We start from the raw sequence: 72,089 nt of genomic DNA on the forward strand, positions 1-72,089 counted from the left end.
TGTATCTCTGACAGCCACTCTACGCTACAAGCTTGCTACTCAGCTGCGCTCCAATTACAGCTCCTTGTTCTCCCGGACCTAGCGGTGACGTCACACGCCGACATTCGCGGCCGCGCCGACACAGTCTCCTCTCTGCTCAGTAACAAGAAGCAGCACCTTTCGCCTAAAGTTTTCTTTTGAACTGTTTCCAGCAGAATTAATTCCGGAGCGTCTCTGAACAAACTAACGTAAGTTAACTTACTCTTACCTACAAAATAGTAATTACATGATCATGTCCTATCGTTCCAAATGCAATCAAGACAATTACTATTCAACCTCTCATTAACAGACAGCAGTTAAACCGCTCAGCACTGCTACTATTTATTCAGACAAACCTAAAGTATTAAATCGTTAATTCACTTCTTAACTAAAGTCTATACCATACTATAGATATTTAAGTACAAAGTCAGTATTCCAAAATATGTATACAGATTGGAATTGATATCATAAATAATCAGGTGAACATGACAAATACTGAGCTGGACATAAAGTTCAAATATCTCAGCAATTTGTACTGTAGAACCTAATATCAAACTTAAGTGCATTGGCTCACTGCAACCCTGTTGCGCCCATCACTAATTGTAGTTTGCCACATACACTTAAAACAAAACCACTAGGCTGCAGTTGTGGTCCTCATATTAATTATACCTTTTTCTGACTTACAGAAAAAATCTGACAGTAACCTGACAACAAATCACCATCACCAATACGAAATCGGTTTGAACAATTACATCATATTTAAACGGACAGAAAAATAATTTTTACATTTCATTATTCACAAACAGTAGACAATTGGAAACACGTCTCATTTACCTCTATTATAAAATTTCATTTATTCATGCATGAACAGCATATCTACATAGGCTAAACATATGGGGCTCGATCCAATAAAAATCGTCGCCCGCAAAAGCTGGCGACGCCAATATTTGCGCTGGTTTGGTATCACATATACGGCGTAACCTAGAAGTTACGCGCGTATATTTCTGCCGTCGCCCGTAGTTTTTTGGGCCATAGGCAGGTATACCAAACCAGCGCAGTTTGGTATCCAATATACAGCGTAAGGACTTACGTGGCGAAAATGGAGAAATCTTACTCCATTTTCACCTTGCCACAAAAAGCAGCCGTAAGAAGCCTTACGCTGACTATTGGAGCCCACGTAACTCCCTAAACTAGCTACAAAATAAACCTAACACCTAACGCATGCGCAATGTCTATCTACCTGTCAACCGCGATCTGCTAAATAAAACCTAACACCTTGCGCATGCGCAATGTCTATCTACCTGTCAACCGCGATCCCCCGCCGCAATCCCTAATAAAGTATTTAACCCCTAAACCGCCGCCATCTACATAAACTAACCCCCTACTGTGAGCCCCTAAAACCGCCACCATCTAACTGATCTATCCCCTAATGTGAGCCCCTAAAACCGCCCCATCTACCTGATCTATCCCCTAACCTGACCCCTTACACCGCCGCCAGCTATATTAATATTATTAACCCCTAATCTAATATCCATAAAGTAATAAGCTCTATTACCAGCCCTTAAAAGGGCCTTTTGCGGGGCTTTGCCCCAAAGTTAACAGATCTTTTGCCCTATAACCTGCCCTCCCTACACCGCCGCCACCTATATTAATGGTATTAACCCCTAATGTAAGCCCCTTACACCGCCGCCATCTATATTAAAATTATTAACCCCTAATTTAATCTACCTACCCCGCCGCCAGCTATATTATCTATATTAACCCTAAGTATATTATAGTTAATATAGTTATTACATTATATATATTAACTATATTAACCCTAATTATATTAGGGTTAATATAGTTAATATAGTTACTATAGTATTTATATTAACTATATTAACTCTATCTAACCCTAACACCCCTAACTAAATTCTTATTAAATAAATCTAATTCATATTATAAACTAAAATATTCCTATTTAAATCTAAATACTTACCTATAAAATAAACCCTAAGATAGCTACAATATAATTAATAATTACATTGTAGCTATGTTAGGGTTTATATTTATTTTACAGGTAAATTGTTAATTATTTTAACTAGGTATAATAGCTATTAAATAGTTATTAACTATTTAATAGCTACCTAGTTAAAATAATTACCCAATTATCTGTAAAATAAATCCTAACCTAAGTTACAAATACACCTACACTATCAATAAATTAAATAAACTCCAAATATCTATCTAAAAATACAATTAAATAAACTAAACTAAATTACAAAAAAACCCAAACACTAAATTACAAAAAATAAAAAAAAGATTACAAGATTTTTAAGCTAATTACACATATTCTAAGCCCCCTAATAAAATAATAAAGCCCCCCAAAATAAAAAAATTCCCTACCCTATTCTAAATTAAAAAAAGTTCAAAGCTCTTTTACCTTACCAGCCCTTAAAAGGGCCTTTTGTGGGGGCATGCCCCAAAGAAAACTGCTCTTTTGCCTGAAAACCCCCCAGAATACCACCCCCCAACATTACAACCCACCACCCACATACCCCTATTCTAAACCCACCCAAACCCCCCTTAAATAAACCTAACACTACCCCCCTGTAGATCTCCCTACCTTGTCTTCACCACACCGGGCCGAACTCCTCATCCGATCCGGGCGATGTCTTTATCCAAGCAGCAGCAAAATCTTCTTCCATCTGGCAGCATCTTCCATCAAGCGGCATCTTCAATCTTCATACTTCGCTCCTCCGATGCGGAGCATCCATCCCGGCCAACGACCGAACGACGAATGAGGTACCTTTAAATGACGTCATCCGAGATGGCGTCCGTCAAATTCCGATTGGCTGATAGGATTCTATCAGCCAATCGGAATTAAGGTAGAAAAATCTGATTGGCTGATTGAATCAGCCAATCAGATTCAAGTTAATTTAGTTAATATAGCTGGTGGTAGGGGGATTAGATTAGGGGTTAATACATTTATTATAGGTGGCAGCGGTGTAGGGGGATTTAGATTGTAGGCAAAAGAGCTGATTACTTTGTGACAAAGCCCCGCCAAAAGCCCTTTTAAGGGCTGGCAAAAGAGCAGTTTACTTTGGGGTAATGCCACGCAAAAAGCCCTTTTCAGGGCTATTTGTAGGGTTAGACTTAGGTTTAGTGGTAGGGATAGTTTAGTATTTTAGGGGTTAAATAATTTAATATAGATGGCGGCGGGGTAGGGGCTCACTTTAGGGGGTTATAGATTTAATATAGCTGGCGGGGGTCCGGGAGCGCCGGTTTAGGGGTTAATGACTTTATTAGGTTGCGGCGGGGTTTGGGAGCGGCGGTTTAGGGGTTAATACATATTTTATTGTTAGGATAGAGAGGGGGGATAGTGGATAGAGGGTTAGACGTGTAGGGGCTATGTTAGGGAGGCGTGTTAGACAGTGCGGGTGATTTAGACTTTAGTCAGGTTTTGTAGGCGCCGGCAGTTTCTAACGTGCCGTAAGTCACTGGCGACGCCAGAAATTTGTACTTGCGCAGATTTCTGGACATCGCTGGTTTATCCGACTTATGGCACGTTAGCAACTGACGGCGCCGTATATTGGATAGCTCAAGATGCGAGCTGAAACTGCGGGCGACGCGGGTTTCCTCGCTTGCGCCGCAAACTACGCCGTATATCGGATCACGCCCATGATCATTAATGGATGCACATACATGACTTTTTCATTGACTCATACATGTGCATTGAAATTCTTGGGGAAAAACACATATAAACAATGAACACATTTACATCATACAACTACATTGGAAGGTTGCTTAAAGGGACAGTCTACACCAGAATTTTTATTGTTTTAAAAGATAGATAATCCCTTTTTTACCTATTCCCCAGTTTTGCATAACCAACACAGTTATATTTATATATTTTTTACCTCTCTGATTATCTTGTATCTAAGCCTCTGCAAACTGCCCCTTTATTTCAGTTCTTTTGACAGACTTGCAGTTTAGCCAATCAGTGATAGCTCCCAGGTAACTTCACGTGCATGAGCACAGTGTTATCTATATGAAAAAAATGAACTAACACCCTCTAGTGGTGAAAAACCTGTTAAAATGCATTCTTAAGAGGCGGCCTTCAAGATCTAAGAAATTAGCATATGAACCTCCTAGGTTAAGCTTTCAACTAAGAATACCAAGAGAACAAAGCAAAATTGGTGATAAAAGTAAATTGGAAAATTGTTTAATATTACATGCCCTATCTGAATCATAAAAGTTTGTTTTGGACTAGACTGTCCCTTTAACATTAGATTCTCTCTATGAATCATCAAACATAAAATATGGATTTACTGTCCCTTTAACATCACGATTCACTCATAATATACCATTAGGAATTACATACAATAAGAAATTAGCATTAGAACAGATTACAGCTGTCACTTTTTTGGAAGGAACAACAATGCTATACTGCTTTATATAAGTCAGCATATGTGGGAGAGAATCACCATACATACGTAGATGTACATAACACGCATCACACAATAACAAAGCACACATTTATATTTTTAATCAGCACACAAGAAGAATGTTTTAAAATACAACACAATGAAGATTTGCTAACTAGACAGGCAGGTTGCTAATATGATGACGTCATTATAAACTTCAACCATACAGATTACAGCATTAGGACTGTACCGCCACTTTCAGAAGTTTCTCACTCAATACTACAATACAACATATACGTAAACGAGAGTTTGGAACATCTTCATTATTATTGCGATTTTAATGGGACGTGTACAATATTGACATCTCGCAAATCACTTATATATACAATACTATAGATGTCAGCCGGAAGATCTTCATTGTTATTGTGATTACAATGGGACGTGTACAATATTGACATCTCGCCAATCACTTTTATATAGAAGATTACAGATGTCAGCTGTTACTTTATGGTTTTTAAACAATATTGCTGCAACATTGATCAATCAGATTCTATGCCATGTCTGTGCACACATTATACAGTATGCACTTTCATTTATGTTAACGTAGACGTGTTCTTTATACTATAGCATTGCGTTTAATAAGTATTTATTACGCATATGAACAAACATTACGAAGATGCACTGTATATGTTAGATTTTACACATTCACATTACGATTCCTTGGGGGAAAACAAAATTTCAGCAAACACCTAAAAAAACGCCCACTTTGAAAGCATTCGCGCCTCTCACATACAATCAAGTGAATACAATTAGCAATCATGCTACTATTGGACATATTGCATTATAAATCCCCCAAACAACATGGCCAAAGCGTCCCTTGTGATTGACATTGTATCAAATTGCTTTTGTGTTTTTGCATACCTTGTTACTCCTTGTGTGCTTGCTCTGCTGTTTGGCTTTGTGCTGCTTGGCAAATATGGATGAGCCACAGTTAGTTGCTGCTGGTGCTGTTGCACAAGTGGTGTACAATAGAATCAGGCGGGCTCAGCGTCTCCAAGAGAGACAAAGGGCTTGTCTGGTTAGAGGTCCTCCTGTTCACAGGGTGAGGCCCACCTTGGATAACATGAGCGACTTTGAGGTTTATGACAAGTATAGGCTCAATCGCGAACAGCTCATTAGCTTTAACGATGTTCTTAAACCTCATATGGAGCCACGTAGACATATGTGGACTGCAATCCCTGGCATGACCAAGATGCTAAATTGCATACACGTCCTGGCCTCCGGGAGTTTTCAATCCGGAGAGGGGTTCATGCATGGGCTGTCTCAGGGTACCTTCTCTGTGGTTTTTGACAACTTTCTGGATGCCATGGTACGAGTCAGTAAGCGTTATATAGGATTCCCTCAAAATGATGGTGATTGGAGGCACCTGAAGAGGGAATTCTATGCAATAGCTTGAATGCCCAATGTCTTGGGAGCAATAGATTGCACTCACAATGCCCTGCATGCTCCAGAAGATGACTTGCCCTTCCGAAATCGCAAACACTTCCATAGTCTGAACATGTAGTTTGTTTGCGACGCACGGATGCGGATTATGCAGGTGTGCGCAAATTTTGGCGGGGCTTGTCATGATGCCCACATCCTCAGACAGTCGTCCGTGTGGCAGCAGTTTGAGGCCAGACAGTTTCCCCCTGGGTGGCTCGTTGGTGAGTACTTGTGTTTGTGTAATGTGCAGCTCTAGGATGCAATTTAACCATTTTTTTTCTTTTAGCAAATGTCTGGTTTATGCGAAATACGCATATGTAGCATGTCTTAGCTTAAATGGGCATTTATAGAATGTGCTTTAACCATGTAATTGTCTCTTTCCGCAAATGTTTAGTTTTAGCTCCAAACAGATATGTAGCATGTCTTAGCTTAAATGGGCAGCTCTAGGATGCAATTTAACCATTTCTTTTTCTTTTAGCAAATGTCTGGTTTATGCGAAATATACATAGGTAGCATGTCTTAGCTTAAATGGACAGATATAGAATGTGCTTTAAACATGTCATTGTCTCTTTCCACAGATGTCTAGTTTTAGCTCCAAACAGATATGTAGCACGTCTTAGCTTAAATGGGCAGCTCTAGGTTGCAATTTAACCATTTAATTCTCTTTTAGCAAATGTCTGGTTTATGCGAAATAAGCATATGTAGCATGTCTTAGCCTAAATGGGCATTTATAGAATGCGCTTTAACCATGTATTTGTCTCTTTCCGCAAATGTCTAGTTTTAGCTCCAAACAGATATGTAGCATGTCTTAGCTTAAATGGGCAGCTCTAGGATGCAATTTAACCATTTAATTCTCTTTTAGAAAATGTCTGGTTTAGGCGAAATATGCATATGTAGCATGTCTTAGCTTAAATGGGCATTTATAGAATGCGCTTTAACCATGTAATTGTCTCTTTCCGCAAATATCTAGTTTTAGCTCCAAACAGATATGTAGCATGTCTTAGCTTAAATGGGCAGCTCTAGGATGCAATTTAACCATTTCTTTCTCTTCTAGCAAATGTCTGGTTTATGCGAAATATGCATATGTAGCATGTCTTAGCTTAAATGGGCAGATAGAGAATGCGATTTAACCATATAATTGTTTTTTTGAAAATGTTTATTTTAGGGGATTTTCGTGTACACAAATGAATTATATTTCAATATAATAATTTTAACAATATTTTTAATATTTGTCATTTTGTTATGTTCATTATTTATAGGTGATTCGGGTTACATGAGCCAGCCTTGGCTCATTACGCCGTTAAGTAACCCCACGGACGAGGCCCAGGAGCGCTACAATCGGGCACACAAGCAGACTGGGGCTGTAGTTGAGAGGATGTTTGGGCTCCTCAAAATGAGACTAAGATACCTGGACAGGTCTGGAGGAGCCCTCCAATAGAAACATAGAAACATAGATATTGACGGCAGATAAGAGCCATAGGCCCAGCAAGTCTGCCCGACCTTACCTCACAGTATAAACTTATCTAGTTCGTAGGATAGCCTTATGCTTGTCCCATGCATTTTTAAAGTCCCCCACAGTGTTTGTTGCTACTACCTCTTGAGGAAGTTTATTCCATAAATCAATCACTCTTTCTGTAAAGAAGTGCTTCCTCAAATTACTCCTGAATCTACTACCCTTTAGCTTGAGCTCATGACCCCTTGTTCTTGAATTTTCCATTTTATGTAAAATACCCACAGCCTCAGTTTTACTAAACCCTTTAATGTACTTGAAAGTTGCTATCATATAACCTCTTTCCCTTCTCTCCTCTAAGCTATACATATTTAGGTCATTGAGCCTATCCTGGTAAGTTTTATTTTTTAGACCATGTACCATTTTGGTAGCCCTCCTTTGCACAGATTCAAGTTTGTTAATATCCTTCTGAAGATATGGCCTCTAGAACTGCACACAATACTCAAGATGAGGCCTAACTAATGATCTATAAAGTGGCATAAGAACCTTACTATTTCTGCTGCAAATACCTCTACCAATACATCCAAGCAATCTGCTAGCCTTACTCGCTGCATTACTACATTGTTTACTAAGTTTTAAATCATCTGAAATAATAATTCCCAAGTCCTGTTCCTCGTCTGTAACAGTCAGTAAAGTGTCATTGAGTCTGTAATTAACATTTGGATTTTTCTTCCCTACATGCATTATTTTACACTTTGCTGTGTTAAACTTTAGATCCCAGTCGTTTGTCCAATCCTCCAATTGTTGTATATCACTTCTCATTTTGTCTACCCCCCCTGGAACATCCACTCTGTTGCAAATTTTTGTATCATCTGCAAAGAGGCATACTTTCCCTTGTAGCCCTTTGCTGATATCGCAGATAAATATGTTAAACAAAACAGGCCCCAGAACTGACCCCTGAGGAACACCACTAGTAACAGCCCCCTCTGCTGAATGAACTCCATTTACTAAGACACTTTGTTTTCTGTCCTTAAGCCAGCATTCCACCCAGTTCACAATTTTTGAATCTAGACCAAGGAGATATAGTTTGTGAATAAGTTTATTGTGTGGGACGGTGTCAAATGCTTTGCTGAAATCTAGATATGCTACATCAACTGCTCCTCCCTTGTCTAATACTTTTGTTACATAATCAAAGAAGTCAATTAGATTAGTCTGACATGATCTCCCTGAAGTAAAACCATGCTGATTTTGGTCCTCTAAATTGTTTGTCTTTATGTAAGTCATAATTCTTTCTTTTAAGAGGCTTTCCATTAATTTCCCTACTACTGAAGTTAAACTAACTGGCCTGTAGTTGCCAGATTCTTCTCTACTGCCCTTTTTATGAAGAGGTATTACATTTGCTATTCTCCAATCATCTGGGACAGCTCCTGTTAATATTGACTGATTAAACAGATCAGTTAATGGGACAGTTAGCACTGATCAAAGTTCTTTTAAAACCCTTGGATGAATATTATCAGGACCTACTGCCTTTGTAACATTTATTTTTGATAATGCTAACAAAACATCATCCTCTGTAAAAAGATTACTGTTAAGCTTGTTTCTATTTTTCGTAGCATCCCTTAATGTAGACATTGTATCTTCACAATCTTTAGTGAAAACAGAACAGAAGTAATCATTGAGACAGTCTGCAATCTGCTTATCTCCTTCTATTATTCTACCATCAACTGATTTCAATTTTACTATTCCTACCTTATTTTTTCTTCTTTCACTGATATATCTAAAGAATGTTTTGTCCCCATGTTTTACTGACTGTGCTATCTTCTCTTCTGCATGAGCTTTAACCTTCCTAATTAACTGCTTAGTCTTTTTTTTTGTATCATCATCTGCTTGTGTGTGTCTGTAATTTTTATAAGCTATCTTTTTTGTCTTTACAGCATGTGCTACTTCTTTGGAAAACCAAATTGGTTTCTGCTTTTTTTTACTTTTACAGACATTTCTAATATAGTGTGCGGTTGCATCTAAAATGGCACCTTTCACAAATTCCCACTGTTCTGGAACCCCTGTAATAAGAGTTTTACCCTTTAAATAGTTTTTTTAGGTATTCTCCCATTAATGAAAAATCTGCCGTCCTAAAGTCTAAAACTTTTATTTTAGTCTGGGTGGACAGTTCCTGAACATGAATACTAAACCAAACAGAGTGATGATCACTGGATCCTAAGTTCTCACCTACAGACACATCTGAAACTGTATTACTGTTTGTAAGTATTAGATCTAATATAGCTTCCTTACGAGTTGGTTCCTTGACTAATTGCTCAAGTGATTCCCCTAGCAGAGATTCAAGAATATACCTGCTTCTAGCCGATCTAGCAGAAGGAATCTTCCAGTCTATATCTGGCAAATTAAAGTCCCCCAGTACTATAACCTTACCCTTCATGGTCATTTTGGTTATTTCATCTAATAACAGATTGTCCAGTTTTTCATCCTGCAATGGAGGCCTATATACAACCCCTATTCTAAAAACATTTCTATCTCCAATTTCCAAAGTCACCCAAATACTTTCCACCTCATCATTTGTTCCTACAATTTCAGTAACCTTTATATTTTCATTTACATAGAAAGCAACTCCTCCACCTTTCTTTCCTACTCCGTTCTTTTTAAATAACCTGTATCCAGGTATGACTATGTCCCAGTCATGCAAATCATTGTACCATGTTTCTGTTATAGCTACTAAATCCAAGTTGTCCCTAGTCATTATTGAAATGAGTTCAGGTAATTTATTTCCTAAGCTGCGAGCATTTGTGCTCATGGCACGAAGAATTTTTCTACTAGAATATCTAGAATTGTTACTTGGACTAACAGTTTTGGCATGCTGTGGGGGGCAGGTGGATATATTAATGCTACCCCCCTTTATTAGTTTAAATGATTTCTAATAAAGTATTTGAACTCCTCTCCCAGATACTCTGTTCTTCTAGCATCCAAATGCAAGCCATCTCTCCTAAATAACCTAGTATCTTTCCAAACAGAGCTATAATGGCCAATAAAACCAAATCCTCGTTCCCTGCACCACTTATCTAACCAAGAATTAAATGTTGTTATCCGCTCCATCTTTCCTGCTTCCTGGCCATACACAGGTAAAATAGCAGAAAATGATAGAGTTGATGCCACAGTCTCTAAATGATTACCTAGGTCACAAAACTCTTTCTGAACAGCAGCAACATGATTACTAGCCAGATCATTTGTTCCTAAATGAACAATCACATCTAACTCACTTCCCTTTCCTGCTGCCTTAACAATTCTCAAAATACGATTCTTATCCCTGTGAGCAGTAGCTCCTGGAAGACCTCTAACCTCCCTTGTTTCTCCTTTACTTTCACCTAAATACACATTCCTCAAAATAGAGTCACCCACTAACAGTCTTTTTCTCAAAAACACATCTGCAGTTCTTTCCTGTGTTATGTTACCTGGAGAATCAGGTACCAATAGATTTAAATTACCTGTTACAGCTTCAGAGGGCTCAGAAACAGCAATCTCCTCATCACAAGTGTATTCGGCAAGAGCAGGAGTTTTGCAATGGCAGAGGTTGTGGGCAATGCTTCTGGTCTACTGTTCTAATTCTTCCAGAGCCTACAGTGATCCATCTGCCTCTCCTTGCTGTTCTCTGGGGTAGAGAAGCTTCTTTCTGAGGCAGCTTTGTAGAGGTAACAGGTATGTTACTTACCTTAGCTTGAAGTTTAGCTATTTCCTCCCTTAACAGGGAAAACTGCTTACAAACAGGACAGCCCCTAAATCTCCAAAAAGTAGCACGATTAAAAAGTGCAAAACACCCATTGCACTGTATCTGAGACATTTTAAACTATGCAACACTTTAACAATAAGAAAAATATAAGTATTATTTACTACTGAATAAGCCTGAATAACCCTGAATAACTCCTGAAATAACTCAAATATCCTTATTTATTTGATCCTTTTTTAGCTTGATCCCTTTGCTAAGAAGCAGAGCTAAATGTTTAGCAGAGCTAAACAGATCTCTTTAAATACCCTCAGAAAGATAGGGTGGGTCCCTCCTAATTGCTCACCTATTCAAACAATCTAATTGTTATCTAATTGCAATACTAAAAACCAGAATACAAAAGAATGTAAATTAACTCAAACCTTTAACTATTCAATTTCTGTAGTGAAACTAATTCACAGTTCAGGTCTACCACCTTTAACTATTCAATATCTGTAGTGAAACTAATTCACAGTTCAGGTCTACCACCTATAAAAAAAAACAAAATATAAAGTTAATAGAAATACAAAATATATTATCTGAAAGTACAAACTATTCAAGTAACAACAATTTAAAAGAGAAATGTTATATACCTTTCTGAAATAACTCAAATATCCTTATTTATTTGATCCTTTTTTAGCTTGATCCCTTTGCTAAGAAGCAGAGCTAAAAATACAGCCCTAGTAAGGTGGCGAAGATCGTTATATCCTGCAGCGTCCTGCATAACATTGCTCAGCGGGCTGGGATGTTGCAGGCAGTCCAGGCAACCCGAGACCTCCTCCAAGATGAGGAGGATGACCCTGTTCTAGAGGGGCCATTCCGGGACGAGGGGTTCAATGTCAGAGCAAACATCATCAACCGTCACTTCAGATGGTAAATACTAGAAGTTATATAGGAGCATTGTGAATATGTGTGAATTTTCGGGAAATGAGACGTAGAGAATTGTGCAAACAAGTTAGGATTGTTCATCAAATGATTTAAAAAAAGATAATTTAATATTATTATTATTATAGGTAATTTGGTAATTTATAAATCAGATGATTCTGGCATTGGGTCCTGTAATGACTTCGCCACCTGGTTTTCAAAGACAATATCAGATGGTAAGTATAAACAATATATGGACTGTGGCTGGCGGGAATTTTGCACAATCAGCCATCATATGGCATACATTTTAAAATGTAGTATTTAGTTTACACATTACTAGATTTTTGGATACTCCGAAAGGGATCCTCTAGCAATACTATATGCTTCTAAGTCATATTCAAAGTCATACATCAGAGGTTAGGTCTGCACAATGTATGACTCATCTTCACACTTGATTGATAGAACATAACACAAGATGCTACATAGGCTTAGTAAGCTGGTGATATAAATAGTTTCAGAAGTGGGGGGGGGGGGTGTAGAACTAAGTCACACACTTCTATAATTATTTGATTTACACTTTTTATGCCATTAGGGAGATGACTTCATCTAAAGACTGAAAGTGAAGAATTCAAGACTGAAAGTGAAGAATTCAAGACTGAAAGTGAAGAATCCCAGACTGAAAGTGAAGAATACCAATGTGATCATGTCTGTGGCATTGTCTTTCAAATGTGCTGACCTAGAAAACATACAAAGACAAGTTTACATGGTAAGTGGCAACAATTCTATGGAACAAGACTGTGGATGCATCCTATTGGAGACACTTAGACTTTTTTTTTTTTAAGATGGTATTTCACAATCCTCTATTTTGAAAATGATGAATAAAACACCTAATGAAGATAAACTGTCATTTTAAAGATAATTGCCTTTTAAAGACCATACATCCAGGTTAGTTTGCACAATGCATGTTATTTAAGAATCATAGGAGGAAGAATGTTCAAAGAATTAGGAATATATAAATGTCATATATTAGAACATGTTTATTATAGATACATTACCCCTACTTTGTGCTAGAGAGGAATCAGATTCTGACCAATCAGGCAAAGGGATACATTTTATAGTTGATATAGAGTTATATTATTTGAAGGGACATGAAATATTGCATTCAATTATGTTCCTCATACAATCCAATATAAAAATATAGTTAAACATTGATATGCATTATTTTGTCTAATTTTAAATGCTAATGTGTAATTCAACTATTGATTAGACAATATAATGGTATTAATTTCAAATTATGGATAGATATAGATTTCAAGTATGAACCTGTTTTTAATATCAAGACAAAAATACATGTTAGAGCATAGACACAAGATGATTTAACAATTATTAGATTTCATGAATATGTTAAGACGTGTTCATTAAATAACCTAAATGACTAATGTTTTTAATATTTCATTTCTTTCTTTTTCAGAAATTCATGTGTGATGAATTTCCTTTTTTTATTTTTGTCAATAAATTTATTTTCATACTATATATTTTTCTATTTCATTTTTTTAAATACATATTCTTTGAGACATATCTCTATCACAGTAAGATAAGAAGAAATATATCCATCTAATATTCTGACATGTAAACCAAATATTAGTCCCATGACTGTTTAATGTATTGAATGAAAAATATCAACACAGCTTATTCAGATAATGTTAAAGTCAAGTATCTTACAAAATTTAAGTTAAATACATCTATCTATGCTTTTATTGTGTGATTAAAAGATGTTAAAATCATAAAATGTTTATGACGAGGATATGTAGTCTAAATTATACAGAACAACTTTGTTCATTTCACTTTTAAGAAATGAAAGTGTTTAACCCCTTAATGACAACTGACGTACCAGGTACGTCATGCATTAACAAGCAGTTAATGACAATGGACGTACCTGGTACGTCAGTTGTCAAACAGAGTGCTGGAAGCGATCACAAATGCTTCCAGCAGCTCTGAGGGTATTGCAGTGATGCCTCGATATGGAGGCATCCTGCAATACCACTTTACAAGCCTCCGATGCAGAGAGAGCCACTCTGTGGCCCTCTCTGCACCGGTAGCGATAGTGCCAGTGTCCGCCGGGTGCACGATGCGCGTGCGCGTGCATGATGCGCGAGTGTGCACGTGAGCGTGCATGTGCGTGTGCATGGGGCGCGCATGCACGTGCACGCGCGTGCACGTGCACCCATTAGCCACACTGACACCAATGAATGAGGGCAGAAAGGGGAAAAAAAGGGATTTTTTAAAAAAAAAAATATAAAAGGATCTGGGAGGGGGTGGGGGTGGGGGTATTGTGGGGGGCTGCTACACTACAGAAATAGTTTTTTAAGTAAAAAATAAAATAAAAATACTTTTTGGGGGGTTTTTGGGGCCAAACTGGGTACTGGCAGACAGCTGCCAGTACCCAAGATGGCGGTAATTAGGTAGGGGAGAGGGTTAGAGAGCTGGAGGGGGGATCAGGGAGGTTGGGGCTAAGGCAGGGGTCCATCACAGCTAAAATACTTTATTATTTTTATTTAAAAAAAAAAAACAACCTCTTTTATTTAGTACTGGCAGACTTTCTGCCAGTACTTAAGATGGCGGGAACAATTGTGGGGTGGGGGAGGGAAGAGAGCTGTTTGGGAGGGATCAGGGGGTGGGATGTGTCAGGTGGGAGGCTGATCTCTAAAATTAACCCTGCAAGCTCCCTACAAGCTACCTAATTTAACCCCTTCACTGCTGGACATAATTAACGTGTGGTGCGCAGCAGCATTTAGAGGCCTTCTAATTACCAAAAAGCAACGCCAAAGCCATATAAGTCTGCTATTTCTGAACAAAGGGGATCCCAGAGAAGCTTTTACAACAATTTCTGCCATAATTGCACAAGCTGTTTGTAAATAATTTCAGTGAGAAACCTAAAATTGTGAAAAATGTTAAGTTTTTTTTTTTATTTGCTCGCATTTGGCGGTGAAATGGTGGCATAAAATATACCAAAATGGGCCTAGATCAATACTTGGGGTTGTCTACTACACTACACTAAAGCTAAAATTAACCCTTCAAGCTCCCTACAAGCTCCCTAATTAACCCCTTCACTCCTGGGCATAAAACACGTGTGGTGCGCAGCGACATTTAGCGGCCTTCTACTTACCAAAAAGCAACCCCAAAGCCATATAAGTCTGCTATTTCTGAAAAAAGGGGATCCCAGAGAAGCATTTACAACCCTTTGTGCCATAATTGCAGAAGCTGTTTGTAAATAATTTCATTGGGAAACCTAAAGTTTGTGACAAATTTTGTGAAAAAGTGAACTTTTTTTTTTTTGATCGCATTTGGCGGTGAAATGGTGGCATGAAATATACCAAAATGGGCCTAGATCAATACTTTGGGTTGTCTTCTAAAAAAATATATATATACATGTCAAGGGATATTCAGGTATTCCTGACAGATATCAGGGTTCCAATGTAACTAGCGCTAATTTTGAAAAAAAGTGGTTTGGAAATAACAAAGTGCTACTTGTATTTATTGACCCATAACTTGCAAAAAAAGCAAAGAACGTGTAAACATTGGGTATTTCTAAACTCAGGACAAAATTTAGAAACTATTTAGCATGGGTGTTTTTTGGTGATTGTAGATGTGTAACAGATTTTGGGGGTCAAAGTTAGAAAAAGTGTGTTTTTTCCATTTTTTCCTCATATTTTATTATTTTTTTTTTTAGTAAATTATAAGATATGATGAAAATAATGGTATCATTAGAAAGTCCATTTAATGGTGAGAAAAACGGTATATAATATGTGTGGGTACAGTAAATGAGTAAGAGGGAAATTACAGCTAAACACAAACACTGCAGAAATGTAAAAATAGCCATTGTCATTAAGGGTAAGAAAATTGAAAAATGGTCCGGTCATTAAGGGGTTAACTTACATTAAAGTGACAGTGTAGTTGAATGTTAGATTTACATTCTAATATCTATAATCTTTCTTAGGTATCCAAAAACATTCTTACACTAAATATAGGTTATTCGGCTTTAATTATTTTTAAGGTAATATGTTAAAAATTATCTTTAAATAAAACGTAAGTTAATTTCACATTTATACCAAGCTAGTTATTGTATGCCATATTGATTACTTTTTAGCTCTAGTGGAGTTATTTGAAGGGTCAGTTAACTATAGATATATCAAAAGATAATTTTTCGAAATTATACTCTTTACATGTTGGATAGATATCACATATCTATAGGTATTTCCATTCCCCTTTAGTTTAGTTTATTTCTACAATGTTAACTCCACATATTCCTAATGGTTTTGTCCTTAAAGGGAAATTCAAACAAAAATTTAATTGAATGATTCGGAGAGATAATACAAATCTTTTAAAACAACATTTAAATTTACTTCTATTATCTAATTAGATTCAGTCTTTAGATATCCTTTGTTAAAGAAATAGCAATGCACATGGGTTAGACAATGACACAAGGCATCTATGTGCAGCCACCAATCAGCAGCAACAGAGCATATCTAGATATGATTTTCAGGAAAGAATATCAAGAGATAAAAGCTAATGAGATAATTCCGATTATCCTAATATCTTGAAGGTATAATCTAGATTTTATTAAAGACACAGAGACGAGTATTTTTGCATTAGTCTTTCTTTACTACTCAATGCAGCCTTTTAAAGTACAATAACATTAAGATAAATAACATAAAACATAATAAGAAGCTAACAGAAGCTTTTTATAATGAGAGAAAAAACAACCAATCAGCACAGAGAACAGGTTATAAATAAAGTACACAGTAAACACTCTTCCTCTTTCTAGTCGATGCTCAAAAAGAAAAGAATATTAAGCATCATGAAGAAACCAAAAAGTCCAAAACAACAAAGCATAACAAAAGTCATTTTCCTGTAGAATTGATGAAATGAGTTCCATGAACAGTAGAACTTGATCGAAGACCAAAAGGATGTCCAGAATTCAGTTGTTGAAGGATGACACTTCCGAGTTGTAGGGAATGATCCATACGGTGAACATGGATTGAAATTACATGGATACTGTTAAAGACAAAAAATATTAATAACATATCGTAATAAAATAGGGTGGGAGAAAAAACATAATTATTTCTGAGGAGGGAAAATACTCGTCTCTGTGTCTTTAATAAAATCTAGATTATACCTTCAAGATATTAGGATAATCGGAATTTTATTACAAGACCAGAGACTCCTATTTTTGCAAGTTTAAAGCATATTAAGAAATAAATTAAGAAAATAAATTAAGAGAGGCATGTTGAATGGGTCTGAAATAAAATTGTTTAAAAATAGAGTCAGAAGACCAGTCTGCTGCAAGTAAAATTTGTTGAAGAGGAGCCGCTTTTAAAAAGGCTTTTGAAGCCGCAGAGCCTCTGACAGAATGATCAGTAAAAGAAATGTTAATACCGGCCTCTTTCATGACCCATTTAACCCACCTGGCAATAGAAGTAGAAGTGATGGGAGCGTGAGGAGGAACAAAAGAGATTAAAAGTTGGCTAAGGTCAGGTTTCCTAAAAGATAATGTTCTAGATTCATATGATTTTAGGCATTCAACCACACATAGAGAAGGTTCAGAAGGAAGATAAGGGTAGAAAATAGATGTAGACAGAGTTTTAGTTCTTCGAGAAAGATAGAAAGTAACTCCTTCAGGAGAGAAACGTTTAGAATTCCAATCTAAAGCTTTCACATCGGATACCCTTCTGAAAGAAATTAGACAAAGAAGAGTAGCAAGTTTAGCAGAAAGTTGTTTGAGAGATAATGAATTATTTTCAGGCCAAGATTTGAAAAGGGAGAAAATTAGGTCTACATCCCAGAAAAATTGGTGTTTGGGAACAGGAGGACGTTTTAATCTAATGGCTTTAAGAATTCTACAAACTAAGGGATGTTTGCCGACAGGGAGGTTATTAATTAAATTATGTCTAGCCGAAATGGCTGACCTATGAACATTAATGGTTCTGTAAGCCAGACCTGATTCGAAAAGGTGTGAAAGGTAATTAATAATGTCATTTAAATCAGAAGAAACGGGATCCAAGTCCCTGCGCAGGCACCAGCCAGACCACTTTGACCATGCGGCAAAATAACATTTGCGGGTACCTGGGGCCCAGGAATCTTGAATGAGGGACTTAGCTCCCTCCGAAAGTCCTCGGAGAGACCAGGGTCCCCTGATATTGTCCAAGCTATCAGGAGAAGAGAGCCTTGGAGAATTAGACTGTGATAATTGCCCTCTGGGTTGACTAACAGGTGAGGAAGCGGGGGAAAAAGAATTGGAAGATTGATGGTCATCTCCAGAAGGGAGGGGTACCATGATTGGGTTGGCCAAAATGGAGTCACTATTGTCAGGCAAAGGAGGTCCCTGCGAACCATTGAAATTGTCCTCGGGATCATTGAAAAGGGAGGAAAAGCATAAGCTTTCTGGGGAGGCCATGGATGAAGAAAAGCATCTATGGCCGCAGCTTCTGGATCCGGGCGCCAGCTGAAATATGGAGAAATCTGGAAATTGGTCCTGGACGCAAAAAGGTCCAAGCAAAAGGGACCTCTGAGAGATTGAAGGGATAGAAAAACTTTCCTGTCTAATCTCCAATCGCTGGAATCTGTTAAATAACGAGATCCCCAGTCTGCAGCTGTGTTCGATTGTCCTGGAATATATTCCGCTCTGATGGAAATATTCCTGTCTAAACAAAGATGAATGAACTCTTTGGTTATGTTGGACAAATCTCTCGATTTGGTGCCTCCCAAACGATTGAGATACTGCACCGCTGAAATATTGTCCATCCGTAGGAGAATAGAAACTGGAGAAGAAAATTTGGCAAAACTTTTGACTGCAAACGAGCCAGCCAATAATTCCAAACAATTGATATGGAAACGTTTCTCCTCCAATGTCCATTTGCCACCCGTGATGGAAGGACCACAACGCGCACCCCAGCCTGAAAGACTGGCGTCTGATTCTATTACAAAATCTGGAGTTCTGCCAAAAATGGCTCGTCCATTCCAGGCTTCCAAATGAGAAAGCCACCAAGAAAGTTCTTCTTTGGCTTCTGTAGACAAAGGAATCAAATGAGAATAGGAAAACCCTTTCCTCAAATGAAGAATTTTCAATCTTTGAAGTTCTCGGTAGTGTAAGGGGGCAGGAAAAACAGCCTGAATAGAGGATGATAGTAAACCTACTATTCTGGCTATAGTTCTGATGGGGACTGAATCTTTTGATAGGGTTCTTGAAATTTCTTTTTTGATGTTCTTCACTTTGTCTAATGGAAGACTGAGAGAGGAAAGTATAGTGTCGATCTGAAATCCTAAGAAAATTAAGGATTTTGTAGGGTAAAGAACCGATTTCTGTTTGTTCACTATGAAGCCTAAGGATTCTAGTAAGGAAATTGTAGAGGTTAAATGATTCTGAAGGGAATGAAAGTCTTGGTCCATCAATAAAATGTCGTCTAAGTAAATTATTAGACGAATACCTCGGAGTCTCAACCAGGCCACTACAGGTTTGAGTAACTTGGTGAAAATCCAAGGGGCGGAGGACAGGCCGAAAGGAAGACAAGTAAAGTTCCAAAATTGGTCTTCCCAGCGGAATGTCAGATATTTCCAATGTTCTTGAGCAATTGGAACAGTTAGGTAGGCGTCTGTGAGGTCCAGGCGAACCAACCAGTCGTTTTCTCTTAAACACTCTCTTAGTAAGTGTATTCCTTCCATTTTGAAATGGTGGTATACAACGTAAGTATTGAGAGTCTTCAGATTTATGACTGGCCTGAACTGATTGTTTTTCTTTTTTACTAGAAACAAATTGCTCAGGTAAAAGTCTTGGGGTTGGAAAACTGGAAGAATCGCTTTTTTGGAAAAAAGGGTTGAGATTTCCATTTTGACCAAAAGAGCGTCTTCTCGAGAGAAGTGAATGGGATGAGGAAGAGAGCCTTGGATTGGGGGAGATATAAATTCTATAAGAATGCCTGAAACTGTTTGTAAGACCCAAGGATCTGAAGTAATTGAAGCCCAATTTTGGGCAAACAGGGCGAGTCTGCCACCAATTTTTTCTGGGAAAAAAGGAAGAGGAGGAGATAAAGAACTTACCAGGAGCTTGTCTAGCTCTGGCTCTGGTCCTGAAACCTCTCTGGGTCCAAGGGCGACCTCTTGACGGGAAAAAAGAGGAGGTAGATGGCTCTGAGTAACCTCTTTGGTATTGAGACTGGTATTGTTGGTGGAATTGGTTTTGATGGGGAAAGTAGTGAGACCTTGATAAATAGGATTGACGGCCGGGAAAGCGGCCTCTGCCTCTCCCGGCCCTGTCGGAGAAATTTTGGGGGTAGAAAATTTTCTTCACTGATGTTTTTACTTTATTCAAATTGGAAAAAGTGTTTACGTATTGGTTAAGATCTTTAAGGTATAAATCACCGAATAAAAGACCATTTTTGTCGGAAGCAATATTGCTTGAGGAAAAATCCGAAATTTTGGGGTCTATTTTTCTTAGGATATTCCGACGTCTTTCCCCAGACATGGCACAATTGGTATTTCCGATAAAGCAAAGCAGTCTTTGGACCCATTCCCTGACTACGAAAGGATCCAAAGGACAATTCTCAGCTATTCCTTGTTCGGACAGTTCAAATAATTTAGTCAGAGGGCCAACAGAGTCCAGAAGTTTGTCCTGGCAAATTTTCCAGGATCTGTCCACCCCTTTTTTCAATTTATATCCAGGGGAGCCGATAAATTTTAAAATCTTGGGGTCAACTTCTGGGGTGATAGATGCATTTTTAGGTAAGAGGGGGCGAGGGCATTCGGCCTTCATCTTGTTACGGGTTTGTTTCTTCAGGGGCTTACGTAATTGATAATCAATAAATTTGGCTAAGTCTATAGGGGGACACCACTCGGCTGACCGGGGATGGTGTAATTCATCTGGTTTGAATCTGGGGTTACCCAGGCAATCAACAAAATCTTCCTCGTCCTCACTAACATCATAAAATTTTTTAAGTTTCTTTTTCTGTTTCTTGGCCGCTGGGGGGCCGTCGGAGTTATCCGAATCATTAAAATTATCAGAATTTATATCTGTGTATTCATCACCATCTGAATTTTCTGATTCTGAAGATGGATTATCTGAAACTTCTTTATTATTATATTTTAATTTTTTGCATATGTAAGTATCCCCCGTTTGGTTACCCTCGGGGTGCAGGGTTCTATTAACAGCGGTTTTCCTTCCTTTGCTGTGAGGAACAATAGGGTCAGCTAAAAGCTGTCGAGATTTTTCAATAAGTTTTTTGCTTGCTTTATAGGCAATTGATGGGTTTTTTCTTTTTAAAGAAATCTTTTTCTGTTTTCCTCCCATCAATGAGGACATTTTATCAAACAAACTATTCATGGAAGAGTCTATCATCTTTTGTACAGTTTGTAATGTTAAGGGAGGTGAGTCTGCTTGCAATTCAGACATTATATTTTTTGGGATTAAATATGTCTGAACCAAAATAAAAGTAAGTAAAAAATAATTAAATTAGCTCCCTTAATAAAATATATATAAATTATTATAAATGAATAGAATATAAATATTTTTTCAGTATAAATATTTTTTCAGAAAAAAGTATTATGATCAGTAACAATATTGGTTTAAACTTAAATTATTATGAGGTAAAAAGTTATTTCAAAATTGAGCAATTCCCTGAGTAAATAAAAGTTGGTAAAGATGTATATAATGAAAGCCAGTAGATGGCAATACAAGCCTGTAAAAGGGGAATTTATTGTTGAGTGCAGAAAAAATGTCGAGTGTAACGGCTAAACAATGTTACAACTCGACCACCAAGGCAGCTGTGTCAGGCTGACTGAGGTAAATAACACGTCAGCATGGATGGGCGGGTGGGAGGGAGAGGAACGGCCCACAAAATGGCGTCGGAGCTGCCGAGACAGGAGCAGGAAGGGAGAGGAGACAAAAGTCACACAAACAGAAGGGGATAGGTAAACTAAAAACCGGACTATGTGGCTAGAAAAGCGCAATGCCAAATTAGCCTATTTGTAGAGAGAGACATAGAAAAAATGAAATGAAAAACGACATTGTGAAGAGATAGTAAATGGTAGGTAAAACGTTCAGAAAAAGGGTTTTACAATGTCACTTTATTTAAGGCTACAAAATTTTAAAAATAAGTATGTATGTAAATAAGCAAAATATACAAGGTCAATGAACATGTATATAAACACAACTTATCTGTTTTGAGCAGCAAAAGAAAGAGGAAGAGTGTTTACTGTGTACTTTATTTATAACCTGTTCTCTGTGCTGATTGGTTGTTTTTTCTCTCATTATAAAAAGCTTCTGTTAGCTTCTTATTATGTTTTATGTTATTTATCTTAATGTTATTGTACTTTAAAAGGCTGCATTGAGTAGTAAAGAAAGACTAATGCAAAAATAGGAGTCTCTGGTCTTGTAATAAAATCGAACTAAATTTGACGTTGTTTTAACATTGTATTATTCATCGAAATCAGGAAAGAACATATATCTTAATGTCCCTTTAAGGTAAAGTTGTATAAATACAGCAATTGGAAGATATTTCATTCACAGTGTGGCAAACAATACAGAAGGTAATACAAATATGCTTTATTCTCATGTTATCCTAAGTTTGAGAAATGGAGATACATAGGTTTATGATCAGCAAAGCATTACTGGGAAATATCTACTTATTTGTGGGTGGGCAACAATGCATATTTACAATGTTTAGACAGATGTATTTAGATCAAGTTCAAGATTGCATATTAGCTCATTAAAGGGACGGTAATTCAAAAGCGTTTCTTTCAGGATTCCTAAATAAAATATAATTTTAAACATTAAAATGTAATTATATAATCGATTTTAATTCATTCTTTTAATATTATTTCCTTTACAACCATATCTAGATATGCTCAGTAGCTGAAGATTGGTGGATGCACAGAGATGCCTTGTGTGATTGGCTCAACCATGTGCATTGCAATTTCTTCTGTAAAGGATATCTAAAGAATAATCTAAATCGATCGAGTTACATTTTAAATTATAAAAATGTATTCTCTTTCCGGATCATTTTAAGAAAATATTTGGGTTTAATGTCCCTTTAAAAATAAAGACGCCATTGCACAATAACATGTGAGTTGTTCAGACAAATACAAGCTTGAGGTTTATTTACTTATAATGAACAAACGTGTATTTTAAAATGTCTAAACATATTATCCAAGTTCCGTCCATTATAACTAGAAATTACGCATTTCTGAAATATAGCGTGGGAAGCGTATCTTGCAACACGAGATTCGCATCTTAAAAATTCTAGTCTAATGCCACACAATAGCACACAATCGATGTGCATTGTAAATACATTTAATAGAGCAATGTCAATACTTCACAATAAGTCACAACATTTATTTAATAAACAATAAATACATAGAATGTTTACTTTTTATTAATAAAAATTATTTGTATTAAATAACCTGATCGATATTAAACATCAAAATGTGTAAAACATTTACTAATGTGACTGGATTATATTTAATTAAAATCAAATAGAGATCAAATGTAAAATTAATATTTAACGGATCACGTATATTAAATATGCGTCACACATATCCGCATAACAGTCCAATGAATTACAAATAAGTCTACATGAAAAATGTATTAACAGCACCCCCAGGTGGTATGTGTATGGAAGTTACTAAGATATGAAACATTAAGGAACGGCCAATCAGAGTTCATAACACAAACATAACTTGAGTCAGTATGGTCTCACAGACATGATAACAAAATTTCAATATTTTATCCAATCAGATGTACAGATACCATGTCCCATGGTGCTTCTCATGTTTACTTCACCATATAAATGTCTATTACACGTTGCCATTTTTGTCAGTTCTCTAATGCCTGCTTGCAGTAATATACATTATATATATATATATATATATATATATATATATATATATATATTATATACTCACAGCGCGGCAGGCATGACATCTCCCAGGTTCACCAAGCCGGAGAGTGCAGCACTGGTCAATGCTGTCAAAGACTTCTAGCCGCAGCTGTTTGGGAACAAGAAGAAGTCGACGAAGCAGAGCATTAAGAAGGCCCTCTGGGTGTCTGTCATGAGATGCAGGACATATGCAGGACACAGCAATGATGGTTCAACTCTATTTTATTACAGAGCATAGCAATACACATCTAGACAGGTTGATTGTACTAAACTAACTGCGACACAGACACTGGACCTAAGCCCCGCCCACATACTAGTGACATCACATCCTGCTCTCATCACATCTTCCCCTTTTTCAAAGGCAAAGCATACATTTGCATATAATAAATAACAAGGTACACCAACAGGGTATACAACAACATTTTTGTTTTTGAACATTATAAAAACAGATAGATTAGAAAACATGAACAAATAAATTACATCCTGACTTGGACATCGGGGTAGACTACCCTAGTCCACAGTGACCATGGGATTATTCTGCCCATACTTCCGGTCACTGTTCTAGCTAAAGTCAGTCCCTGTATCGGGCCGGAAGTTTCACCACTCTTCCGCTTGATGTAACTTTGCATGAACTGTCCTCTGATACAGAAGATGGTGAACAAGAGTCTGCTGGAGGCAAAGATATATCCCCGCTGTGATCTTGCTGAGGGGAAGGCACCTCTCTTAGAACAGGGGATCCCACCGGCGGTGGTACTGAGGTATCCGGTTCCAGACTCTCAGGTAACCGTCCCTCCCTCTGTAAGGACTGTGTAAGACCTTGGTTCTGGAGAGCGGCCCACTACCGTAGCAGGCGTCTTCCATTTCTTCTCATCATCCAGTTTAATTCTGACACTTTGGCCCGCTTTCAGTTCCTGTAAAGGCCTGACAGAATGTCTCCTGTCGTAGAAGAAACGATAACCCTTTTTGGCCTCTTCATCCCTCCTAAGGACTTCGTCCCGAGGAACAGGGCCAGGTGGCTTGAAGACACCCACTGAGGGTAAAGTGGTGCGAATCTGGCGTCCTAGCATCAGCTGTGCCGGGCTAAACCTGGTGGCTTGAATGGGCGTTGCCCTGTATGACAAGAGGGCTAGGTACGGCTCAGATTGCTTTAGAATGAATTTTGTTGTTTGAACTGCCCTTTCAGCCATTCCGTTGGCCTGCGGATAATGTAGACTTGACGTGGAATGTACAAAATCATATTCCCTGCTGAAAGCACTGAACTCTGTAGAAGCGAACTGCATACCATTATCACTCACCAGCTCCATTGGAATGCCCCAGCGGGCGTACAAGCTCTTCAGGCGAATGATAACGGCCTGACTTGTGATATCATTCAATTTCCAAATACCTGGAATAGTAGTCGATCACAACAAGAAACTTTTTCCCGTGCAGTTAACACAAATCAGCAGCTATTTTCTGCCACGGCCCTGCAGGCAGCGGAGTAGACATCAAGGGCTCCCTTCTCTGAGTAGGCCGCGTTCCAGGCAAAAGGCACATTTAGACACGTGATTTGCAATGTCGGAGCTGATCCCAGGCCACCACACAGCTGTAGCTGCCCTTTCTCTGCACTTTGTAATGCCTAAGTGGCCATCGTGAATCCTATTTAACATCTCCTTCCTCATGCTGACAGGAATTACAATGCGGACTTGGAACAGCACCAACCCCTCCAGCTCCGTGAGCTGCAACCTCTCTGGCTGGTAAGCATTTAAAGACATCCAGGCTGCCCGGCTCTCGGACCAGCCTTCTTTTATGTACCTTATAACTTCTTGCAGATCCGTGTCCAAATATGTCTCTTTCTTTATCTCTTCCAGTTTCCTTGAAGAAATGGACTTAGAGGCCAGAACTGAATCAACATACAATTTCACATCCGATTTTGTGGAGGATTCTTCAGCAGCCAGCGGGAGCCTGGATAGTGTATCTGCCACAACCAGCTGTTTCCCCGGCACATGCACTGCCTGAACATTGAACCTGAGCAGTCTCATTAAAAGTCTCTGGCATCTCAAGGGTGTTTTGTCAATGTCATAAGAATTGATTAGAGGGACTAGCGGTTTGTGGTCAGTTTCCAGACTAAATTTCTCCAAACCCACTAGATAACGCTGAAAGCGCTCACAGGCCCAAACTGCAGCCAGGCACTCTTTCTCAATTTGAGCGTATTTTGACTCCGCAGCCGTCAGTGTGCGGGAACAGTAGGCGATGGGCCTACTGTTGTCATTCAGCTGCAGGAGTGCAGCCCCCAACCCATAGCTGCTTGCATCAGCACTAACCACAGTCTTTTTTGAAGGGTCGTAGAACCCCAGCACTGGGGCAGACCCCAGCAGGGACTTGGCATGCAGGAACGCTTTTTATTGTGAAGGTCCCCAGACCCAGGCAACATCTTTCTTAAGCAACTCTGTGATAGGGTGTAAAACTGTAGATAAATCTGGAAGAAACTTGCCCACGTAATTTACAAGGCCCAATATCTGTCTCAGCTCATGTACATCAGAAGGGCTTTTCATCTGTCCAATAGCCCAAATTTTCTCGGGGTCTGGCTTGATGCCATCCTCGTTGATGATATGCCCAAAGTAGCATAATTCAGTTTTCCTAAAATGACATTTTTCTTTATTCAGCTTCAGCCCAGACTCTTTGATAGCCTGCAGCACACAACTCAAACGCTGATCATGCTCCTCCACTGTAGACCCATACACTAGAATGTCGTCCATGACGACCGCTGTGCCCACGTGGCCACTCAGGAGAGAACTCATTTCCCTTTGAAAGATTTCAGGAGCGGAGGATATCCCAAAGGGGAGTCTGCAGAAGCAGAACCGACCTACCGGTGTGATAAAGGTAGTCAGTTTGCGGCACTTTGGATCCAGGGGGATCTGCCAAAAGCCGCTAGAAGCGTCTAATGTGGAAAAGAACTTCACCCCAGCCAACTTCGGGGCTATATCTTCCAATGTCGGCAGCACAAATCTCTCTCTCTTCACTGCCTCATTCAACCTTTTCAGGTCCACACAGATGCGCACCTTCCCGTTTTTCTTTGCAACTGGAACAATGGGGGCACACCAATCAGTTGCTTCAACAACCTCTTCAATAACCCCCATAGACTTCATGCGCATGAGCTCTTTCTCCACTTGAGGCATGAGCGGGAACAGAATTCTACGAGGAGTATAAATACTGTATGGGACTGCGTCACTTTTAAGTGTTATACGGACAGGTTTGCAGTTCAATAGGCCCAACTCGCCAAACATATCTTCAGAGATCTCATTCACTCTGGCCCCGAGGCCCAAGTCACAGGCTGCTTTTCTGCTCAATAAACTGTTAACACACTGACCTCGGATCACATGCACCCACATGGTGAACTTCCTTTGTTTGTACTCACAGCTGGCAAGAAATTTCCCCACACAATCAATGCGGCCACCAGGACTATGGACATTTGTAGTAACCAGCTGGGGCTGTCGAGGCAGTTTCATAAATTCAGCAAAAGACATTACAGTGATATCTGCTCCTGTGTCAATCTTAAAATCAACTTTGGCTCCCATTACAGTAAAAGTAACTTTCCAATCTTCCTCTGAGCTTGTCCGTTCCACAACAGACCCCACAAAAAACACTTCCTGACCCTCCTGGTCACTGTCCACCTGCATCTCCTTAATGTATTCAGTTTCACACACCACTTCAAAATGGCCTATTCTGTTACATTTTCTGCATCTTTTATCTCTGGCCGGGCATATAGCACTCTGATCATGAGCCCGGTAGCACCGTGTGCATCGGCCATGTTGCGCCCATCCACTTCTAGGCCTTTCCAGTACTTTAGATCTACCGCTCACACTGTGCCTTTCACTAGTAGTTTTCCTAGACTGTTGCACTTCATCCACAATACTCTCAGACCTCAGATCAGCACTTTGCTTTTTCACCAGTTCACTCTGGCGGGCCATCCTAATAGCCCCTTCTAACGTTAAATCAGGCTCTAACTGCAGCTTCAGGGAGACTTCAGCATCTGCAATTCCAATAACTATTCTGTCTCTGATTTGCTCTTCTTTAGCAACACCAAACTCACAGAATTCAGCTAATTCATACAGACTGCACACAAATGACTCCACAGATTCTCCCACATTACGTTTGTGAAAACAAGCTCTCTCATGAATCACATTTCTTTTGGGCACAAAGTGGGCGCTGAGTTTATCCATAACTATATCAAAGTTAACTTCTTCCCCTTCTTGGAAAGTAAAAGCATTGAACACTGGCTCTACATCTTTCCCCATAGTGTATAAAAGAGAATTAACTTGTACTTCACCACTCTCCTTGTTCAGTTTGGATGCAATCCTGAAGCGCTGAAACCGCTGACGCCATGTGGGCCAAGCTGCAGGCTGAGAAAAGTCAAAAGGCTCAGGTGGGGTAAACATTGACATTGCAATCGATCAGGAACAGAAGCGCAGTCCAGAACTTCTGACACCATGTCATGAGATGCAGGACATATGCAGGACACAGCAATGATGGTTCAACTCTATTTTATTACAGAGCATAGCAATACACATCTAGACAGGTTGATTGTACTAAACTAACTGCGACACAGACACCGGACCTAAGCCCCGCCCACATACTAGTGACATCACATCCTGCTCTCATCACAGTGTCTATCACCAATGATGTTAATTTGGTTTGTGGCATCCAGAGGACCACTGATCAAATCATGCGGAGGTTCTGGGATATGAGGTTGCGTCTAAGTAAGAAAGTCAACCTCATAAGGGAGTGGGTAAAAGTCCGTCGGAGGGATTGAAAGAAAGTTCCACTCCCACAGAAACTGTACCTGCTAACTTATGAGGAGACTTTATGCAACCTCCTCAATCTCCGGGACCCCCGCAGATTTAGATCCTCTTGCTCCTCGGCTTCTTCTTCTTCCCTCCCAGCTGCTGGATCTGAAAGTCCTGCCCCGAAATGATCACGAAAGAGAGAATTGCGCACACACGTGAACATGTGTTTGCTGTAACAGTGGCATTGCTTGAGACATGTTGGTCAAATCACGGATGCGCAATTCCGCTTTGAATCATTGCGCAATGATCACGAAAGATAGAATTGCGCACACACGTGAACATGTGTTTGCTGTAACAGTGGCATAACTTTAGACTTGTTGTTAAAATGTATACGTTAATTAGTATATATGTGAAGAATATAGTATCCTTATTTACAATATTCTACATTATAAAAGCTATATTAGAAAGATCAAAATAAAAATTGAACAATCTCTATCAATTGATGACAATGCAAGAAGACACAAAATGACTTAATGCGACAGCCAACAACATAAAAGATAGAAAATAAGAATACATGATCTCTTTATTTATACATTAATTTAGTAAACAATGAACTCACGTGAATACAAATATAATTTTAGTTTGTCAATTAGAATAGAAAAATCTGATTGTTCGTGTCCATGGCCTGATTTGTATTAATGATATCCAATCCTGATTGAATATTTTACAGATATGGATGTTGTTGCTGGAACCTCGAGCCCGTGTTCGTCACAGCATGGTATGTCTCATTTTAATTTACCTTTCTCTTACAAACCTGGACATAACGTTACATAATCCATTCACATTGATCTATATTTATAGGGATACTCTAATTCTCTTTTCTTGTTATTTTCAAAGAAGAATCACAAATCAGAGTTGGGATTCCATTGTAATCCAAATCTCAATTTATGAGTATTTGAAGATATTCCTTCTATTCTTGATATCTTCATTTTAATGTAATCTTAGGGTCATGGCCATTTTATATTCTGCCCTGGGTAGCGTTTTACATTTTTTGTCTACATTTACACAACATCAACACATTTTTACATATTTGCAGATTCGAGAAATATACTTCTCGTATGCTTTGATAATTTAGTATTATCATTAAAGGGACATGAAAACCAACATTTAACTTTTATGATTTAGACACAACATGTGATTTTCAAAAACATTATAATTTTCTTCTATTATCTACCTTGCTTCAGTCTATTGTTATCCTTAGTTGAAAATCATATCTAGGTAGGCTCAGGATCAGCAATTAATTACTGGGAGTAACCTGCTGATTGTTTGATGCACAAAATTGCCTATTTTCATTTGTTCAACACATGTCTTCAGATAACAGTAGTGCATAGTTGCTCCTTAATAAAACTTTCAAAGACAAACTAGAAAACAAAAAGTATATTTGAAAGTTTTTTAAAATCACAGGCTGGATTTGAATCATGCAAATTAATACAATTACACATTTGGAGTTTCATGTCCCTTTAAGAGCAAAGGATAATTAAAGAATCCTGATGATATCCTTAAATTACATATTTGATTGTAATTGCATGTTCCATCCCATTCATTACATCAACATATGGACTAGACAATTCATTAACAGTGACATTTTCAAATAAATATATTTTACTATTTAATATTAAAGGGACACTGAACACTAAATTTCTCTTTTGTGATTCAGATAGAGCATTCACTATTAATAAACTTTCTCATTTACTCATATAATCAAATTTTATTCATTCTCTTGGTATCTTTATTTGAAATGCAACAATGTAAGTTTAGATGCCGGTCCATTTTTAAAGAACAACCTGGGTTGTTCTTTCTGATTGGTGGATACATTCACCGACCAATAAATAAGTGTTTTTCATGGTTCTGAAACAAAATATTGATTAGCTGCCTTATTTTTCAAAGAAAGAAAGCAAGAGAACGCGGACAAATTGATAATAGGAGTAAATTAGAAATATGCTTAAAAATGCATGCTCTATCTGAATCACAAAATTAAAGATTTGTGTTCAGTGTCCCTTTAATAATAAATATCTTCATTAATCCTTACACTGTTTGGATGAAACAATATTGATAACTATATCATATATTCCCTCTTGGACTTCTTTTATATATAAGCATTCTCTAACAGCACCATGATGACGTATTTTTTGTATTGTGATAAATATGTGTTTTGTCCTAAAACAGATTACTGTACATTGCACAAATGGATCTATGTGCCACATGGCATAGGTTTGATTTGTCACCAGTTGTTATTCCAAGTGTTGTGTGTGTGTATTATTTTTAAAAAATGCTCAATACTTATATTTATATATGCCATAGAATCATATGTGAAGAATTGGCTGTCTAAAATAGTAAGAAATCAAACATATGTGAAAGACATAATTTTCTTTACAATCACCTTGATTAACTCATAAATTTATGGTTCATATTAGTGCTCTATTCTTCAAATTTCTAAGTATATTATTTGTTAGATTCTCAACCAATGTGATTTAGTGATGTCCAAACTGTGTTCACTAATATATTTTAATATCATTAATAGATGTAGTTGTTGTGGCGAGCATAGAGGGATCCAGCAGCAATGGTGACCTGCCTTTGCAGGATTCTGGTAAGTCCATTGACTCATTCATATGTCATTGAAGGTGTATTTTTTTTTTTTTTATAAATTCTTTTTATTGATTTTCCCAACAGAGATGACAAATATACAAGGTATTTCCACATTACAGATTATGCAGTACATTTAAATATAAACGGCTTAAGGCTGTATATCTTAGTCCGGTTCTAGTGTCCATTGCCAACTTGTTATGTCATTGATTATCGAGATAGATAATCTTGAGATGATTCCATCCTCAGTGGAAACAAAGAGTTCATGCGTGGAAAAAGGGGGATATTTGGGGGGAAATCTTACATTTGTGGTTGTAACATAAAAAGGAGAAATAACTTGTCAAACAATAACATAATAACAAGAGTAATAACTGGAAACCAAACGCTGTAACTATGAGATATTAAAGCCATTTACTTACGTTGTGTCTAGAGAGTTTAGCTGTTTACTTGAATATGATCTACTAATCATTCTTATGCTAGAGTCCGGTTAATTACTTGACCCGGTTGTCTCCCAATGTAGAACAGTTTATAGGGCGCTATAGTGTTTTAAGGAATGACTCCCAGTAAAATTTAACATATAAAAATAGTTCTAGTTGGTTTCGTCTATAATATCCATACTGTTCAAGTGGTATGTTTTCTGTGACTTTTGTCAACCATTGATGACATGATGGAACCAATGGGGACTTCCAGTTCTGCGCAATCAAGGCTTTTGCGCTATTTAGGCATATTTTCAGTATAGTACGCATTTGGCAGTGGTTCTCGGGGCTTTGATTTAATAAGGCTAATATAGGAGATAGTGTAAATTCATTGCCCATAAAGTTCTTTAGTAGGAGTTCTACCGATCTCCAGTAAGGTGTGATCTTGTCGCATCGCCACCATATATGTGCCATTGTACCTAGTTCGCCACATCCTCTCCAGCATAATGCTGAAGAGGATGGGTAGATCCTGTGTAATCTGTGTGGTGTCAAGTACCAGCGCATGAGGATCTTGAAGTTCAATTCAATAAATCTGGTATAGGTTGATGATGTACGGGTATTATTAAATATTTTCCTCCATTCTTTCTCCTCCTTTTGAACCCCCAGGTCTCGTTGCCATTGTGAAGTGTATAACAGAAGGGAGGGCTGTACTGCGATTTCAAGTGTTTTTTTAGCTATAGAAAGAGTGCCTTTGGAGGGAATTGCTGACAGACAGAATTGTTCGAAGGGGGTGGCCGGTCTTATCAAGTCCTCTCTAGATAGATTATTGTGTATAAAGTTATTGAGTTGGGAATATTTTAGCCAAGAAGAAAATGTGCCATTCAATATATCTGACAAGCTTTGTCTAGATTTAAGTGTGCGTTTGTCTAAAAGTGTGATAATGGGGACCGAGTCTGGCAGTTCCCAAGTTACTTTAGTGTTTTTGAGAGGCTCATAACCTCCTGTAAGCTCCATGTTTGAGGATATTGGTGTCAGGGGGGATTGTTGTGAGGATAGTTTTAGATATTTCCGCACTACGTAGTCCCAAGTTTGGAAAATGTGTCTAAAGATTGGGGAAGTCTGGCATATAGGGGGTCTTAATGTTTTGGTGATCCAGCACACTGATCCGGGTTTAGGTGTTTTCAATATCTGTGAATCCAGGGATACCCATGCCTTAACCTTACTTTTGCTGTGCCAGTCAAGAATGTGCTGTAATGCCACTGAGTGATAGTATGTTTCTAATTTCGGAACCCCCAGCCTTCCTCCTCTGAGTGATCGGTATATTGTGGCTGTATTTATACGTGGTTTTTGTTTTCCCCAGATAAATGAGTTAATGCTTTTTTGAAGCTGCTGGATGTAATGTTTAGGGAGTGTTATCGGCACCGTTTGGAATATATACAGAATTTTTGGAAGAATCAACATTTTTATAGCCTGGATTCTCCCCCACCAGGATAGTGGCTTGTCATACCAGGTTTTTAGGGTGTGTTGTATGGAGGACAGTAAGGGTTTGTAATTAGCATTGTATAGTTGTGATATTTTTGGGGTGAGATGGACTCCTAAATATTTTAACTGGGAGTTTTTACTTTATATGGGCATATGGTCTTAATGAATTGTTGAAGGTGTATTTTTAATACATTTTATGATCATGATTCTGATGAAGCATTCCATTTGAATAAAACATATAATTTACTCCTCTGATTATATATATATATTTTTATTGGTTAAGATTAAGATCTCAAAGCTTCTTAGTCTACGCCTTTGTGCTTCAGAACATGGCTAGCATATGTTTATTTTTAGTATAAATTTAGACAGCAATCATCAAGTGATACACACATGAGGGGGTCGATCCGATAAAAATCGTCGCCCGCAAAAGCCGGCGACGCCAATAATTGAGCGGATTTGGTATCCTATATACGGCGTAAGCTAGAAGTTACGCGCGTATATTTCTGCCGTCGCCCGCAGTTTTTTGGGCCATAGGCAGGTATACCAAACCCGCGCAGTTTGGTATCCAATATGCAGCGTAAGGACTTACGTGGCGAAAATGGAGAAAACTTACTCCATTTTCACCTCGCCACAAAAAGCAGCCGTAAGAAGCCTTACGCTGACTATTGGAGCCCCGTAACTTCCTAAACTGGCTGCTAAAATAAACCTAACACCTAACGCATGCGCAATGTCTATCTCCCTGTCAACCGCGATCTGCTAAAATAAACCTAACACCTAACGCATGCGCAATGTCTATCTCCCTGTCAACCGCGATCCCCCCCCGAAATCCCTAATAAAGTTATTACCCCCTAAAACGCCGCTCCCGGACCCCGCCGCCATCTACATAAACTAACCCCCTACTGTGAGCCCCTAAAACCGCCGCCATCTACCTTATCTATCCCGTAATCTGACCCCTTACACCGCCGCCACCTATATAAAAATTATTAACCCCTAATTTAATCTACCTACCCCGCCGCCAGCTATATAAAAATTATTAACCCCTAATCTAATCCCCCTATACCGCCGCCAGCTATATTAATATTATTAACCCCTAATGTAAGCCCCTTACACCGCCGCCATCTCTATTAAAATGATTAACCCCTAATTTAATCTACCTACCCCGCCGCCAGCTATATTATCTATATTAACCCTAAGTATATTATAGTTAATATAGTTATCACATTATATATATTAACTATATTAACCCTAATTATATTAGGGTTAATATAGTTACTATAGTATTTATATTAACTATATTAACTCTATCTAACCCTAACTACATTTATATTAAATTATCTAATTAATTTATAAACTAAAATATACCTATTTAAATCTAAATACTTACCTATAAAATAAACCCTAGGGCCTAGATTTAGAGTTCGGCGGTAGCCGTCAAAACCAGCGTTAGAGGCTCCTAACGCTGGTTTTGGCCGCCCGCTGGTATTTGGAGTCAGTCAGGAAAGGGTCTAACGCTCACTTTTCAGCCGCGACTTTTCCATACCGCAGATCCCCCTACGCCATTTGCGTAGCCTATCTTTTCAATGGGATCTTCCTAACGCTGGTATTTAGAGTCGTTTCTGCAGTGAGCGTTAGAGCTCTAACGACAAGATTCCAGCCGCCTGAAAATAGCAGGAGTTAAGAGCTTTCTGGCTAACGCCGGTTTATAAAGCTCTTAACTACTGTACCCTAAAGTACACTAACACCCATAAACTACCTATGTACCCCTAAACCGAGGTCCCCCCACATCGCCGCCACTCGATTAAAATTTTTAACCCCTAATCTGCTGACCGCCACCTACGTTATCCTTATGTACCCCTAATCTGCTGCCCCTAACCCCGCCGACCCCTATATTATATTTATTAACCCCTAACTTGCCCCACACAACGTCGCCGCAAGCTACTTAAAATAATTAACCCCTAATCTTCCGACCGCAAATCGCCGCCACCTACGTTATCCCTATGTACCCCTAATCTGATACCCCTAACATCGCTGACCCCTATATTATATTTATTAACCCCTAATCTGCCCCCCTCAACGTCGCCGACACCTAACTTCAATTATTAACCCCTAATCTGCCGACCGGAGCTCACCGCTATTCTAATAAATGTATTAACCCCTAAAGCTAAGTCTAACCCTAACACTAACACCCCCCTAAGTTAAATATAATTTAAATCTAACGAAATTAATTAACTCTTATTAAATAACTTATTCCTATTTAAAGCTAAATACTTACCTGTAAAATAAATCCTAATATAGCTACAATATAAATTATTATTATATTATAGCTATTTTAGGATTCATATTTATTTTACAGGCAACTTTGTAATTATTTTAACCAGGTACAATAGCTATTAAATAGTTAAGAACTATTTAATAGTTACCTAGTTAAAATAATAACAAATTTACCTGTAAAATAAATCCTAACCTAAGATATAATTAAACCTAACACTACCCTATCAATAAAATAATTAAATAAACTACCTACAATTACCTACAATTAACCTAACACTACACTATCAATAAATTAATTAAACACAATTCCTACAAATAAATACAATTAAATAAACTAGCTAAAGTACAAAAAATAAAAAAGAACTAAGTTACAGAAAATAAAAAAATATTTACAAACATAATAAAAATATTACAACAATTTTAAACTAATTACACCTACTCTAAGCCCCCTAATAAAATAACAAAGCCCCCCAAAATAAAAAATTCCCTACCCTATTCTAAATTAAAAAAGTTACAAGCTCTTTTACCTTACCAGCCCTGAACAGGGCCCTTTGCGGGGCATGCCCCAAGAATTTCAGCTCTTTTGCCTGTAAAAAAAAACATACAATACCCCCCCCCCAACATTACAACCCACCACCCACATACCCCTAATCTAACCCAAACCCCCCTTAAATAAACCTAACACTAATCCCCTGAAGATCTTCCTACCTTGTCTTCACCATCCAGGTATCACCGATCCGTCCTGGCTCCAAGATCTTCATCCAACCCAAGCGGGGGTTGGCGATCCATAATCCGGTGCTCCAAAGTCTTCCTCCTATCCGGCAAGAAGAGGACATCCGGACCGGCAAACATCTTCTCCAAGCGGCATCTTCGATCTTCTTCCATCCGGTGCGGAGCGGGTCCATCTTGAAGCAGGCGACGCGGATCCATCCTCTTCTTCCGATGTCTCCCGACTAATGACGGTTCCTTTAAGGGACGTCATCCAAGATGGCGTCCCTCGAATTCCGATTGGCTGATAGGATTCTATCAGCCAATCGGAATTAAGGTAGGAATTTTCTGATTGGCTGATGGAATCAGCCAATCAGAATCAAGTTCAATCCGATTGGCCGATCCCATCAGCCAATCAGATTGAGCTCGCATTCTATTGGCTGTTCCGATCAGCCAATAGAATGCGAGCTCAATCTGATTGGCTGATTGGATCAGCCAATCGGATTGAACTTGAATCTGATTGGCTGATTCAATCAGCCAATCAGATTTTTTTAACTTAATTCCGATTGGCTGATAGAATCCTATCAGCCAATCGGAATTCGGCGGACGCCATCTTGGATGACGTCATTTAAAGGTACCTCATTCCAAGTTCAGCAGTCGGCCGGGATGGATGCTCCGCGGCGGCGGAGCGAAGAAAGAAGATTGAAGATGCCGCCGGAAGAATGAAGACTTTGCTGCCGCTTGGAGGAAGACGTCGCCGGAGGAAGAATTCTTCTTTGCCGCTTGGAGGACGACATCGCCCGGATCGGATCAGGAGTTCGGCCCGGTGTGGTGAAGACAAGGTAGGGAGATCTTCAGGGGGGTAGTGTTAGGATTTTTTAAGGGGGGTTTGGGTGGGTTTAGAATAGGGGTATGTGGGTGGTGGGTTGTAATGGGGGGGGGATTGTATTTGTTGAATGCAAAAGAGCTGAATTCTTTGGGGCATGCCCCACAAAAGGCCCTTTTAAGGGCTGGTAAGGTAAAGAGCTTTGAAATTTGTTTAATTTAGAATAGGGCAGGGATTTTTTTTATTTTGGGGGTTTATTATTTTATTAGGGGGCTTAGAATAGGTGTAATTAGCTTAAAAATCTTGTAATCTTTTTTTTATTTTTTGTAATTTAGTGTTTTTTTTTTTGTGTAATTTAGTTTAGTTAATTTAATTGTATTTTTAGATAGATGTTTGTAATTTATTAAATTTATTGATAGTGTAGGTGTATTTATAACTTAGGTTAGGATTTATTTTACAGGTAATTGGGTAATTAATTTAACTAGGTAGATATTAAATAGTTAATAACTATTTAATATCTATTATACCTAGTTAAAATAATTAACTATTTACCTGTAAAATAAATATTAACCCTAACATAGCTACAATGTAATTATTAATTATATTGTAGCTATCTTATGGTTTATTTTATAGGTAAGTATTTAGATTTAAATAGGAATATTTTAGTTTATAAATGAATTAGATTAATTTAATATAAATTTAGTTAGGGTTAGATAGAGTTAATATAGTTAATATAAATACTATAGTAACTATATTAACTATATTAACCCTAATATAATTAGGGTTAATATAGTTAATATATATAATGTAATACCTATATTAACTATAATATACTTAGGGTTAATATAGATAATATAGCTGGCGGCAGGGTAGGTAGATTAAATTAGGGGTTAATCATTTTAATAGAGATGGCGGCGGTGTAAGGGGCTTACATTAGGGGTTAATAATTTTAATATAGATGGCGGCGGTGTTAAGGGCTCACTTTAGGGGGTTATAGATATAATATAGCTGGCGGCGGGGTACGGGAGCGGCGGTTTAGGGGTTAATAACTTTATTAGGTTGCGGCGGGGTAAAGGAGCGGCGGTTTAGGGGTTAATAGCTTTTTTATTGTTAGGATAGTGAGGGGGGATAGCGGATAGAGGGTTAGACAGTGCGAGCTATGTTAGGGAGGCGTGTTAGACAGTGCGGGCTATGTTAGGGAGGCGTGTTAGACAGTGCGAGCTATGTTAGGGAGGCGTGTTAGACAGTGCGGGTGTTTTAGACTTTAGTCAGGTTTTATAGGCGCCGGCAGATTCTAACGTGGCGCAAGTCACTGGCGACGCCAGAAATTTGTACTTGCGCAGATTTCTGGACATCGCTGGTTTGTGAGACTTACGGCACGTTAGCATCTGACGGCGACCTATATGGGATGGCTCGAGTTGCGAGCTGAAACTGCGGGCGACGCCGGTTTCCTCGCTTGCGCCGCAAACTGCGATCGATATCGGATCGCGCCCGAGAACTCTTAAATGTTCCATGTACTCAGCTTTTAAGAATATTTTAAAAATACAGACACTAAAATGTAATTATTACTCATCGATAATTACAAATCTAATTTCATTTGTATACTCCATCAAAATGATGTAATTCCTTATTTTACATCAGTATCTCTTTAATGCAACATTGATGTGTGTCCTTGAGCAACAGTAACATATGTTACTAACATATCGGATTTTAACGTGTACACAACGTTATGTTTTACAGAGATTGATCTAACATGTGAGACGGAGGAGGAAGTGGCTCCCTTGGAGTCTAATGGTATGTCAAATATATCTAACATGTATCGAACATGTATTATTTTTTAAAAATCATTCTCTTGAAGAAAAAGAAAGTCTACAGCTTTGGCACTTTAAAATATATTATTCCATTATTTTTCCAATACACTACTGCCCCCCTTTCTATATCATGAACATATCTTTGTATTTTTCTTAAATTTATGTATGATTTGTCATTAATGACATCATGATGTCACATGCATATTCCATGCAAAACCACAATAATCATCTTCTGATTGTCCAGACAGTCATTGCTATTCATCTGAGTGCCTAGATGCAGACCATATCCTTATGTCATCATTGTTTATAAATTGTAAACCACTTCTAAGTATACATAAAACATAATCATGTTTAAAATCCTTGTTTTAATTTCATGATGTATGAGATGTAAATATATTTAAAATATATTTATGTGTAGACTGCCCATTTCAATCCAACAAACATTAATATTCCACAAAATTAAAGCATGCATTGATGAATGTGTCTATTAATATTGGGATGACATACATTTAATCCTAATGTAAAAGAGAGATTCACAACATTAACCTGAAATTTGAATCAGATAGAGAAGATGTTATTATTAATCGATAATATGAATGGTGGTATCTACTGTGTATATATTCTGAAGAGTAATTGATTGAAGCATCAAGCTTAAAATGAGACCATTAAAGATTACAAAGGCAATCACCAAAATATATATGTAAATCAGTATTTACATGGTTTAAAACGCTAGGTGGAGTGGCCATTTATATTTCATAATATTACACACATATTATTCAATTGTTGAATATTCTGAGATCAATCCACGGGCATGTGTCTAAAAGAACTCTATTAAATTTCAATCTCAAATGCATACATGCATACCGAAAAATTCTGCAAAAGATAAATATATTATCAATTCATAAATATTAGCACATAATGTTGCCTTTGATAAATATGAATTGTAATCTATTTATGAAATGTTACATTAAAAATAACAGTGAACATTCTGAGTTTAAAGGATCTATTAAATCTTCTAAGTAATTATATTTGATTCCAATCAATCAATAACTTAAAACATAGTCATTATTGTGACTTTGTGGCAATATTTTATGAGAACAAGAATCCAGACTTTAACTAATGTAGAATCTTTATTTCTTTCAAAATAATAATATTTATTGATATCATATCTGTCTATTTTTTATATTTTTCAGATGGACCTTCCACTTCTGGGCATCAGCTTCCTGCCCCTCCCCAGTCAGAAGCCCCTCCCTAGTCAGAAGCCCCTCCCCAGCCCCAAACCACTCCCGGTCCTTCCCATTCCTCCTGTCCCTCCCAAAAATGCCCCCTTTGCCCCCCCTCGCCACTCTCCCCATATTGCCACCCATACAGCTCCCCCATCTGCCCAGCCACCAACTCCCCTGACTCCCCAGCTGTACGGGCTATCCCAGAGCGGCAGCCCAATCCCATCCCTCCCCCCTCCCCTCCCGCTCCAGATTGTCCTTCCCAGCCACAGATGTAAGTATCATTACAAATCCACATTATAACATACTTTCTTAAAGGGACATTATAGTGATATAATTAGACATAAATTGATATTTTAAGTCAAAAAAGTTTTGAAAAACCTTTTCTTTATTTGATTAATGTAAATGTTTCCGATCTTCATTTTTGTGAAATGAACATCCACATTTTCAAATATAGAAATGATATTGCTTAGATGTTGTATATCTATTCTGTATATATGACAATATTTTGAATTTGTCATCACTGCCCTTTTCACAGTGTGTCATAAACCAAAGAAATATATTTTTCAAGATTGAGAGGGTTTTGATTTGTGTTAAGATCTTAAAGGGACATTATACTATAAAATAGTTTTTCCCTTAATGTGTTTATAATTAGTTTTTGTACCAGCTGCAGAGTATAAAATGTATGCGATTTGCTTGCTAAGACTTCTTTGTGTATATGAATTAGCTGATTTTGTGTTTTGAAGCCACAACCTAATAAAATAGTTTGAACTTGTAGGTATTATCAGATCTCATTAATTTCTCCCATTTAGAAAATATACATGCTTCTTTATCTCATATCACTCCATACACCAATCACCAATACTTGGATAGAACAATTGAAAATTTACTTTTTCTTACCTTATCTCTTCTATAACCCACTGGGAGTGTAATTTCTTCTGCTTGCTGTGTTTACACAGCTTGGCCTCAAGGCCAAAATATTTAAGGATAGGTGTGGATACCACAGGCTATATAAACTATTTCAGATGCCAATGTAAGGACAATGGAAATACTTATAAAGAATTTAATACACTGCAGCAGGTAAAGTGGATCATTGTGAAACAATTAAAGGGGAGAACATTTTTGAGTAAACTGTCCCTTTAATGGTTTATCAATGAAGAACATATTTAATGTGTAAATATTATATATAGAATATTTAATTATAATAATGATTTGTCTTTTTATTATTACAATGTCTCTTTGCTCTATTTTTATTATGTGCTTGAATGAACAATAATTTTCATACTTTATTTTTGTTTAGGTTGTGACTCAGCATGGTTAACGCTAGAGGCTCTAGCACGTATAGTGCAGACCATGCTGAGGAACAGTCTGTTGCTGGGAAGGATGCACGACACCATGCATACCCAGCTGCAGATACAGCGCTTGACTCTAGAGCGCGTTCTGCATCTAGAGTCAATGCATGGATCCGCAGCTGGTAATGCACAGGACAATGAGGGTGATACTGATTCCCAATAAGTGGAGGATCCGGAGATGCTCCAAGGGAGCAGATACAGATCTTCCGTCCACATATTACTTTGTTTGGTTTTATTGTTGCCATTTGGCCGTTTTTTTTGTTGTTGTGCCTGTTTCACTCTTTCACTTTGTCAAATGGCTCCAATAGGTCTGTGTTGGCCCTTGTCAACTCCCTCCAAGGACTGTGATACACTATGGCACCTTGTCAGATGGGTCCAATGGGGCTGTGTTGGCCCTTGTCAACTCCCTCCAAGGACTTTGATACACTCTTTCACCTTGTCAGATGGCTCCAATGGGGCTGTGTTGGCTTTTGTCAACTCCCTCCAAGGACTGTGATACACTATGGCACCTTGTCAGATGGCTCCAATGGGGCTGTGTTGACCCTTTTCAACTCCCTCCAAGGACTGTGATACACTCTTTCACCTTGTCAGATGGCTCCAATGGGGCTGTGTTGGCCCTTATCAACTCCTTCCAAGGACTGTGATACACTCTTTCACCTTGTCAGATGGCTCCAATGGGGCTGTGTTGGCCCTTGTCAACTCCCTCCAAGGACTGTGATACACTATGGCACCTTGTCAGATGGCTCCAATGGGGCTGATTTATCAAGATGACTTTTTGTATCGTTATCTTATTTCTTTATGTTTTATGACATAATAATAAAATAAATGTCATTAATATATTATTTGTCCTCTTTATTCATTTCATTTATTAAAATATTTTATGTGGTTAATCCTTTAAGGGACATGAAACCAAAAAATGGTCTTTCATGATTCAGATATATAATACAATTGTTAATAAATTTAATATTTACATCTCTAATTTAATTTGCTTCATTTTCTTGATATACTTTGCAGAAAGGTTTATCTGTGCAAGATCATAATTAGCAGAGAACTGAGGTTCTAGATGTAGATTGTTGGCTGTATATATATATATATATATATATATATTGGTTGTTTTTGGCACATCCATGTGTTCATTTATAAACTATTTGTGAATTGATGCACCTTTAACAAATGATCCCAGGATTATTAAAATGAGATAATCAGTGTAAATTATGAATTTGATGGAAATAGTATCCTCTCTGTGAATCCTGAACTTAATTGTTTGTATTTCATGTCCCTTTAAGTGATGCTGACCACAATTCTTTAGGAATGGATATTAATTTCTAATGTATTTTTGTCCTTTTTACATCAACATAGACATATAATTTTTGAAAAAAAGACTATTTTTTGAATGTTGACAGCACATGTATTCCAATTTCCCTTATATCTTATTGTAGTAGTCTAACAAAAGCAATCACTGTGTGTAATGTGCATATTTTAGATGATTAATATCTTTCTCTTATTATTGTTTCTGTTTAATGATCCAACGATATATTGCTATAGGTAGGCTGACCATATTTCAACTTGAATAAGTGACACATCTGATAAATACATGTGTCATTATTCTTATTAGAAAAAATCTTTAAACATATCTGAAAACATCCCTGACATATGTATTTCTCATGTGTCCCTTTTTAAAGCGTAAAGATGGACACCATAGCTATAGGTAACATATAATGTATAACCAATCCCTATTTTCATAATGTATCTCGTAACATTATTTATGATTTAAAGGGACATGAAACACAATTTATTTTCTCATTTATGTCTAACATATACAATTTTTAATTAATTTTCTTTCCATAAATTCACAAATTTGCTTCAGTCTCTTTGTATCAATAGTTTAAGGAGCAGCAGGGCACTACTGGTTTCTAAATGAACACATAGGTGAACCAATGACAATCGGTATATATATGTAGCCACCAATCAGCAGTTACCATGTCGTATTTTTCTGCTCTTGAGATTACCTCTAAACACATTTCATCAAAAGATTAAAATTAAATTTGAAAATTAAGTTCAAATTGCAATGTCGTACATAAGCATGTAACATAAATTCTAGCATGTAAAAATGGATTCTATTTCATATATCACAGTATTACGTTATCTAGCGTGACATTCATAGATAACAATATAGCACATACTAGTTTTTAAAATATAAATATGTTTCTTATTGACATGCAAAGATGTAAAATTAGTCCTTGGATTGGATGTCGTTTTCACGCAATCTCGGATGCGCCTTTGATTGGCTGACGTTGTTATGTGATCTCGGATGTGCCATGTTGCTTAAGACGTCACATCCCATGCTGTAAAATGAGTCCTTGTATTGGCTGACGTTTTTACGCGATCCCGGATGCGCCTTTGATTGGCTGACATTTTACGTAATCTCGGATGCGCCATGTTGCTTAAGACGTCACATGCCAAGCTGTAAAATTAGTTATTGGATTGGATGCCGTTTTTACACGATCTCGGATGCGCCATGTTGCTTAAGATGTCACATGCCAAAGTGTTAAATCCGTTTGATTGGATTACGTAGTCCCACAATATTTGACTTTGCACGTAACCCACGTTTGTGAATGAGAAGACAAGTTTAAAACCATGACGAGTATGGATTGTGTCAATCATGTACATTGTTGAACCATAGCTGATAAAGAACACAAAAATCTCTTTTGATGGCTAATACAGCAAATAATCCCAGAGCGCCAAAAAGAGTCAAAGGAAGATTCTAACAGATTGATCAATAATAATCAAACATTTATAAACATATAGTTAAATACTTAATACCATGGATCCATGTTACATGTATACTAAAAATACAATTGAAAACAATATAAAAACATATACAGGGAGTACAGAATTATTAGGCAAGTTGTATTTTTGAGGATTAATTTTATTATTGAACAACAACCATGTTCTCAATGAACCCAAAAAACTCATTAATATCAAAGCTGAATATTTTTAGAAGTAGTTTTTAGTTTGTTTTTAGTTTTAGCTATTTTAGGGGGATATATGTGTGTGCAGGTGACTATTACTGTGCATAATTATTAGGCAACTTAACAAAAAGCAAATATATACCCATTTCAATTATTTATTTTTACCAGTGAAACCAATATAACATCTCAACATTCACAAATATACATTTCTGACATTCAAAAACAAAACAAAAACAAATCAGTGACCAATATAGCCACCTTTCTTTGCAAGGACACTCAAAAGCCTGCCATCCATGGATTCTGTCAGTGTTTTGATCTGTTCACCATCAACATTGCGTGCAGCAGCAACCACAACCTCCCAGACACTGTTCAGAGAGGTGTACTGTTTTCCCTCCTTGTAAATCTCACATTTGATGATGGACCACAGGTTCTCAATGGGGTTCAGATCAGGTGAACAAGGAGGCCATGTCATTAGATTTTCTTCTTTTATACCCTTTCTTGCCAGCCACGCTGTGGAGTACTTGGACGCGTGTGATGGAGCATTGTCCTGCATGAAAATCATGTTTTTCTTGAAGGATGCAGATTTCTTCCTGTACCACTGCTTGAAGAAGGTGTCTTCCAGAAACTGGCAGTAGGACTGGGAGTTGAGCTTGACTCCATCCTCAACCCGAAAAGGCCCCACAAGCTCATCTTTGATGATACCAGCCCAAACCAGTACTTCACCTCCACCTTGCTGGCGTCTGAGTCGGACTGGAGCTCTCTGCCCTTTACCAATCCAGCCACGGGCCCATCCATCTGGCCCATCTCATCTGGCTCTCATTTCATCAGTCCATAAAACCTTAGAAAAATCAGTCTTGAGATATTTCTTGGCCCAGTCTTGACATTTCAGCTTGTGTGTCTTGTTCAGTGGTGGTCGTCTTTCAGCCTTTCTTACCTTGGCCATGTCTCTGAGTATTGCACACCTTGTGCTTTTGGGCACTCCAGTGATGTTGCAGCTCTGAAATATGGCCAAACTGGTGGCAAGTGGCATCTTGGCAGCTGCACGCTTGACTTTTCTCAGTTCATGGGCAGTTATTTTGCGCCTTGGTTTTTCCACACGCTTCTTGCGACCCTGTTGACTATTTTGAATGAAATGCTTGATTGTTCGATGATCACGCTTCAGAAGCTTTGCAATTTTAAGAGTGCTGCATCCCTCTGCAAGATATCTCACAATTTTTTACTTTTCTGAGCCTGTCAAGTCCTTCTTTTGACCCATTTTGCCAAAGGAAAGGAAGTTGCCTAATAATTATGCACACCTGATATAGGGTGTTGATGTCATTAGACCACACCCCTTCTCATTACAGAGATGCACATCACATAATATGCTTAATTGGTAGTAGGCTTTCGAGCCTATACAGCTTGGAGTAAGACAACATGCATAAAGAGGATGATGTGGTCAAAATACTAATTTGCCTAATAATTCTGCACTCCCTGTACATATATAAAATATAAAAACAATTATAAAAACAATTGACAGTCGTGATAATAAGTTATTGAGAAATATCGCCAATAACGGAGATAAACAAATAAGAGTCACATGAAATGATCTCTGAATGATGAAAGTGAGTCCAATAAATATGTGATATATTTCTCTTTGGTAAAAGATAATGGAAAATCCAGTGAAAAAATCCAGTGAAAAATTTGAGTGTAAAAAAAATGCTTAATAAATCTGTGAAAAAGTATAAATTAGGGGTCCCAAAGAATGTAAAAATATAAAAATATATAAAAAAATAAAAATGAATGTGAATACCAAAAATTGAGAAAATGTGAAAAATGAATAATATTAAAACCAAAAATAGTGCATTCAAATAGTGTGAATAATAAGATGGGGTTTAAAATGTATATAATCCAAGTTTATAGTGTCAGTAACTGAATATCAGTGAATGATCCTCCTTGTGAATGTATCCGTGTAAGTGATGATGGTATTTCTTTTAGCTGGATGACTGTGCTTTTTTCTTTCAGTATTGCCTTTAGTGATTTCTGTAAGTTAAAAAAGTGACATAGTGCAATAACGTCTCAAAGTATAAACAATATTGAAATAATGCTCACCAAATTATCAACGTGTTTTGGCCTCTTTAACAGGCCTTTATCAAGACTATCTTAAGGTGAGTAATGGTGGCTCTATTTTATGGCTCTATTTATGTATATCATAGTTTTGGCGCCAAAAATTCATTAACACTGACCCGGAAGTTCTCTTGGTATTTCACTTCCGTTTTGGAGGTTATTTTGTTCCCATATAATGTTGTTTTATTATTTATTGATACCCTTTATAGTAGTATTTGGGCTGTGCTTTTGATAATAGTCTATTAGTAAACAGGTAAGTTATCCTGTTAAGCTGATGGGGAATTTGTTAGTCGTTGTTTTGACGATCGCTCCGTTTCTACGCACGTGAGCGTCGGACCGGAAGTGACGTAGTGTTTGTTTACTTCCGGTTGCGATAGGCTAGTTTGTATAGTTCCGGTTTCGGTACTTTATTGCGGTTATGCTAAATAGTGGTAAAAGGCATGTGTAAATCAATGGGGACATTATAAGGTACATGATATCAAAAGGTGGTATATAAGCGAATGTGTCTACTCAAATTAATATAACCAAATGTATGAAATTTGTACAATGATTGTACTTTGATAATAAAATTCATGTATAAATCCGTATTGGAACATATTGATAATGGGATGAGCAATAATAATGATAACTGATGAAATACATAAATTAGACAAAAATGCATAAATTGGATAAAAATACAGAAATTGAATTAAAAACCATTAATATTCTTTCGGTGGGATATTAAAAATCCATTACAAAATACATTAAAAATATATTAAAAATAAATAAAAAATAATAAATAAAATAGATTAAAACAAAATAAATACGAATAGAAATGGGATCTTAAAACACATTTCACTCAGGTGGCCTAAAACACCAATAAAAATGAGATATCTGGGATAATAACAATAACAAAATAAAAACAAACCTTAAATGGAATAAAATCGGATCTTAAAACTTATATACTTCACTCGAGGGGTATACTGGGGGACAGTTTATTTTTAAGGTTGTCAGTCTTCCTATATATGAAGACAGGTCGAGTTGTCAATTTTTCCCCTATAATTTCATCATTTTTTAAAAGTGACCAATGCTTCTCTATGATTCTCTCCACAATATGTCTGTTTTCACTATACTCTGTTATAAATGGAATAGTAAGTGGGTTATCCTCGGAATAGTTGATCGTTGATTCTTTTTTAGGGATACCTCAGAAAACACCCAAAGAACTGGAAAGAGGATCTATGAAGAGAAAGAACCCAAATCCAGAGGACTTTCAAACTCCAACAGACAAAAGAAGACCCACAGAGGCAAGAGAGGAGGAAGAAGATTGAATAAGGAGAAACCATCTTTCTCCCCATCAGATGCCAAAGCTACTACTACAGGTATATTCAACTTAAGCTCAAAGGAACTCACAGAGAAAGAATCATCTGTGTTAAGCTATGGACTGTCGTTCGCCCCATCAAAGGGTTTGAACAAATTCAACACCTTCATAAACGCCAAAGAATTAGTCAGAAAACTGACACTTAAAAGACACTTCATGAAAACTCCATTGGAAATACAAACTACTCGCCATGAAAATATTTATTCATGTACTCAATCCACCAATGAAAACACCTACCTTCATACAGATCTAAAACCCAGATCAAACTTTTACCCAGTAGCAAGTAAAGGTAATGCCATAGATACATTCGACACTATGATCTGTAACGAGATCAGGGATATCAATCATAAAAAACTGAACAGACACAAACATAACCTTTCAAAAGAACAAATAAACACTATAAAGACCCTTGAAAAGAATCACGACTTGGTTATTAAACCAGCGGACAAAGGCGGGGGCATCGTGGTCTTGAATAAGATAGACTACGATCACGAATGTAACAGGATCTTATCGGATCGACAGACGTATGAAGTATTAAGAAAAAATCCAGTTGAAATTTTCAAAAAAGAATTAGAAGAAATGTTGGGAGAGGCTAAAAGAATTGGGATTTTAAACGAGAAAGAGTTCAAATACATAAATATTAAACATCCTATAACTCCAGTCCTATACTACCTCCCCAAAGTCCATAAATCCCTTGATAAACCCCCCGGTCGGCCAATAATATCAGGGATAGGGGGTCTGTCTAGTAATCTGTCCGAATATATAGACAGATTGCTACAGAAATACGTCACCCAATTACCGTCATATCTGAGGGATTCTACCCAGGTACTAAACACATTGGAGAATATACAATGGGGAGAGAATTACACACTCGTCACATGTGACGTTATGTCCCTCTATACCAGCATACCACACGAAGGTGGTATAGAGGCAGTTGATTTCTTTTTGAGGAAAGACCCTAATCTACCTGAATTACAGAGAGAATTTATCCTTAAAGGGATACGTTTTATTCGGACCCACAATTATTTTAGCAACAATGGGGTCTTTTTTAAGCAAATATGCGGTACAGCCATGGGGACCAGGTTCACGCCTAGCTATGCTAATTTGTATATGGGCTACTGGGAACTCATTTTTTGGGAGTCATGCCCAGCTAGCGCGGACCTGGTCCTCTATAACAGGTATATAGACGATATTATTATAATATGGAAGGGTTCTATAGAAGATTTGGAACATACCTTGGAAGTCATGAATGACAATACCTGTAACCTTAAATTCACATATGAGATGAGCAATAAAAAAAAAAAAATTTCTTTAAGGAAGTGGACTGTAACAATTATGTACATAGAGAAAGCTGGCACCTCAATAGATGGAAGACGAATATACCAAAAGGACAATTCTTAAGATTGAAGAAAAATTGCTCCAATTCCATCAAGTGGGAAGAACAAGCTGTCACTCTTAAAGAAATTTTTTTAGAAAGGGGCTATGAAGAAGAATCCCTAATTCGAACGATGGAAGAGGTCAGGAAGAGAGATCGGAAGGATCTCCGGGTATACAAACCTAAAAAAACTATTCCGAGGATAACCCACTTACTATTCCATTTATAACAGAGTATAGTGAAAACAGACATATTGTGGAGAGAATCATAGAGAAGCATTGGTCACTTTTAAAAAATGATGAAATCATAGGGGAAAAATTGACAACTCGACCTGTCTTCATATATAGGAAGACTGACAACCTTAAAAATAAACTGTCCCCCAGTATACCTAAGAGAATACCCAATAGCACAAGGGATGTATTTGGCAAAGAAATTAAAGGGTTCTTCCCGTGTCTGAATTGTAAAGCCTGTAAAAGAGGTGTTAAGACTAAAGAATTCACCTCTTTCAACTCAAAGGTCAGATATAAGATTAATGATCTTATAAGATGCAGCGATAGAGGAGTTGTCTATTTGATATGGTGCAGCTGTGGACTCCAATACATAGGACAAACGTCCAGAACCCTTAAAGATCGTATTAGAGAACATCTACTAAAGATCGAACATGAAAGCACTGAGACAGCACTCTATAGACATTTCACCAACCACCATCGAGCAAGCCACAAAGATTTCAACTACATAGGCATATAAATAGTGACACCTAACTGGAGGGGCGGTGACTATGAGAGACGCTTATTGACTGCTGAATCCAAATGGATTTTTAACATTGATTGTCTTTATCCTAGAGGTTTGAACAATAGAGAGGACCTCTCGCATTTATTAAGTACCAAGAACCACTAATACTTAGACATTAGGTGACACTTAGCCAGTCTGCATGTATTCTCCTACTAGCTTATTTTAGCCGAGTGTTATTTTACCTATTACACACCTGTCTAATTGAGTTTTGTTTCTAACACTGTTTTAATTCAATCATCTAAGTAATTGGTACTAATAGGCCCCTCAAGTGAAGTATATAAGTTTTAAGATCCGATTTTATTCCATTTAAGGTTTGTTTTTATTTTGTTATTGTTATTATCCCAGATATCTCATTTTTATTGGTGTTTTAGGCCACCTGAGTGAAATGTGTTTTAAGATCCCATTTCTATTTGTATTTATTTTGTTTTAATCTATTTTATTTATTATTTTTTATTTATTTTTGTAATATATTTTTAATGTGTTTTGTAATGGATTTTTAATATCCCACCGAAATAATATTAATGGTTTTTATTCAATTTCTGTATTTTTATCCAATTTATGCATTTTTGTCTAATTTATGTATTTCATCAGTTATCATTATTATTGCTCATCCCATTATCAATATGTTCCAATACGGATTTATACATGAATTTTATTATCAAAGTACAATCATTGTACAAATTTCATACATTTGGTTATACTCATTTGAGTAGACACATTCGCTTATATACCACCTTTTGATATCATGTACCTTATAATGTCCCCATTGATTTACACATGCCTTTTATCGCTATTTAGCATAACCGCAATAAAGTACCGAAACCGGAAGTATACAAACTAGCCTATCGCAACCGGAAGTAAACAAACACTACGTCACTTCCGGTCCGACGCTCACGTGCGTAGAAACGGAGGGATCGTCAAAACAACGACTAACATATTCCCCATCAGCTTAACAGGATAACTTACCTGTTTACTAATAGACTATTATCAGAAGCACAGCCCAAATACTACTATAAAGGGTATCAATAAATAATAAAACAACATTATATGGGAACAAAATAACCTCCAAAACGGAAGTGAAATACCAAGAGAACTTCCGGGTCAGTGTTAATGAATTTTTGGCGCCAAAACTACGATAAATTATTGGTTTATGATATACATAAATAGAGCCACCATTACTCACCTTAAGATAGTCTTGATAAAGGCCTGTTAAAGAGGCCGAAACGCGTTGACAATTTGGTGAGCATTATTTCAATATTGTTTATACTTTGAGACGTTATTGCACTATGTCACTTTTTTAACTTACAGGAATCACTAAAGGCAATACTGAAAGAAAAAAGCACAGTCATCCAGCTAAAAGAAATACCATCATCACTTACACGGATACATTCACAAGGAGGATCATTCACTGATATTCAGTTACTGACACTATAAACTTGGATTATATACATTTTAAACCCCATCTTATTATTCACACTAACTATTTGAATGCACTATTTTTGGTTTTAATATTATTCATTTTTCACATTTTCTCAATTTTTGGTACTCACATTCATTTTTATTTTTTTATATATTTTTATATTTTTACATTCTTTGGGACCCCTAATTTATACTTTTTCACAGATTTATTAAGCATTTTTTTTACACTCAAATTTTTCACTGGATTTTTTCACTGGATTTTCCATTATCTTTTACCAAAGAGAAATATATCACATATTTATTGGACTCATTTTCATCATTCAGAAATCATTTCATGTGACTCCTATTTGTTTATCTCCGTTATTGGCGATATTTCTCAATAACTTATTGTCACGACTGTCAATTGTTTTTATAATTGTTTTTATATTTTATATATGTATATGTTTTTATATTGTTTTCAATTGTATTTTTAGTATACATGTAACATGGATCCATGGTATTAAATATTTAACTATATGTTAATAAATGTTTGATTATTATTGATCAATCTGTTAGAATCTTCCTTTGACTCTTTTTTGGTGCTCTGGGATTATTTGCTGTATTTGTGTTCTATTTAGGGTAAGCTAGATACCCTATCATCCAGGAGCTATAAGGAAGTAGGTTGAGCGCTGTTAGATATCTTACACACATCTCTTTTGATGGCTGTCTTGTTGAAGAAACGAATGAAGGCAATATGTTTTTCATGCATAATATATTTTGAGGCAAGTGCAAATCTATGAATATACTCCATCTTGTTTAATATGTTTGTCAACAATATTTTCCTTTTTATAAATAAATACTGTGTTGTGTTAAATTTTCTACATATCTAATTCGTAAAGATGCGCTATTGTATTTGAATCAAGTAATCAATATGCATTGACCTTTATCATATGCTAAATATATGAGATGCCTACTTATTCTAGATGTTATGTCCTGGTCTTTTTTCTTAAAGGGACATTATACACTAATTTTTTCATAGCATATATGTTTTGTAGATGATCTATCTATATAGGCCATAATGTTTTTAAAATGTATAGTTTTGCTTATTTTTAAGTACCATTGCTGTGATTTTCTGACTCCTAACCAAGCCCCAAAGGTTTGATGTGAATACCATTAGCTACCTTCTCCAGCTTGCTCCTATTTTTGTAAAGGGCCTTTTTATATGCAAAAGAAGGGGGAGTGGGGAGTGTCTTATTTCCCACTTGCAATGGGCTTTCCAGCTAACTTTTCAACATAGCTAAACTGAGAGTTTCTAAGTAAGTCTTTTAACCGTTTTATCATTGATTTTTATATCAGTATCTGGGCATCTTGTTCTTTATAGTAGTGTCTATTACATGCAGTTCTATGAAAATGAGTGTATACTGTCCCTTTAATGTAAATGCTCAGTATTGTGTCATGTATGACTTCCACATTGTCAATCTCCAAATATATTACTGTGAGCATATATTTCTAATGTAACTCTTAAAAGTACATGAAACCATATTCCTTCTAAATGAAATGTCTTTCTTAAATAATTCAAACACTATAATGTATCTTTAACAAAATAGACTTTATTTAACATGTCGATAGAAATATGGCATACAGGCTTAGTATCCTATTCAAATATTTTCTTGTTTGAACAAGTACGTGTAGATATACCAACAATCCCTAAGGATTAGTATATGTTAGCATATGTTCTTGTTTAAAGGGACAGTCAAGTCAACAAAACATTAATGATTTAAATCTCAAAAAATGCAATTTTTATAAAATATATCTCAAACATTTATCAACAATTTATCTTAGTTCTCTTGGTATTCTTAGTTGATACCTAAACCGAGGAGGTTCATCTGCTAATTTCTTAGACCTTGAAGAGTACATGTAATCTGAATGCATTTTGACCACTAGAGGGCATTATTTTTTGTGTTTCATATAGAAAACATTGAGCTCATGCAGTATAGTTACCCTGGATTAATCAGTGATTAGCTGAAATGCCGGTCTGTCAAAAGAACAGAAATAAGTGGTAATTTTTCAGAGGCATAGATACAAGGTTAATCACAGAAGTAAAACGTTTATTTCTGTAAGTCTTGTTTTTCCAAACTTGATAATGCATAATAAAGTGTTTTCTTTGTAACCAACAATAATTAATGTTATGACTGTCCCTTTAAGCTGTACTGTTGGCATCAAAACAGTGATATGCCATCATGTATAATTTTAATGGTCATTTTGTTTGAGATTAGGGAATCAGTTTGGACATCACATCACAGAAATCAATCAATGTAATGAACAAGATTAGGTATGTGATGATGTGGTCTCCACACACTTGTAAAACACACTCTGCAAACAATCTGCCTCCATGGACCCGGTCCCATAGAAGCAGATTATATACAGAGTGTGCTCCACAAGTGTAAAAAGACCACATCATCACATACCTATCCATTACACATTAAATAACTATATATATATATATATATATATATATATATATATATATATATATAAATTTGTTAGTGGTATATGCACTCTCACCAACAGGCCACAACTTGCCAGGGTGCTGTAGCCAGGTATTTAGAAAATGAGGAAATGAAAGCACTCACTGGACTTGGACAGCAATATCAAATATAATATCCTTTATTGTACAATAATGGATATTATATTTGATATTGCTGTCCAAGTCCAGTGAGTGCTTTCATTTCCTCATTTTCTATATATATATATATATATATATATATATATATATATATATATATATATATATATAAAAACTTACTTCCTCTTCCTTCCCCTCTTCCCACGAGACTGAGGCTCTGGGGGGGGGCAACTGCCCCCTCCGACGAGTTCTCATCGGAGATGTTTGGGGTAGAGGGGAAGGAGGAGTACTGGGATCACCCAGCTGAGGAGGAGATTGAGGATGAGATGGAGGAGGGCCAGGAGCAGATGGTCCAGCAGCAGATGACCCAGGATCAGATGGCCCAGCAGCAGATGGCCCAGCAGCAGATGGTGCGTTATGCGCCTCCCGGAGGACCTGCAATATATCTTTCAGAGTAAGCAAGATCTCTCTTTGGTCTTGGCGAAGCTCTCTTTGGTCTAGTCGAATCTCATCAATTGCTGCCGTCAGGTGGATTCTGGTTTCCGCCTGCTCCCTCGGGGAGGCACGCATCTCTTCCAGAAAATCTCTTAATATTTGCAGCTCTGCTATCTCCTCCTTAGAGGCTGCTGGTGCACGGCTGGCTGCTGGTGCGGGAGGGGCTGCTGCAGGGATCTCTTCTGCAGTGGGGGCTTCTTTAGAGGATGAGGATAGAGGGATGTCTTCCATGTGTCCCAGAGGTGGCGAGTCATCTGCACCACTCTCATACCTGAGTGAAGGAGGAGCCTGTGGGTGCTGTGTTGCCTCCTCCCCGGGCTCAGACTCTGTATATTGTAAAAAGAAAGAAATTGAGATATTAGCACAGTTCCAAATAAAGATGTAAATGCTTTTGCTTATAATAAAATTACAAAGGCAAACTCATTATTACACTTTCATATACAACAATCAATACAATTTGCGTATTTTCCAAACTGTGTTTCTGATATCTATATGGTCAATCTGAATGTGTTTTTTTGTTTGTTTTCAGTCTGTTTAAATGCACACCTAACCTGTAGCCTAGATACCAATGTGATGGCTTTTCGTGAAATGCAACTTTTGCAAGGTAATTGTGAATGCGTTTACGTAATAATGTTAAAAAAAGCGTAATTGTGTTAATCATATCCTTAAATACATTCTTTATTTTTGATGTAAAGAGATTATTATATGAGCTTACTGGAAGATGAGAGTGGCAGGTTCCCGATATCGACTCCTCCGATACTGACTATAGCCACCTCAGTGTCAGGGTTTTTTCCCTGTTTGCATACAAAGAGAGAAGCACTCTACCAGGAACGAACAACAGCTCAGTGGCTTGTTCTATGGCGATTTACCACCCGGAAGCAGCCTCTTTTAGACCAGTGTGCTTTTCACAGAAGAAAACTTTCCTGAAGTATATCAGTCTGATCCTGCCAAGTAAGGTCAGTCCAGCCCCAAAATACTAGGCAATTCTCCTCTGAACAAGGAACATGACAACCCCAGACGATCGTTTCGGCCTCCTATGGGCCTCGTCAGTGAGGTGCAGCCACATTCCTCTAAGCACACTGGGCAAGGAGTCCACGTCTGGTTTCCCCCATCACCCATAGGGAGACTTCCCCAGGGTCATAATAATTTGCATACAAAGAGAGAAGCGCTCTACCAGGAACGAACAACAGCTCAGTGGCTTGTTCTATGGCGATTTACCACCCGGAAGCAGCCTCTTTTAGACCAGTGTGCTTTTCACAGAAGAAAACTTTCCTGAAGTATATCAGTCTAATCCTGCCAAGTAAGGTCAGTCCAGCCCCGAAATACCAGGCAATTCTCCTCTGAACAAGGAACATGACAACCCCAGACGATCGTTTCGGCCTCCTATGGACCTCGTCAGTGAGGTGTAGCCACATTCCTCTAAGCACTCTGGGCAAGGAGTCCACGTCTGGTTTCCCCCATCACCCATAGGGAGACTTCCCCAGGGTCATAATAATTTGCATACAAAGAGAGAAGCGCTCTACCAGGAACGAACAACAGCTCAGTGGCTTGTTCTATGGCGATTTACCACCCGGAAGCAGCCTCTTTTAGACCAGTGTGCTTTTCACAGAAGAAAACTTTCCTGAAGTATATCAGTCTGATCCTGCCAAGTAAGGTCAGTCCAGCCCCGAAATACCAGGCAATTCTCCTCTGAACAAGGAACATGACAACCCCAGACGATCGTTTCGGCCTCCTATGGGCCTCATCAGTGAGGTGCAGCCACATTCCTCTAAGCACACTGGGCAAGGAGTCCACGTCTGGTTTCCCCCATCACCCATAGGGAGACTTCCCCAGGGTCATAATAATTTGCATACAAAGAGAGAAGCGCTCTACCAGAAACGAACAACAGCTCAGTGGCTTGTTCTATGGTGATTTACCACCCGGAAGCAGCCTCTTTTAGACCAGTGTGCTTTTCACAGAAGAAAACTTTTCTGAAGTATATCAGTCTGATCCTGCCAAGTAAGGTCAGTCCAGCCCCGAAATACCAGGCAATTCTCTTCTGAACAAGGAACATGACAACCCCAGATGATCGTTTCGGCCTCCTATGGGCCTCCTCAGTGAGGTGCAGCCACATTCCTCTAAGCACACTGGGCAAGGAGTCCACGTCTGGTTTCCCCCATCACCCATAGGGAGACTTCCCCAGGGTCATAATAATTTGCATACAAAGAGAGAAGCGCTCTACCAGGAACGAACAACAGCTCAGTGGCTTGTTCTATGGCGATTTACCACCCGGAAGCAGCCTCTTTTAGACCAGTGTGCTTTTCACAGAAGAAAACTTTCCTGAAGTATATCAGTCTGATCCTGCCAAGTAAGGTCAGTCCAGCCCCGAAATACCAGGCAATTCTCCTCTGAACAAGGAACATGACAACCCCAGACGATCATTTCGGCCTCCTATGGGCCTCGTCAGTGAGGTGCAGCCACATTCCTCTAAGCACACTGGGCAAGGAGTCCACGTCTGGTTTCCCCCATCACCCATAGGGAGACTTCCCCAGGGTCATAATAATTTGCATACAAAGAGAGAAGCGCTCTACCAGGAACGAACAACAGCTCAGTGGCTTGTTCTATGGCGATTTACCACCCGGAAGCAGCCTCTTTTAGACCAGTGTGCTTTTCACAGAAGAAAACTTTCCTGAAGTATATCAGTCTGATCCTGCCAAGTAAGGTCAGTCCAGCCCCGAAATACCAGGCAATTCTCCTCTGAACAAGGAACATGACAACCCCAGACGATCGTTTCGGCCTCCTATGGGCCTCGTCAGTGAGGTGCAGCCACATTCCTCTAAGCACACTGGGCAAGGAGTCCACGTCTGGTTTCCCCCATCACCCATAGGGAGACTTCCCCAGGGTCATAATAATTTGCATACAATCCCTGTTTGTTTGCCATGTGCTGCTGGCAGCCATTTTACTTTCCTCTCTTGCTGACTATGGTGCATTGTGGGGGATGCTGCTCATTTCCTGCACTTCCTTTTATGGCCAGACTGGTGTGCATCATCCGTGTGAGACATGATGCAGTCTCAGAATTGTGATGTCATCACTTATTATTTAAAGGGCCTCTGTTCAGTATGCTTTGCCTTTGCGTTGTCTCAGACCTGTTTGTGAGAGTTCCTGTGTATTACCTGGCTGCCTGACGTCCTTCCTGGTTCCTGATCCCTGGTTTGTTCCTGACTCTGCTGTTTTTCTTGTCCTGATTCCGGCTCGTCTGACTATTCGCTTTGGCTCCTGACTCTGCTCGTCTGACTACCAGCTCTGGTTTTGACTCCTGGCTTGTTATTTGACTTGTGGACTTTTTATTATTTTTTGCTATTAATAAAGGTGTGTTTATTTTTGCACTTCTCGTCTCAGTCTGATTCCTGGCACCCTGACATTACGCAAAGGCCATGAATCCTGATGGTGCTAATAATCCACCATTACCTGCCATCATTTCCAGGATGGATGTACAGGATCACTGCTTGGATCAATTTGCACTAGCCCTGCAAACCCTGCTGACTCGCACTGCACATTTGGACCAAAGTGTCCCGCAAGTTATGGCTGCTCCTGTTTCCGCTGCTGCACCTATGCCTACCAGGAGCATGTCCGGTTCTGCACCTCTACCTCAGCTATATGGAGGCGATCCTATTTAGTGCAGTGTTTTTGAACCAGGTGGGCATTTACTTTGAGATGTTACCTCAGGCGTTTCCCTCTGAGAGAGCTAAGGTGGGATTTCTCATCTCGTTACTCTCTGACACAGCTCTTGCCTGGGCTAATCCCTTGTGGGAGAGTAATAAACCTGTGATTTCAAATTACCCTGAATTTGTGGCCTCCTTTCGAAGGGTATTTGATGTTCCGGCTCGCTCCTCCTCTGCTGCTAAACGACTCATGTCCATTCAGCAAGGTACAAGATCTGTTGCTCAGTATGCTATTGAGTTCCATACGCTTGCTGCAGAGGTAGGTTGGAACAATGAAGCCCTTGTTGCTGCCTTCTTTCATGGGCTCTCTGATGCAATTTAAGACGAAGTTGCTGCCAGAGATTTACCAGAGGATATCAAGGCATCGGTGTCTTTTTTGATCCTAATTGACATCAGACTCAGAGAGAGGCCCTCTTTCAAGGAGCACTTGCGGAAGCCTCCTGTTCCGTTGTCTCCTACGTGTTCGTTCCCACCCATGCCTCCCTCTCCTCCCATGCCTCCTGGTCCTGAGTTACCAGGTACTGCTGAGCCGATTCAGCTGGGATTCACACGTCTCTCTGCGGCGGAGAGGGCCTTTAAGAGGAGGGATGGACTCTGCCTCTATTGTGGGTTAGAGGGCCACCTTTTGAAGTCTTGTCCTACACGGCCGGGAAACGATCACACCTAAGGTCCTGTTGGGGCAGACCTTGGGTGGTTTATCCTCGTCCCCGGAACCGTTTAAGGAGAAACCTTTGGTCACGGTTGTCCTTTCCTGGGTGGACTCCTCCATAGTCACTCAGGCTCTTGTTGACTCCGGTGTTGCGGGCTATTTCATTGACACTGCTTTTGTATCAAAGCACTCCATTTCTGTTTTGACTCGGTCCGTTACACTTGCTATTGAGGCCATTGATGGCAGGCCCCTTCAGCCCGCACTCGTTACTCACAAAGCTGCTCCATTGTCCATGGCTGTTGGGGCTCTCCATTTTGAAACCCTCAAGTTTCAGGTGATAAACTCTCTGCATTTTCTGGTTGTTCTGGGTTATCATTGGCTCCAAAAGCACAATCCCAGTATCGACTGGCGCAGGTCTGAAATTTTGTCCTGGTCCCCGCAATGTATTTCCACTTGTGCTATGGAGGAGTATGTTGCCGATGCTCTGTCGTGGGGGATCATCCGCAAATCCTGCTCTCCTGCAGGGGCTGGCTTCTTCTTTGTGAAGAAAAAGGGTGGCGAGTTAAGACCATGCATCGATTATAGGGGTCTTAATCATCTTACCATTAAGAATGCTTAACCTATTCCGCTCATTACGGAACTCTTTGACCGCCTCAAGGGAGCTATGGTCTTTACTAAACTTGATTTGAGAGGAGCGTACAATCTCGTTAGGATTAAGGAGGGCCACAAATGGAAAACAGCATTTAACACCAGGAGCGGGCATTATGAGTATCTTGTAATGGCCTTTGGCCTATGTAATGCTCCTGCTGTTTTTCAGGAATTTATTAATGCTGTCCTACGAGATATGTTGCAACAGTGTGTTGTGGTGTACTTAGACGACATCCTCATACAATCACCCACACTTGAGGCTCATCATTCTGATTTACACAGGTCCTTCAGAGACTATGTGAGAACGGCCTGTTTTGTAAACTTGAGAAATGTGAGTTCCATCAGACTCAAGTAACCTTTCTAGGTTATGTTATCTCCGTTGCAGGGTTCTCCATGGATCCTGACAAGTTATCTGCAGTGGCCTCGCCCAGTTGGTCTTCAGTCTATTCAACGTTTTTGGGGTTCGCCAATTACTATAGGAAGTTTATTAAAAACTTTTCTTCCTTTGTCAAACCTATCACAGACATGACCCGTAAAGAGAATGATCCACTCCATTGGTCACCTATTGCCATTAAGGCCTTTGATAGTCTTAAGACTGCCTTTGCTGCCGCTCCAGTTCTGGCTCATCCTAACCCTGTCCTGCCTTTCGTTCTTGAGGTTGATGCATCTGAGACTGGAGTAGGTGCCCTCTTGTCTCAACGTCCTATGCCTGATGATTCCTTGCATCCGTGTGGTTTCTTCTCTAAGAAATGGTCTCCAGCAGAGTGCAATTATGAAATTGGCGACAGGGAATTACTGGCCATAATTTTGGCACTCAAGGAATGGAGGCATCTTCTCGAGGGTACTATTGTGCCAGTGCTCATTCTTACTGACCACAAGAATTTAACTTATCTATCTGAAGCAAAACACTTGTCGCCCTGACAGGCCAGATGGGTGCTATTTTTGTCTTGGTTTAATTATGCCTACCTGCCTGGTAGTAAGAATGTTAGGGCTGATGCCCTCTCTCGACAATTTTCGCCTCTGTCCAAGGAGGAGTCTGTACCTACTCCTGTTATACCTCCTGACCATATTTTGGCTACCGTATGTACTAATTTGACTTCTCCCTTGGGGGAGGAGATCCTGGCTGCACAAACCAATGCACCTCCTGAGAAACCTAGTGGTAAGTGTTTTGTTCCTGAGAATCTTCGAACTAAACTTTTGTACATTTACCACTATCCTAAGGCCGCAGGTCACCCAGGCAAGAACCAAATGATTTGGTCTGTCACTCGACAATTCTAGTGGCCAGGTCTTCGTTCTGATGTTGCTGCGTATGTTGCCTCCTACTCAGTTTGTGCACAGAATAAGACTCCTCAGCGTCTTCCTGTGGGTCTTCTTCAACCTATTGCTAATGGTGAGAGTCCTTGGACACATCTTTCCATGGACTTCATTGTCGAGCTTCCTGTTTCCAATGGCAATACTGTTATCCTTATGGTGGTTGACCGTTTTTCTAAAATGTCACATTGCATTCCCTTGATGAAGCTGCCTACAGCTCAGGAGGTTGCTTTAATTTTTGCTGGGAGGTCTTTCGTTTACATGGGTTACCCAAGGAGATAGTTTCAGACCGGGGTAGCCAGTTTGTCTCCAGATTTTGGCGTTCCTTTTGTGCTCAAATGGGGATCCAGTTTTCCTTCTCCTCGGCATATCACCCTCAATTCAATGGGGCTGTGGAACAGTCTAATCAAGCTCTAGAACAGTTCCTCCGTTGCTATGTCTCAGATCACCACAATAATTGGTCTGAACTCTTACCTTGGGCAGAGTTTGCTCGTAATAGTGCTATTAATGCTTTCTCCAAGTTATCCCCGTTCATGTCGAATTATGGGTTTCAACTATCCTTGTTGTCCGATTCATGTCTCAGGGTATTCTGGCTTTGGAGTAGCATCTCCGGCAACTCCGTTCCACGTGGGTGCAGATTCAGGATTGCCTTCATCGTTCTATGCAGCGGCAAAAGTTCCAGGCTGATCGTAGGCGTCTGCCCGCACCTTCCTACCAGGTTGGTGAGAGAGTTTGGCTGTCCTCCCGCAACTTGAATCTTCATGTGCCTTCCAATAAATTGGCTCCCCGTTATGTTGGTCCTTTTCGAATACTCCGACGGGTTAATCCTGTGGCCTACGCTCTTGACCTTCCTCCTGCTTTGCACATCTCCAATGTTTTTCATGTCTCCCTCTTGAAACCATTTGTTTGTAATCGGTTTACCACTGTGTTGCCTCAATCCCATCCGATCTTTGTTGACAACCATGAGGAGTATGAGATCAGCAGCATTATTGACTCTTGTATGTCAAGGGGCCGTGTATAGTATTTGGTTCACTGAAGGGGCTATGGTCCCGAGGAGCGTTCTTGGGTTCCCTCCTCTGATGTTCATGCTCCTGCCCGCCTCCGTGCCTTTCATGCCCATTTCCCCAATAAGCCTTTTGTCCTCCCGCGGGGGAGGGGTCGTTGAGGGGATGGTACTGTCAGGGTTTTATCCCTGTTTATTTGCCATGTGCTGCTGGCAGCCATTTTTCTTACCTCTCTTGCTGACTATGGTGCATTGTGGGGGATGCTGCTCATTTCCTGCACTTCCTTTTATGGCCAGACTGGTGTGCATCATCCGTGTGAGACAGGATGCAGTCTCAGAATTGTGATGTCATCACTTATTATTTAAAGAGCCTCTGTTCAGTATGCTTTACCTTTGTGTTGTCTCAGACCTGTTTGTGAGAGTTCTTGTGTATTACCTGGCTGCCTGATGTCCTTCCTGGTTCCTGATCCCTGGCTTGTTCCTAACTCTGCTGTTTTCCTTGTTCCTGGTTCCGGCTCATCTGACTATTCGCTTTGGCTCCTGACTCTGCTCGTCTGACTACCAGCTCTGGTTTTGACTCCTGGCTTGTTATTTGATTTGTGGACTTTTTATTATTTTTTGCTATTAATAAAGGTGTGTTTATTTTTGCACTTCTCGTCTCAGTCTGATTCCTGGCACCCTGACACTCGGAGATGCTGGGACGCAACATTTCCTCCCATCGGGAATATTCCACAATCATTTCAGGACCGCCACCGGTCCCAGTTAGATATTGGTTCTCCCTCGAGAGCTTTCTTTTGAGTTCCATTTTGCAGTCCCGGTAGCAATGCTTTATGGACTTGACATCCCTGTTATGGCATCCCTGATCTCCAGCCATAGCTTCCTCTTCTCCCTAGGGGTGGCCTTCTGAGCCTGCAGCCTCCTAGCCCTCTCCATATAAGCCTCTATGAGGGCCTCCTTCTCATCTATAGTATATCTCGCCTCCCTAGTCAGCTTGGCTTTCCCCTGTGATGTGAGCCTCTGTTTCCTGGACTGTGAAGCTCTACACTGGCCGCCACTGGGCCCAGCCACTTGTTCATCTTGAACAAAGTGTCTGGGTCCACCCACCACTTCCTCCCCCCTTCCTCTCCCCCTTCATGTCCTGTTCCTCTTCCTCTCCATCTTCCCCTCCCCCTCTCCTGCCTGACCTCCTGCCTAACCTCCTCTACAATCTCTTCTCTGACCTCCTGCCTAATCAGCTCTAATAGCTGCGGGCTAATCTGCCCCCTATCCCAACCTCCTGACATACTCTAACAAAAAGTGAATGTGCACAAATGAAAGGGGGTCAAAATAAATAACAAAAATTAAAAAAAGAAAAGTGCTCAAAGTGTCAAAGGGAAATAAATAAAAGAGGGTAAGGAGTATTAAACAGACAAAAATGTAGAAATTGACTAAAATGAGTATATGTAAACAAAATGTAACTATGGATGGGTATGGGCTTACAGGGAATCGAGTATGTGCTTAAAGGGAATGGGGTATGGATTTACAGGGAATGGGGCATGGGCTTACAGGGAATGGGGTATGGGTTGAAAGGGAATGGGGTATGGGATGAAAGGGAATGGGGTATGGAGTGTAGTATGAGAGGGGATGGGGTATGGAGTGCATGTAGTGTTATTGATAAGTGTATGTATGTATTGAATGTGTTTGCGTGTAAATGTGTTAAGTATTCAGAAAATCCACCCGCACACTCACGCAAACAAACTCTCGCTCACTACTGCTCTCACTATCTCACACTACCACTAACTCACTATCTCACACTACCACTAACTAACTAACTCACTATCTCACACTACCACTAACTAAATCACTATCTCACACTACCACTAACTAACTCACTCTCTCACACTACCACTAACTAACGCACTATCTCACACTACCACTAACTAACTCACTCTCTCACACTACAACTAATTAACTCACTCACTAAATCTCACAATACCAATAACTCTCTAATCTCCAAAAATCCTCCAGCAACACAGTTAAAGAAGCCATGCTTGTAGCGTGCTTATATACGCTATGTAAATGTTTAATGATGTACCGGTTTGCAAAGTAAAGTATGTTCAGGTGTGCTTTGTTTGTAATTAGTATGTATGCAATGTGTATTAGTTGTGTGAATTTGTGCATGCTCATATTGAGTTAGTATTTGTGTAATGTGTATAATGCAATGATGTCATAGTGATCATTTTGCATAACATTGTCCAAAAGTATTATGTGTAAATACATATTTGTGATGGTGTTGTATTTGTTAAGTGGTGTAAATGTTTATTTGTACTATTGTTTCCGTAATCTTGAATGCAAATATTTTGTTTGTGTATGAGTGTGCAATTCTTTTTTCATGTTGTTTTGTTCTGTGTTGCAAGATCGTAATGTATTTATGTATTCCTAGTTTAGTGAAAATGTTGTGCATTCTTTTCAGATTGTGAATGTGTAATGCTGACATCTTGAGTACTTGCAGCTTTCTGCCAGTACCCAGGTTGCTAAAAAAAAAATAGGTTTTATTTTTATTTATTTTTTATTTTTCTGTAGTGCAGCTGCCCCTCCTCAATACCCTCCCCACCTCCGATCCCTTTTCCCCAAGTCTTATCCCCTCCTCCCTCTGCATCCTTCCCATTGTATTGAAAGATTGACTAAGTAGCAGGCACGCGTATGCTCCCCCCCCCCCTTGCGTGCGCCCAACGTCATCTTGGCAATACCGGAACTGGATTGACCTGAAAAGTAACTGAACCAGCAAAGAGCCGCCCACCCACCAACGATCGGCACCATCGCTGGCCGATGCCGAGAGGGCTACAGAGTGGCTCTCTCTGCATCGGATGCTTAAAAAAGGTATTGCAGTGATGCCTCAATATTGAGGCATCACTGCAATACCTTGAAAGTGGAAGAGAGGGGGGAAAAGAGAGGAGGAAGAGAGAGAGAGCAAAAGAGAGAGTGAGAGAGAACAAAAGAGAGGGGGAAGAGGGCAAAAGAGAGGGGAGAGAGAGCACAAAAGAGATTGGGGAAAGAGAGGGGTAAATAGGGGGGAAAGAGGGGGGAAAGAGGGGGGGAAAGAGAGAGAGCAAAAGAGAGGGGAGAGAGAGCAAAAGAGAGGGGGAGAGATAGAGCAAAAGAGAGGAGAGAGAGAGAGAGCAAAAGAGAGGGTGAGAGAGAACAAAAGAGAGGGGGAAGAGGGCAAAAGAGAGGGGAGAGAGAGCGCAAAAGAGATTGGGGAAAGAGAGGGGTAAATAGGGGGGAAAGAGGGGGGAAAGAGGGAGGGAAGAGAGAGAGCAAAAGAGAGGGGAGAGAGAGCAAAAGAGAGGGGGAGAGATAGAGCAAAAGAGAGGGGAGAGAGAGAGAAAAAGAGAGGGGGGAGAGAGAGAATGAAAAATAGAGAGGGGGAGAAGAAAGGGGGAGAGAGAGAGCAAAAGAGAGGGGGGAAAGAACAAAAGAGAGGGGGGATAGAGAGAGAGAGCAATGGGTGGAACCGCTGTACTGCAAAAAATGGCCCGTGTACATGGCCTTTAGGACTAGTAAATATATAATTTGTGTGGGTCACTCACTAAAATTTGATTTGCAATAGTGTTTAAATATAAATAGCATAAAGGGTCAATATTGGCTTATCACTGGAGTGCGAAAATGGCTTAGCAGCAAAAGGGTTATACTGAGTGATAGCAAAAATGTTAAAAACTTCCTGGTACTGACAAAATTTGCAGAAAACACTCCAGTCCTTAAGAAGGTTAAAGGGACAGTCAATCAAAATTAAACTTTAATTATTCAGATAGAGCATGCTATTTTAAACAACTTTCCAATTTACTTCCATTAACAAAATGTGCACAGTCTTTTTATATTTAAACTTTTGGAGTCACCAGCTCCTACTGAGCATGTGCAAGAATAAGTGTGTATGCATTTTTGAATGATACACTTACCATGTGACAGCCATACTGTGTATGCATTTGTGATTGGCTGATGGCTGTCACATGGTACAGGGGGAGTGGAAAAAGACATAACTTGTCATAAAAAAATCTACTACTCATTTGAAGTTCAGACAAAGTGCTATTGCATTGTCTTGTTATCTTGCATTTGTTGATTATGCAAAGCTACTGTGTTGACTGGTCCTTTAAATAACGCTTTCCACATAATAAAAATCTTTATAGAGTTTTCTATCATTTTAAAACAATGCTCTGTGTATTAAGTCTGCCCACTGGGTGTCACTGTTGTTTCAAATATCTGTATTAAATAGACCTTTTAGTAAGTGTTAGTCACAAATATATCATGGTTCGGAAACTTGAACAACTCAAGTAGAGGGGAGAAAGAGAGAGAGAGCAAAAGAGGGGGATAGAGAGAGCAAAAGAGAGGGGGGGGGAGAGCAAAAGAGGGAGAATAGAGAGAGCAAAAGAGGCGGAATAGAGAGAACAAAAGAGGGGGATAGAGAGAGCAAAAGAGGGGGGAGAGAGCAAAAGAGAGGGGGGGGGAGAGAGAGAGAGCAAAAGAGGGAGAATAGAGAGAGCAAAAGAGGCGGAATAGAGTGAACAAAAGAGGGGGGATAGAGAGAGCAAAAGAGGGGGGATAGAAAGAGCAAAGGGAGGGAGAGAGACAGCAAAATAGAGGGGGGGAGAGCAAAAGAGAGGAGGGGAGAGAGAGAGAGCAAAAGAGGGGGGGAGAGAAAACAAAAGAGGGGGATAGAGAGAGCAAAAGAGAGAGAGAGAGACAGCAAAAGAGAGGGGGGAGAGAGAGCAAAAGAGAGGGGGGAGAGAGCAAAAGAGAGGAGGGGAGAAAGCGAGAGCAAAAGAGGAGGAGAGAGAGAGCGAGAGAGAGCAAAAGAGGGGGATAGAGAGAGCAAAAGAGAGGGAGAGAGAAAGCAAAAGAGAGGGGGAGAGAGCAAAAGAGAGGGGGAGGGTGCAAAAGAGAGGGGAAGAAAGAGCACAAAAGAGAGGGGAAGAGAGAGCGCAAAAGAGAGGGAGGAAAAGAGAGGGGGAGAGAGAGAACAAAAAAGAGGAGAGAGAGAGCAAAAGAGAGGGGAGAGAGAGCAAAAGAGAGGGAGAGACAGCAAAAGAGAGGGGGAGAAAGAGGAGAGAGAGCAAAAAAGAGGGGAGAGAGAGCAAAACAGAGGGGGAGAAAGAGGAGTGAGGGCAAAAGAGAGGGGAGAGAGAGCAAAAGAGAGGGGGGAGGGCACAAAAGAGGGGCGAGAGAGAGCATGCAAAAGAGAGGGGGGAAAGAGAGGAGGGAGAGAGAGCAAAAGAGACGAGAGAGAGCAAAAGAGAGGGGGGGAGAGAGAGGGCGAAAAAGAGAGGGGAGAGAGCGCAAAAAAGAGGGGGAAAGAGAGGGAGAAAGAGAGGGGGAGAGGGGGGGAAAGAGAGAGAGCAAAAGAGAGGGGAGAGAGAGAGAAATAGAGAGGGAGAGAGAGAGCAAAAGAGAGGGGAGAGAGAGAGCAAAATAGAGGGGGAGAGAGCAAAAGAGAGGGGGGAGAGAGAGAAAAAGAGAGGGGAGAGAGCAAAATAGAGAGAGGGGGAGAGAGAGAGCAGAAGAGAGGGGGAGAAAGAGAGAGCAAAAGAGAGGGGGAAAGAGCAAAAGAGAGGGGGGATAGAGAGAGAGCAAGGGGTGGAAGCGCCGTACTGCAAAAATGGCCCGTATACACGGCTTTAGGACTAGTAAATATATAATTTGTGTGGGCCACTCACTAAAATTTGATTTGCAATAGTGTTTAAATGTAAATCACAAAAAAAGGTCAAAATTGGCTTATCACTGGAGTGCGAAAATGGCTTAGCAGCAAAAGGGTTATACTGAGTGATAGCAAAAATGTTAAAAACTTCCTTGTACTGACAAAATTTGCAGAAAACACTCCAGTCCTTAAGAAGGTTAAATAACGCTTTCCACGTAATAAAAATCTTTATAGAATTTTCTATCATTTTAAAACAATGCTCTGTGTATTAAATCTGCCCACTGGGTGTCACTGTTGTTTCAAATATCTGTATTAGAAAGACCTTTTAGTAAGTGTTAGTCACAAATATATCATGGTTGGGAAACTGCAACAACTCAAGTATTCGTGATGTTCTGATACATACAGTTGTTTTTTTTTATAATCTTTTTAATCCTTTTTCAAATAGCAATCTATTTTAATTTATACATGCAATGTTAAACAAGAAAAAAACAAGAAATCAAATTGAGACAGTGATATGTCAAGTTATCCTTCTACATCGAAGAATCAACATGATACATCGGGGGGTAGTTATCAAGCCGTCAACCTCAAATACGCTGGAATTCCGCAGCGTATTTGTGGCGAGGCTGATTTGCCTTAGTTATCAAAGGCTACAGACCGGCAAAAGTAGAATTTTGTGACGTAAACTTCGATCCGCCGGACTCAGTCCGACACAGATCGATTCTTACGTCACTCCAGATGTTCCTCACACAAGTGCGGCACAATCTGACTACTTTTGCAGGTACGCTCGGCACTTTTACGGCCCAGCATACCTGGTTTTCAATCCGCCACCCTGGAGGCGGCGGATCCCATAGGAATCGATGGGAGTCTGACCATAGCGAAAGTACAAGTTCGCTGCTGCCAGACATCCCATTGATTTCTATGGGAACTGTCTACACCTAACACCCTAACATGTACCCCGAGTCTAAACACCCCTAATATGTCCCCCCCTACACCGCCGCAACTAAATAAAGCTATTACCCCCTAAACCGCCGCACCCGGAGCCCACCGCAAGCTACTCTATACATATTAACCCCTAAACCGCCGCTCCTGGAGCCCACCGCAACTATAATAAGTGTATTAACCCCTAAACCGCCGCTCCCGAAGCCCACCGCAAGCTACTCTATACCTATTAACCCCTAAACCGCCGCTCCCTGACCCTGCCGCAACCTATATTAAATTTATTAACCCCTATCCTGCCCCCCCTACACCGTCGCCACCTATAATAAATTTATTAACCCCTATCCTGCCCCCCACTACACCGCCGCCACTGTAATAAAATTATTAACCCCTAAACCTAAGTCTAACACTAACCCTAACACCCCCTAACTTAAATATTAATTCAATAAATCTAAATAATATTTCTATTATTAACTAAGTTAATCCTATTTAAAACTAAATACTTACCTATAAAATAAACCCTAATATAGCTACAATATAAATAATAATTATATTGTAGCTATCTTAGGATTTATTTTTATTTTACAGGCACCTTTCAATTTATTTTAACTAGGTACAATAGCTATAAAATGGTTATTAACTATTTAATAGCTTACCTAGCTAAAATAAAGAGAAATTTACCTGTAAACTAAAAACTAACCTAAGTTACAATTACACCTAACACTACACTATACTTTAATAAATTATTCCTATTTAAAACTAAATACTTACCTGTAAAATAAACCCTAAGATAGCTACAATGTAATTAATAATTACATTGTAGCTATCTTAGGCCTAGATTTAGAGTTGGGCGGTAGCCGTCAAAACCAGCGTTAGAGGCTCCTAACGCTGGTTTTTACCGCCCTCTGGTATTTGGAGCCAGTCATTAAAGGGTCTAACGCTCACTTTTCAGCCGCGACTTTTCCATACCGCAGATCCCCTTACGTCATTTGCGTATCCTATCTTTTCAATGGGATCTTTCAAACTCCGGTATTTAGAGTCGTGGCTGAAGTGAGCGTTAGAAATCTAACGACAAAACTCCAGCCGCAGAAAAAAGTCAGTAGTTAAGAGCTTTCTGGGCTAACGCCGGTTTATAAAGCTCTTAACTACTGTGCTCTAAAGTACACTAACACCCATAAACTACCTATGTACCCCTAAACCGAGGTCCCCCCACATCGCCGCCACTCGATTACATTTTTTAACCCCTAATCTGCCGAACGCCACCTACATTATACTTATGTACCCCTAATCTGCTGCCCCTAACACCGCCGACCCCTATATTATATTTATTAACCCCTAATCTGCCCCCCTCAATGTCGCCTCCACCTGCCTACACTTATTAACCCCTAATCTGCCTACCGGACCGCACCGCTACTATAATAAAGTTATTAACCCCTAATCCGCCTCACTCCCGCCTCAATAACCCTATAATAAATAGTATTAACCCCTAATCTGCCCTCCCTAACATCGCCGACTGATCTATTGACTGATCTATTGGCTGATCGGAACAGCCAATAGAATGTGAACTCAATCTGATTGGCTGATTGGATCAGCCAATCGGATTGAACTTGAATCTGATTGGCTGATTCCATCAGCCAATCAGAATTTTCCTACCTTAATTCCGATTGGCTGATAGAATCCTATCAGCCAATCGGAATTGAAGGGACGCCATCTTGGATGACGTCCCTTAAAGGAGCCTTCATTCGTCGGTAGTCCGTCGGGAAAGAAGGATGTTCCGCGTCGGCGGGATGAAGATTCAAGACCCGGCTTCGAAGATGACCTCGCCCGGATAGAAGACTTCTTCAGCGCCTCTTGGAAGATGACCTCGCCCGGATGGAAGATTTCTTCAGCACCGCTTGGAGGATCACTTCATCGGATGGAAGATTTCTTCAGCGCCCCTTGGATGATCACTTCTACCGGTCCAGATGTCCTCTTCAGTTCCATCGGTGGCTCGGCTGAGTGAAGACAACTAAAGGTAGGATGATCTTCAGGGGATTAGTGTTAGGTTATTTTAAGGGGGGTTTGGGTTAGATTAGGGGTATGTGGGTGGTGGGTTTTAATGTTGGGGGGGGTTGTATTTTTCTTTTACAGGCAAAAGAGCTGAACTCTTTGGGGCATGCCCCCACAAAAGGCCCTTTTAAGGGCTGGTAAGGTAAAAGAGCTTTGAACTTTTTAAATGTAGAATAGGGTAGGGCATTTTTTATTTTGGGGGGTTTGTTATTTTATTAGGGGGCTTAGATTAGGTGTAAGTATCTTTTTTTATTTGTTGTACTTTAGTTAGTTTATGTAATTGTATTTAATTGTAGTTATTTGTAGGTAGTTTATTTAATTTATTTAATGATAGTGTAGTGTTAGGTTTAATTGTAACTTAGGTTAGGATTTATTTTACAGGTAATTTTGTATTTCTTTTAGCTAGGTAGTTATTAAATAGTTAATAATTATTTAATAACTATTCTAACTAGCTAAAATAAATACAAAGTTACCTGTAAAATAAATATAAATCCTAAGATAGCTACAATGTAATTATTAATTACATTGTAGCTATCTTAGGGTTTATTTTACAGGTAAGTATTTAGTTTTAAATAGGAATAATTTATTAAAGTATAGTGTAGTGTTAGGTGTAATTGTAACTTAGGTTAGTTTTTAGTTTACAGGTAAATTTCTCTTTATTTTAGCTAGGTAAGCTATTAAATAGTTAATAACTATTTAATAGCTATTGTACCTAGTTAAAATAAATTGAAAGGTGCCTGTAAAATAAAAATAAATCCTAAGATAGCTACAGTATAATTATTATTTATATTGTAGCTATATTAGGGTTTATTTTATAGGTAAGTATTTAGTTTTAAATAGGATTTATTATTTAGATTTATTTAATTAATATTTAAGTTAGGGGGTGTTAGGGTTAGTGTTAGACTTAGGTTTAGGTGTTAATAATTTTATTACAGTGGTGGCGGTGTAGTGGGGGGCAGGATAGGGGTTAATAAATTTATTATAGGTGGCGACGGTGTAGGGGGAGCAGGATAGGGGTTAATAAATTTAATATAGGTTGCGGCGGGTTCATGGAGCGGCGGTTTAGGGGTTAAACTATTTATTTATTTGCGGCGAGGTGCGGGATCAGCAGGATAGGGGTTAATAACTTTATTATAGAGGGCGACGGTATAGGGGGGGCAGGATAGGGGTTACTAGGTATAATGTAGGTGGCAGCGGTGTCCGGGAGCGGCGGTTTAGGGGTTAATACATTTATAAGACTTGCGGCGGGGTCTAGGAGCGGCGGTTTAGGGGTTAATACATTTATAAGACTTGCGGCAGGGTCTAGGAGCGGCGGTTTAGGGGTTAGTAACTTTAGGGGCGCCGGTATAGGGGGTAGAACAGTGTAGTTTAGTGTGAGTGCTTAGTGTCGACAGGCTAGCAAGAAAGCTGTCAAACAGCCGAAGAGCAGCAAGATCGGATGAGTGATAACTCTCACAGTCCGCTGCTCATCGCCCCGCGGCTTTTTGACAGCTTTATTTGATAACTTAGGCATATTTTTTCAGGTCCGCGGCGGTGAAGGTAGGCGAGCTTAGACAGGCTTATTGGGCCGGCGAAGGCAGGAAAGTTGACACGTT

Source organism: Bombina bombina, chromosome 4, assembly GCF_027579735.1.
Source record: "Bombina bombina isolate aBomBom1 chromosome 4, aBomBom1.pri, whole genome shotgun sequence".
NCBI classification, from domain to species: domain Eukaryota; kingdom Metazoa; phylum Chordata; class Amphibia; order Anura; family Bombinatoridae; genus Bombina; species Bombina bombina.